A 72,089-nucleotide genomic window follows, 5' to 3' on the forward strand; every position below is an offset into this window, starting at 1 on the left:
TGTCTTTAACTTACCATCCTCAAATAGATGGTCAAACTAAAGTGGTAAACAGGAGTTTAGAGTAGTACTTGAGGGCTTTTGTAGCTGATAAGCCTTCTTCTTGGGTAGAATGGTTGCCTTTAGCTGAATTTTGGTTTAACACCAACTTTCACATCTCTACCAAGTTAACTCCCTTTGGAGCTTTATATAGTTATCCACCTTCAAGACTATTGGATCACATCCCTGGTACGAGTCTTGTGGGAGCTATTGATGACCATTTGAAGTCTTGGTAGCAAGTTTTGTCATTGCTTAAGCAGAATTTGTTGCTTGCTCAAGAAAGAATGAAGTCTCAAGTAGACAAGCACAGGTTTGAGAGGAGTTTTGCAGTGGGGGATTAGGTGTATCTGAGGTTGTAGCCCTATAAACAGGGGTCCTTGAAGCATAACATACTTGGTAAATTGTCTCCAAGGTTCTATTGTCCTTTCCAAGTCATACAAAAAGTTGGAAAAGTGGCCTACAAACTAAAATTACCCATCGGTTCTCAAATTCATCATGTTACCTATATCAAGGCTAAGTTGGGACACCAAGTTACTCCTATCTCTCAACTCACTGTTGTTACATTAGAAGGTTCTCTCACTCTAGAGCCTATGGCAGTCTTGAAGGATAGATCTCTCTAGCTCAGAAACAAACTAGTCACTAAAGTTTTGGTGCAGTGGCAAGGGTGCACTCCAGAGGATGCTACTTGGGAGGATTTATATCAATTTCAACAGCAGTTTCCTCACTTTGTGGGCAAGGTGGTTTGAGGAAGGGAGTATTGATACAAGGCTGCTGAGTTGTGCTACCAAGGCTGGAGTTGAGTTAGTTAGTTAAGTCAGTTAGTATTGTTGTTAGTCAATGGTTAGTTAGTCGGTTACTGCACTGTTAATCATTGATTAATTAGTTGGTAGTTACTGAATCATTGGTTGTAATCATTGATTAGTTGAGTATGATCAGTTAGTTGGTATTTACTGAATCATTGGTTGTAATAATTTATTAGTTTAGTATTGTGATAAGGCTTGTATATATACTTGAGTATATTCACAGAAATGGATAGGCAATAACACAAAAGTTTCTTTTACTTTCTTTTCCACCCACTCTCTAATTCTCTCTTCCTTATCATAGTTCTCAGAACCGGACCAAATCGGGAGGTCGGACTGTGAAAATTGGGAACCGGGATGAAAATTGGTTTTTTAAGCATAAAGAACCGGGCATATATGACAATTTCGTGAACCCTTAAACCGGGGTTGGACCGCTCGAACCGGTGGCAAGAACCATGCGGTCTAACCCCTTAGCAATTTTTTTTTTTTAATAAAAAAAACTTAACACAATTTTATTCTGCTTAATTAAATTATCCATCTCTTACAAGGAATAAAAAAAATTATAATTAAAATCCTTCAAAGATATTCAACTTTACTTCAAAAATTAATCATAAAATTTAATGTTTTCATGATTATTATTTTATTTTATTAACTTTCTTATTTAATTATTAAATATATGCTTGAAAATCATTAAATTTTCCTCACATATATAGATATATTAGTCAATTTTGCTAGTTTTATTAATTTAATATCTATATTTAGGCTTTAATTAATTATTAAATTAATTATGACGTCATCACGGTTCAACCTCGGTTCGACTTCAAAAACCTTGAACCTCTCCCTTTTACGGTTCAATGAACGGTTCAGGTCTGAAAACCTTGCCTTATCCCCTTTTCTTGGAGGCTAGCTATCCTTGAACTCAGCTATTTCCCATATAAGATCTTGGATCTTATCAGCTAACTTATTGTGACCAATTTAATAAAAATGTTGAACACCCTGACTTGAGAATTACAAAATTGTGTTTAACAAAAATAAGAATAATGCTACATTTACAACATTTTCAATACTTTTACAACAAATCAAATGTGGTAAGCTGTTACTAATTTTAATTTGAGCCCAATAATGATATTATTTTTTTACACTCTAATAACAGCTTTTTGCATTATATTTATTGTAAAAATGTTATGGATATAGTATTACTTCAAAATTTATTATGCCCTACAAATATAATCCTTAATCCCTTTTATAAAATTAAAAAGAAAAAGCTTAAATAACAACAATAAATATTAGTCCAAGTAATAACAAACATAAAGCAAACAAAAACAAGACAAGACCAAACAACATCAAGTGATCAAATTATTTAACAAAAATCCTATTATAAAATAATAATAATAAAAAAGATAAAAATCACTAAATATTCAAATTTATAACTCGTTCAACCTATTTAATAAAAATAATTTCTATTTTCATTTTTCCCTAAAAAAAGGTACCAAGAAAAATATTGTGGTTGTCAGTTCTTCTTGATGGTGACAATAATGATATTCTTTTTGGCTTTGCAGTTGCAACAATTTTATTCTCCTTAGTGACTCGACTCACAGTTGTAATAAATATTCAACTTATCGCTTTATTAAATTTTGTATAATTTAAATTTCTTAATGACTATCTTAAAAAAAATTTCTAGAGCCAGCACTGCAATAGATTCAACAATCATGTTATGGTTTCCAATCTAAAGACTTAGAATGAGGAAGCTTAATTATACAAACAAACAATCTAAAAATTTGAAATGGAAGTCTTTAGATTCAACAACCATGTTAAGCTTCAGCACAATCAACCTAATAACCAAACACAACACACCTTCCGTGTAAACACCACGAACAATCCAAAAAAGCCACATCCAAATCTGTTCCATTTCCATATATGTGTATTGAAACCCACAGGTGGTGTTGACAAAGTCACAATGTGTTTGATAATTTTACACCCATCAAAGAACCAATTTCACAAACCAGAGACCCAAAATTGCTCATTTCATTTCTGAACTTTGTCCAAGACCCACCTCTTCTTCATCTTTGGAGTGTTTGATAACCCATTTATTCTTGCCCATCTTGACCCAAAACTTGAACTGTGGAGCACTCCCATCCCAAACCGGACCTTCCTCATATCCAACTTTATTTACAATAGAATATATTATAGTTTACAACAAAAATTTAGTTATCTAAATTTAGTTCAACTTCAACCCCTAAAACTAAATTTTGATTCTGCCATTGGATCAGTATTTTGTACACCTGATATACTTTTTTTTTTTTTTTTGGAGAATAACCTGATATACTTTAATTGGTGTGGAATATTGGGTTTTCTTATATTGATTTTTTTTTTTGAAAAATAATTACAACATGCTGTTAATCCTACAACTCAAACCCATTTTCTCCTAAACCCCCAAACACTGTGTACACGAAGAGGTGCCAATTCAACCCCAAGACCTTTGGCATATTGATTTTGATGTTAGTAGAAAAAATATATATTATCAGCTACACCAACCAAACCTACTTATTATTATTATTATGAAAAACCTGTACTTATTAATGTAACCATATTTAAAATATCTTTTACTCAAAAAATATATATTTAAAATATCTTATAAACCCCCAAAAAAAATATCTTATAGACTCAGGTGCTTTTAAGATATTTAAACCCCCAAAAAAAATTTCTTATAGACTCATGTGCTTTTAAGATATTTTTTTTAATGACTTTAAAAAGTGAGCTATAAAATAATTATACAACTCGCAAAGAAACTATATACTTTTTTTTTTGAGATAAACACTATATACCTTAAAAGCAGTAAAGCACCCATGTTCCTCATAAAAATAAAAAATAAAAATAAAAATAAAAATAAAGGATTCTTTAATAGCTTTGTCAGAAACTCTTGCGGATGTTGACAAAAAAAAATGGCAACGCGTAAACTAGCATTAAAAGTAGTAGAAACAAGAAACTGTAATATGGATATTTGATACAAATCCCATAATTAATTAATAGTAATTACTTAAAAATCCTGATTATTAGCGTTGGATTCGGGCTTCTCGATATGCCAAACGTGCTTAAAATGTGACCACAGTCAGACAAGACAGTCTGATCCAATCTTTGACGCGGTTGGAACACTAAAATTCTTTTGTTTGTTTTTTTATTCTTTGTAAATTGTAATCTAAGTTACATGGGACCGACCTGAAATGAGTATATGAATATAACATTTCTTGAAAAATTAAAGTACATGACAGTTAATTAATATTAATAATTATATTAAATATTTTTGATTTAATATGTTTATTTTAGGTTTTGTAAATTAAGTAACAATAATATAGACAATAATAAATAGTAAAGAAGTACAATAATACTCATAAAATGTGGTTTAAAGTACTTATAAAACTTATTAAAAAAAATAAAAATTTAAATAAATTAAACACCTAAATTGTATTGGGTGCTAGTGGGTACCTACACGGATATGCGCTCTTAAATATTTTAGCCGCGTTTGTGAAACATAAATTGTAATAATATAATAATAATTTTTTGTAAAAACTCCAGAAAGTGTTTGTCAACTTCTTGTGAAAATTTCATGAAGTTTTTGTTTTTATTGTGAAAAAATAATTTTCAAGTAACAACAAAAAAATGTTTGAAATTAAACATAATCATTGTGGTCCCTAAAAGGAAATATGAGACAAACTAGAAGCAATCAAGGGATAAACAGCTCCTCAATATCTTTTCCAGTCACACTAGTTCAAGAAAAACAACTCCTCACGTAATTTCCGACTTGAAAAAATATCTATACAGCTGGATCATAAAGAAGAAGTAAAGAGCCAGCTTTTTATATGATTAAAAAGGTAAGATTTTTTTTTTTTTTTTTTCCAAGTAGGTAAGGCAAGTTTGTACTGGAACCTATCATTTTTTGTTTGATTTGGCAATTTAAGTTTGGGATAGTCTATCAGAAAATATCTCTGTAAGGATTATCCAGTTTTGTACACTGCTATTAGTCTATTACCACAAAAATACAAAAACGACAAGAAATTTTGAAAGCGATTTTATTGAAATATGTTAATTCATTGGTTTCAAAAATTTTGAGTCCGCGAATGTGCCCACATATACACTAAAACTTACGCACAATTTATGATTGTATTTTAATACTTATAAATGGACCACTATCAGTATTTAGTAAATACAAAATTTTCTTACACAAATTAAAAAAATTAACATTTAAGGATGCCATGGATTTTGGTATATTCCTAAATTTACTATAAATTTTTTTTTTTTATTAAATGAGATATTCATAAATTCAAACTTTAGAAAATTCAGAAATTAAAAATAAGAATATTTATTTAAGACTCTGAGGATATAATTAGTTAAACACTCTTATAAATAGCTTTCATAGAAAAAAAAAATAACCGTAAAAATAAAAAGAAAAATTACAAAAAAATATATATGTTTGTGTTTGGTGGTAATACAACAAAGAGAGGTTAGCCCTTATCTAAAAGAAGTGATAAAGAAAAAGGAAAAAAGGCAAAACCTCTTTTAACCCCCACTAAACGTTACGTGCAGTACCGTCCGTATACAGAGAGTGTTATGCTGTCCAGACGATTTTTTTTAAAACCTCCTCTCTGGACCCCACGCTTTATTTTACCCAAACAAACTAACACACTCCACCCCAAATCTCCACCGTCTGTTCAACAAAATCTCATATAGGACCCACAAATAACCAACGGCTCTGATTGAGAAATCAAAATATTAAAATTTCACGCCCTTGTTAAATGCTCTTTTTCTGTAGACAGTTTTTTCCCTCTTCCCCGGCCCTATCACCGCCGCCGCTTCATCTTCCAAACATTATTCCCTCTTGAAAGAAGAACCCTTTTTTTTATTTTTTTTTTTTATGTGACCACCGTTTCATAAACCCTAACAAAATCTAAAGGGAAAAAAAAAAAAAAAAAATCCACCTCTTTCTCCTCCACAGCTTTGATTTTTTCAAGAGAAAAATAACAACTATAACAACCCGGATAGGCGTGACTATTCTGGGTTTTTCTGGAAAGCAGCACCAGAACCCGGGAGAAAAAGAGAGAAAACTCAAGAAATAGACACCCACATTTGTGAGTTTTTATCTTGAAAAAAAAAAAAAAACTTAAAACCATGGCAAAAACCCAGAAGGGTGGTTATGTCGTTTTGAGGATTTTCTTTTTCTTCGTTGTTTTCGTTCTGTGTGGCAATGTGGTTGTCGTTTACTCCGACGACGCGGCGGTGATGAAAACTTTTAAAGAGAGCATAAAGAACCCCGGGTCTCTAGGATGGACAGCGTCGGACCCGTGTAGCTGGGACAACGTAAGGTGCGACGGGTCGAACCGGGTCACGAAGATCCAAATCAAGGACATGAATCTCCAAGGTACGCTGCCGAAGGAGCTTCAGAACCTTACCGCCCTGAGCGATTTTGAGGTGCAAGGAAACCAGTTCTCAGGCGATTTCCCAAGCCTCGCGGGGATAAGCACTCTGACTCAAATCATAGCTCACAGCAACCAGTTCAGTAGCTTTCCCTCGGATTTCTTCACCGGCATGACCTCGTTGCAGTCCATAACCATCGACGACAACCCTTTTGACAAATGGGCCATCCCGGAAAGCATCAAGGAAGCCACTTCACTCCAAAAGTTCGAGGCCACGAACTGTAGCGTCACCGGTAATATCCCAGACTTAAGCTCTTTGGTGTCTTTGACGACTCTGCATTTGGCTTTCAATTACCTAGAGGGTGAATTGCCTGCGAGTTTTTCTGGCTCGGGTATTCAGGAACTCTGGCTAAATGGGCAACAGGGTGATACGAAGCTTAATGGTTCTATTGCTGTTTTAGCTAACATGACTTCCTTGACTAGCGTTTGGTTACACGGGAATCAGTTTACGGGTCCGATACCGGACTTTTCTAAAGTTACTGGCTTCAGCGATGCTAGTTTTAGGGACAATTCATTGACTGGAGTTGTTCCGGAGTCTTTTGTGAATCTTCCTAGCCTTAAAACTGTGAATTTGACTAATAATTTGCTTCAAGGGCCGGCCCCTAAGTTTCCTAGTAGCGTGAATGTAGATATGAGTGGGATTAACAGTTTTTGCTCGGATGTGCCCGGTGAAGCTTGTGATTCCCGTGTTAATGCTTTGCTATCGGTTGTGAAAGCTTTTGGGTATCCGAAAGTGTTTGCGAGTAATTGGAAAGGGAATGACCCTTGTGATACTTGGCAGGGGGTTGTATGTTTGGAAAGTGGCAACATTTCGGTTATTAATTTTCAGAAGATGGGTCTTTCGGGTACTATTTCCCCCAATTTCACGCTGCTTCCGTCGATTCAAAAATTGATCTTATCGGGTAATTCTCTGACGGGTACTATACCGAGTGAGCTTACGAAATTGCCTAATCTTGTGGAGCTTGATGTTTCGAACAATCGGTTGTATGGGTCTGTACCGTCTTTTAGAAATGGCGTGAAGGTGAACACGGCTGGGAATCCTGATATTGGAAAGGCTACAAGTAGTTCCCCTTCGCCGGCGCCTCCTGGCTCACAATCCAGTGGTAGTGGTGGTGATGGTGTTTCTGAGAGTGGTAAGACAAAATCTAAAGTTGGAGTTGTTGTGGGGGCTTCGGTTGGTGGTGTTGTGGTACTGCTATTTGCTGGGGCTGCGGTTTACTGTTGGTTAAGTAAAAAGAAAAAGCGTTCTGGTAAAGTACAAAGTCCTCACGCAGTGGTAGTGCATCCTCAATTCTCTGGGGACCAGGGTGCTGTGAAGATTACTGTTGCGCCGAGTGGTGCAAATGGTGGTGCATATGATGGTTTCAGTGCCGGGAGTAATGGACACAATGACGTTCATGTCGTGGAGGCTGGGAATATGGTGATTTCCATTCAAGTTTTGAAGAGTGTCACCAACAATTTCAGTGAGGATAATATATTGGGAAGAGGGGGTTTTGGAACCGTTTACAAGGGGGAGTTGCATGATGGGACGAAGATTGCGGTGAAGAGAATGGAATCAGGGCCAGTGGGTGAAAAGGGTCAGACTGAATTCATGTCTGAGATTGCGGTTCTTACAAAGGTTCGACACCGGCATTTAGTTGCACTTCTTGGGTATTGCTTGGATGGAAATGAGAGGCTTCTTGTTTATGAATACATGCCCCAGGGGAGTCTTAGTCAGCATCTGTTTCACTGGAGAGACTTGGGGTTGAAACCACTTGAGTGGACACGAAGGCTGACCATTGCCTTGGATGTTGCCAGGGGAGTTGAATATCTGCATAGTTTAGCCCATCAAAGCTTTATCCATAGGGATCTGAAACCATCAAACATTCTTCTTGGAGATGATATGCGGGCTAAAGTGTCAGACTTTGGACTGGTTCGACTTGCTCCAGAAGGAAAATTCTCTGTTGAAACTAAACTAGCTGGAACTTTTGGGTATCTTGCACCAGAATACGCAGGTACCTTCTCAAATTTTCTTTTACTTAAATATTTTAGAGGTATTAAATTTTTTCTAAACTTTTCTATGCTCAGAAAAATCTATAGCTGATTGTCCTTGAAATAACCAAGACTAACCAAGATTAGATTTTTGAATTTAAGCAACAGTCAAACATCGAACCTTCAGAAGAAACCACTAAGTGGAAAGTTGAGTCACACATAGGCTTGCTGCATTTTACATGGCTGCAAAATAGCAGCCCCTTGTCTATTTCACCATTCACAATATAGAGCCACTTTCTAAGAAGACCATTGTTCTCATGTTACTGCCTGAAAACATCTTTAAGAATCTGAATGAAATAACATAATTAAGTTGATGTGGGGAAAATAATATGCAATGTGACTTGTGAAGGCACCATCTTTGAACTCAAAATCATATTCTATCTGATTAGTTAGGACTTCATTTTGCCCTCAAAACATGAGAGCTAAACTGATATTTCTGCAGAGCCTCCTGTACTAGTACTAAGTTTTTCTCATTCCTTGCTAGATACATTGATTTCAGCCTATAAGTTTGTTAAATTCATGAGAGGACATTAAATTCGTACATACTACATTTTATTTGTACCTGTGTTTAATGTGTGTCCATTCTGTCCTTTGCAAGAATTTGGTTATTTTTGTATGCTGCAGTTTTGAGATATGAATTTGGTGCGTGATAAATAGTCAGTTTGCAAAATATAATGTCATCCTTTTATTTTGGGGGCCAGGGGTTTTGACAGTTCACCATGTATGTTGCTGTTAATATTGTGCGATGGTGGTGCTTATGCATGTAAATTCCATTGTTTTGTGTGTTCTGTCAAGGTCTCCATTGTTAAGGACATACAAATTTATTTTCTTCTCTAATATATTTTAGACAGTACTTGAAAATTTCTTTAATTAAATGTTATGGAAACAAAATGGAATGGCTTCTGTCCCTGCAAATTCATCTCATAGGATAAATGAATCCTAAAGCAGACATTTGTTATTCATGTATTATACCTGTTTGTTATATTGCCTTTTTCTTTTCTGCTTCTTTTTCTGCATACCTTACCATAGTCATGTATAAATTGTTGTTATGATTGTGGTTTCTGATTGATTATCAATCCTTGTGGTACTGACATTAAACTTTCATGGATGACTGAGCAGTGACCGGACGGGTGACTACCAAGGTTGATTTGTATAGCTTTGGAGTGATTTTGATGGAGCTAATCACAGGTAGAAAGGCACTCGATGAATCCCAGCCTGAAGAAAGCTTGCACCTTGTCACGTGGTTCCGTAGAATGTACCTTAACAAGGATGCATTTCAGAAGGCCATTGACCCAACAATTGATCTTGACGAGGAAAGCCTTGCCAGTATTAATACTGTTGCAGAGTTGGCTGGCCACTGCACTGGGAGAGAACCCTACCAGAGGCCTGACATGGCTTATGTAGTGAATGTGCTTTCTTCTCTTGTTGAGCTCTGGAAACCAACTGAACCCGATAATGAGGACAATTATGGTATTGACCTTGATATGCCCTTACCGCAAGCACTCAAGAAGTGGCAGGAATTTGAGGGAATGAGCAACATAAATGAATCCACTTCATCATCGTATCTTGCTAGTGGAGACAATACCCAAACCAGCATTCCAAATCGGCCATCTGGTTTTGCAGAATCATTTGCATCATCAGATGGACGTTGAAGCTTGGGAATGAAGTTGGATTATTCTTAATGGCCCCATGTGATTTATCGTGTTTATTCTTTCTGCCCTTTGTGCCTTATTTGTTCCTTTTGGGTGAGGTTTGTCCTCTTTTTCCATGCCTCGATGGAGATTCTTTTTTTCTTCTCCCCCTCTCTCTACAGCTTGAACGGTTTTGATGTTATGGTATTTTAGAAGTCCTTGATATGCAGATAGACAGAAAAACTCAAGGAGGTATCTTTAATTTTCCCCTTTGTGCCTGAGTTAGATAGAGTTCATCCTTGTGATGTTTGTTAGTGTATCAAGCATAAAGAAAAGGACTAAGTTAATGATTGGAGAGTCCAATTTTACTTATCCAGTGTACAAATTGCTAGTAGATTTCAGTGAATTTTAATTAATTTTATATGGACTAGTGCATATCCTCAAAAGTTTTCCTTCATTCACATAATTTGAATGCTATTTATTTTGATGTCATCTCATTGAGTTGATCTCATGAAAACAATTGTTCAATTAAGTTTCTGTGACAATGCTTTGGCTCAAAATTTGCCTGCTTATGAAATTTCATGTGTGGAATTCAATTCTTACTAATACTCTTAAAATTCTAATTCTCACTATCATTAAAAATAAAAAAAAATAAAAAAAAACTCTTAAATTTCAAGAAATTTCAGAATTTTAATATTTGATAATACTACTGTTGATTCAGAATTTAGAATTAGGGGATTGATGTTATGAAGGTGTGCTTAACTTTGCATGCTGTTCTGTTTTTACTTCGTCATTCATTGGCACGGTGGCATTACAAGTCTCATTTTTTAACCAAAAGATGAATATAGGAACATATCCTATTATCCTCCAAAACCCAAGAAATATAAATTGGTGTATTCCTAGATTTATACCAATAAGTTATAGACCTTCTCCCATATATATCTATATATATTTTTAAGGTTATACCTCAATAAATAACTTGGAAAAAATAAATTAACCAATAAATTGTAATAGACAAACACTTCATTAAAGGAAAAATAATTTGAAAATAGGAAAAAAAAGAAGCCCAGTCATTTTCTTTTTCTTTTTTTGATAAGGAAGGCCAGTCATTTTCAAATGGTCATTTCCATGGTATCTCTGTCCTTAATGATGAGGACTGCGTCGTCAACCATAGGATTAATTTAATAATTAATAGTAGCCTTAGGAGTATATGAATCCGTACTAGTTTTTTTCTTTTTTTTGAACTCAAGACCAGGAGGGGGGTGGAAATCCATACTAGTGTTTGGTAGCATGTCATGAAAACGAGATTTACGTTATGTTTTGACTCGGCCTCACCACCATGATGGCTGATAAATCATCAATCCATGTTGCTGCATAGTCTCCATGGTCTCTGGTTCAATATGCATGCCAGCTGCATTCCTCGTTCTATAATATAATAAATATAATTTTTTTTTTTTCCAATTCCGAGTCCCGACCATGCCTGCATGTCTCTTCTTTATTCACCAGCAAGCAATAATCATCGTTGTCATTATTGTGTGATGATACTTCGCGGATTTTACGGCCAATTGATAATGAGAAACGCTGGTGCCCAAAAAAAAAAAAATAATAATAAAAAAATAAATTAACCAATAAATTGTAATAGACAAACACTTCATTAAAGGAAAAATAATTTGAAAATAGGAAAAAAAAGAAGCCCAGTCATTTTCTTTTTCTTTTTTTGATAAGGAAGGCCAGTCATTTTCAAATGGTCATTTCCATGGTATCTCTGTCCTTAATGATGAGGACTGCGTCGTCAATTAATAGTAGCCTTAGGAGTATATGAATCCGTACTAGTTTTTTTCTTTTTTTGAACTCAAGACCAGGAGGGGGGTGGAAATCCATACTAGTGTTTGGTAGCATGTCATGAAAACGAGATTTACGTTATATTTTGACTCAGCCTCACCACCATGATGACTGATAAATCATAAATTGCTGCATAGTCTCCATGGTACCTCTGGTTCAATATGCATGCCAGCTGCATTCCTCGTTCTATAATATAATATAATATAATAAATATAATTATTTTTTTTCCAATTCGGAGTCCCGACATGACTGCATGTCTCTTCTTTATTCACCAGCAAGCAATAATCATCGTTGTCATTATTGTGTGATGTTACTTCGCGGATTTTACGGCCAATTGATAATGAGAAACGCTGGTGCCAAAAAAAAAATAATAATAATAAATAATATAAAAAATTACAATTTTTGTTACAACTCGCTATATAATAAATTATAAATGAAAGAAATGTGGATTCTTATAGACCTATTATTTTTTCTTCACTACCTTCAACTTATCATGTATGGAATTGTAACAAAAGTTATAACTTTTTTTTTTTTGTGACATTAACATTTTTCATATTTTATTGTAAATGATGTCTTTTTAATAATTCTTTTAATAATTTTATATTCGATGTGTGGAATTAATTAGACCAAATTTTTTTTGGGGTGAGTTATTATTCGTACGATGTTTGAAATAATATTACTATCATGGAATAAATTATGAATTAAAGTATTTTTTTTCACAAAAATTTTAAGTCTAATTTGATACTTATAATTCTTCTGGGAAAAAAAATTGATACTTATAAATAAGATATTAATTTTTGTTCAAAAACCGAAAATATCATCTATTTGGTTTATACCATTTTAATGGTTGGTATAGAATTGATTCATGCACATGGGGATTGGCGATCACTCAAGTAGGCCTTAAAATATCCTACGAATTGAGATTGAGAAGCATATTTTCGGTACGAATTACGTATGTATGAAATTAATATTAGTTTCTTTTTAATCTTGAACTTTTAGTATTTAACTTGACTCATGCAATTGGCCTGTAGTTAGGATTCTAATCACGTGAGTCGAGTTAAATATTAAAGTTCAAAATTGTTCAGTTAACTTATGTTTTTCACAACAGAAAAACCTTAAAAACTTCTCCATCTTTTTTTCCCTTCTTCTCTCTTAATTTTTTTTACAATTTCAAAATTTAAGTTAAATTTTAAGTTTTTGTTTCTAATAAGTATTACTATTCACTCAAAAAAAGAAAAGAAAATAAGGATATTTATCTCACATTGATTATGTGTGTTTAGTATCCGCTATATATAATTCCAGTCTACAACTATAAAGGTTAGGTCCTTTTATAGTTGTACTCTGGTTTAAAATACTATTATTATTATTTTCATGTGTGTTTTAATAAGTATTACTGTTTTACTAAAAAAAAAAAATGTAAGTTTTTGCTATAAACTCAAATATTTAAACACTTATTAGAAGAATAGAGAAAGAAATTTTGTATTTTACTATACTCATAATATTTTTACATTGATTCATATTAAAACATCCTATAGGATATTCAATAACTTGGCTTGGTTCTAGTGGTTCCAGTGCATCTAATACACTAGACCCATCGGCATGATGGCACGTTGGCAAAAGTGGACATGTGTCACTGTCATTACAGGTATAGCGCAAATGGATATTGAACCCAAGCTTTGTCAGATGTTTAAACTGTAGCAGCTATCTGCCACAAGGCATTTAATGTTGACTAGTCGGGCAACTTATTGTTCAAATTATATATATATATATATATATAGAGATTAATCTCTTACTTTGATTGTTATTAATTATAAATTGATTATTTTTATTTATTCTATTAATGTGAAATAAATAATTTATTTAATTATTGTTTATTTATTTTATTGTTTGTATAGATTAATATTTTTANTCTCATGCTCATCATCAATGTGCATCAATACAGAAACTAATCTCATGCTCATCATCAATGTGCATTCAGTTGTATGTGAATTGGTCAGCAGTGACAGTGTGGCTTGTCTGGGCAAACATTGCGGGATCACAGGGCTCTATGCCTCAATCCCTTCAACCAATTCTGATAAGAATGCTCTTATTGTGGTCTATAGTCTATAGTCTATAGTCTATACATTGTGGTTTTCGTATATGACCTCTCTATCCATTTTAGTTAAAGTAATAAGTGGCAATACATTTGTGAACGGATAAGTTCAATGATGGACTTTACAGAGAGCGTAAAAGTTGATGAGCTCTTTCTTTTCTCTTCATTATTATTTTCCCTCAATAATTTGTACTACTTTTTCTTCTTTCTAGGTCTATTTATCGATCATTTGGCACCTATCTCAATTATGGTTTTTTAACATCTATTTGAGCCTTGTAGGCAAGGTAGCAAAGGAGTTGGTTGGATTTGTTGGAGTTCTGCTTAACCCTCTTTTAAAGCCCGTAAAAGCAAAGACCTAACCCAACACTTCCAAAAAACAAACCTTCAAGTTTCTTGTTAGGATATTTTTGTGTGTGTGTGTGGCTAAATTACAAATTGTGCTTTCTAAATTTGCTTGAAATTCAATTTAATCTTCTAACTCCACTTTCATTAAATTTAGTTTTATAACTTTTAATTTTGTTCAATTCAGCCCTTTTTTTAGTCTCTGTCAGAATTCTGCCATTAATTTCAACTTTGTTCAATGCAAAATTATGTTGTTTTGGGGGTTTGGGGGTTCTTAATGACTAAATTCTGATAGAGATTAACAGGAGGATTAAATTGATTTTTTTTTTTGGGTGAAATGACGCCATAAATTAAATTAAACACGAATCATTTTATTACAAAATAGCTTAGCTTTATCAAAAGGCAGTAAAGTCTCCACCATAGGTAAGGTTAGAGGTGTGAATTGAATTTTAGGCAAAGTAAGAGGATGATATTTATAATTTATTTTTTCTTAAAAAAGTAATAACAAACACCGGCTGGCTTGAGACAATTTAAGGCCTAAGGCAGCAATGTTAAATAGGGCATTTTCTATTTAAATAATTTTTTTAATATTAGACATTTCTTTTAAAATTCATTCGATCTTCCTGCTTTTTGATATGAAAACTTATTAATTATGTTTTTAAATTTAAGTTTTTCTAATATATACTTTTCAATTGATCATATGACTAATTCACTTATTTTCTTTTGATATATATCAATTTTAATTAGAATTTTATTAATTTTCGTTTTGAATTTTTTTTTTTACAAAATATAAAATAAAAAATGTAACAGTAGTGTCAATAAAATTCATTAATACATGCATTTGAAAAAGAATTTAGTCTTTTTATATTATTAAGAATTTTTATATTACAAGTAAATATCATGATTATTTTCATTATTATATTTCAGTTGGGTTTCACTTCATTATATTGTAACTATGTTTTAATGAATTTTTGTTAATTTATGAAATTTCATATATATATATATATATATATTCCTACTAATAGATTAAGAGAGCTATGTGAGATTCAAATAAAATTTCTATTCTTCTCTCATTTTCTTAAGTTTTTCATATCTAGAATTATAAAAGAAATACAATTCACAACATAAATTTATAGTATGAAAAAATAAAATAAATTATAAAGCAAATAATATAATATAATTTATCAAAGGCACTAATTCAAATTCATTTTAAAATATAATCGACTAACAATCTCAATTTGCCAAAATAAAGATGAATTCAATACATAATTTGATGAATTAATACTAAAACAAATCAAGATTAAATGGATATAGAGAATTAAATATCATTGTTCATATATAAAATTTTTATTAAAGAGAGAAAATTTTATTTTTGAAATCTCATGTTGTTATAGAATATTAATCACTAATAATTATTTGGTAGGCTTACAAAATTTATTTTTATTAAACAATTTAGGATTTCAAATGAGTTGGAATTCTATCACCCCACAATTATTAAAATTATTAAAATTCTTCTTGAAGCGAGAGAGTTCACCTATTTTTTTACAAACTAATTATCAAATTAAAATTTGGTGCCTACTTTCAGCAGAGGCCCATAGGCAATGGCCTAAGTAGCGTTGCCCAAAGGCTGGCCCCGAAGAAACATGTTCAATTTAGCTTAAAAATGGATTAATTTGGAATTAGAGTTAAAGTCGGTTTATTTTATTATTTTTTTTAATTTTTTTTACTATTTAAGAGTTTCATTATATATTTTGGTACTATATATGGATTTCACTATACTATTTTAATTAGTTTTTACATTTATTTACGGTATTTTTAGCAAAAAATTTTTAATTTCAATTAAATAAGTTGTTCTCAAACGGACCTGCAGTGTATTATAATGGATATAATATTTGATCAATCTAACACATTGGCAATTACTAACTATCTTGCGTGTAAGGTTCAAGCTCAATACTTATGGTGCCTTTGTGATGAGCATTAATTAGGCTGGTGGGGCAGGTTTGTCCGTAATAAAGTGGGTAATTTGGGGGGATGTAGGGCTATAGGACAAGCTTTTAGCTTGCTGGCTGAAACTTGGGCCTTACAAGATGGTCTCATTTTAGCAAGGAAGCTAGAAATCCATCATCTAGTGGGAGAACTCGATGCGATGGAGATTGTGTTGGCAATAATGGTTCCATTGTGAAATGATTGCAGGAATTTAGTCCAAGCTTTTTATATGAGTGAAGTGAAGCATACCTATTGTGAAATGAATGTGTGCCAATGTTCTAGCTAAGAGAGGGTGGTCCTTATCTTCAAATTTTATGTAATTTGAATTTCCCCCCTCTTGGTGTACTTAAAAAAAAAAAAAAAAAAAAACTTATATATTAGAGTTTGGGTTGTTTTGTAATAACTTAATAATTACCACAAAAAAGGAAGAAGTAATAAATGCTCTTTTTATGTACAAGTCTACTCTTTTTTTTTTTTTTTTTAATGCAAAAATCTACTCACTTTAAAGATAGAATAAAAGTAAAGATATTACAAATTTTACTATATAGTTTTTAAAAATTGATATATCACCAATCATAAAATAAAAAATCAAAATCAAACTCTCATTTATTAGGTGGTTGAAATTAAGTTTCACTTTAAAGATAGAGTGATTATAGTGAAACTATAAATTCATGTTTGTATATATTTATTTATTCAAATGTCTATAAAGATATAATTTAAATTTAACACACTTTTAAGTATTTTATAGTATCGGTTGAAACATCAATATTGATCGAAATGCTTGAAAAATCCTCAATACAACCCGGCATTTTATCTAGTATGTTTTAGAGGAGTATCGATATTGGTTTAATGGCTGATATAGTATATATGGTCAGTACGGTTGGTACCAATACAGTATTGACTTCTTTGATTAAATCTCATCAATTACATTTATTGTCACTTTAGTTTGTAAGTTTTATATAGTTAAACTTATAATAATTTTAGCATTTTTCTTAAAGATATTAATCAACCCCCTAAAAAATGGAAAATTATTAGGTACTCTCGGAGTATCATAAATGCGTACTCCCTCCTCTCACATGAATGGTAGGTCCCACCATGAATTTAATTAGTGGGACCTACCATTCATGTGAGAGGAGGGAGTACGCATTTATGATACTCCGAGAGTACATAATATTTCCCCTAAGAAAGTCTATCAAGTAATGTTGTAAAGAGTTAGGAGTCGTTTGGTAATGTTATTCTAGTTACGTTGTTTGTATTTTTTGAAATATGTGTAGGTGAAAAAATATGTGAAAATACGTGTAATGTTATTTAAAAACTAAAAACATATATTTAAACACATGTACTAAACGGCTCCTAAATATGTGGTTTTAATCTTTTGTCAATTCTCAGTATGTGATACTCCATTTTTTTTTTTTTTTTTAAGTATAGAGAGATAGATAGACACATAGAACGGATAGAAGACTTCACCACCCGAATGAACCTAACTAAGAGATGTAGAGTAAAGGACAAGAACACTCACCACCGCAAGGAATAACATTCCTAAAGAAGTGGCTTAGATAGTTTTCATTGGAATAATAAGATTGACATAGTACAATACTCCCCCCTATGCCAGTTTCATTTGATTCCAAAAATAGGATTTGATTCATTTAAGCATTTCATTTTAAATCCATAAGTAAGACACCTTTTGGTTTTACACACATCTTTCAAATTCGTCTCAGACATGAGCATATCATCAAAGTAAATACAAACAATGACACCATATTCTTTTGTAAATATAGAATATATATGAGCACTAGCAATAGTGGTGGTAAATAGCTATATTGCTATTTTTAGCACCACTAATACTTAAAATACATAATGGTGCTATAGCTAAAAATTTTTAGCCACTTGTTACAGTGCACATCTATTTATGGCTGTGCACTGTAGCAAGTAGCTAAAAATAAAATAATAATATTTTATTAAACTCTCCTCTTCTCTCATTAAAAAAATATTTTATCTTTTCTTTCTTTTTCTCTCTCTCCGACTGTGAACCATGTGACCCTAAACCAACAGAAAAAAACCCCAATACACAAACACACAGACAAACACAAACCCAAAATTTCTTAGCTCAGAAATTCAAAACCTTGCGATCTCCAATGGCTTTGATCTTAGGCATTTGTTCATCTTCTCCATCTCTCAAGCCCAAAAGCCTCTCCTTAGACCAATCCACTAGCTCCGACGTGACTTGTTGGCATTCCCAACTCGCTTGCAGCCTAAACTCGCCGATCAGACTCAGTCCGAGGCGCAAGATCTCCGCCGAGCTATCATTGTTGTCTTCGTTGAATCTTGAGATTTTGAAGCAGAAGAAGAAGATTGAAGCTTTGGAGAAAGATCCTAGGGCTCTGTGGAAGAGGTACATGGATTGGCTGTACCAACACAAAGACCTTAGGTGGTTGTTCTTGGTTGGTAGTGGTTGTGGATTGTGCCATTGATCAGTTTGTGGTTTTTTTTTTGGTAGTGGAAAGTATTATTTTATTGTAGTAGATATATTATTTTATTGTGTTGAAAGCTAAAATAAATCTACTATTGCTGGATGTTCTGTAAAATGAGTAGGTAAAATAGATAAAGTAGCTTTTTGTGTTGCCAAATAGCTAAAAAATAACTCCACTGCTGTGGATGCTTTTAGGTAGTTTTCATTAGAATAATAAGATTGACATAGTACAAAACTCCCCTATGCCAGTTTAGTTTGATTCCAAAAATAGGATTTGATTCATTTAAACATTTCATTTTAAATCCATAAGTAAGACACCTTTTTGGTTTTACACACATCTTTCAAATTCGTCCCAAACATGAGCATATCATCAAAGTAAATACAAACAATGACGCCATATTCTTTTGTAAACATAGAATATATACCCTTGTTAGTTCCAAAACCTTGATATTTTATCCATCATATCACTGCTTATAAATCATATTTTGTATGTCATCAAAGTAATGATGGTAATATTAACCAAGAGAATTTTTGCACCAAAAAAAAAAAAAAAAAAAAAAACAACAACAACAACAAAGTCGTGCTCTTTTCTTGAAAGTCAATTTTTGAGAGTAGAGAAATTAAGCTAAGAGCATCTCCAACAAATTATCTAAACCCAAAATTTGGAGAGTAAACCCACAAAAACTTGCTTCAACAATCTCTCTAATTCACTATTCATCAGCAAAAAATTGTTTGCTAATGAACAGTAGCTTTCTTGGTCTGATGACCTACTGTTCATTAGCAAAAGAATTAATAGGAATAAAAAATTCAACACAACCATTAAAATATTTAACTTTTACTCAACAATCACAATGGCTAGGGAAAAAGAGGAAAGAAAGGGTACGTGTGTGAAGGAGAAAAAAGAGGGGAAAAAAAAAAAAAAAGAAAGAAAGGAAAGAAGAAATTGTATGGATGAAAAAAAAAAAGGGAAAAATAAAATTAAGAATAAGAAATTAAAATTAAGAAACGCTACCAAAATATTTTCACAATAAATTTTAAGTGATAGGTTGTTATTGGCTATTATTGTGAGAAAAAAAAAATTTAAGTGGTGACTAGTGAGTTCAAATTAGAATCAACAATAACTTATCACATAGGAGTTACTGTGAAAGTATTGTACAAAATATTGTGAATGTAGCATTTTTAGTTAATATTTTTTTAGAATAATTTCTAGTTAAAATTAGATGACCTAGAACTCACTATATCGTTACCAAAAGTCCTTCATGAGATTTGTTAAAAAAATATCATTAGGAAAAATTTAAAAATATTACCATTGGGAGATTTTAAAAATATGGTTATTGGGTATTTGAAAAAATATAGTCATTAGAAATAAATGAAGGAAGATTGAAAAAACAAACAAAGAAAGATTAAAAAAAGAATGAAGAAATAATATTTAAATGGAATAGATAAAAGATAGAGAGTCTGTTGGAAAATGTATTTGAAATAGTAAGTAGGTAAAAGGTAAAATGAACTATTCATTCTCCAAACAGTACAAAATTTTGGAGAGTCTACTGAAGATATAAGACACTAATCAGTTTTTGGTATAGGTAGATATTGAACCTTAGATCTTTTATTCAACTATCAAAGACTTTACCAATTAAGTTAAATGGAACCCACTGATGAGTGATTATTGATAAGTGAAAAAATAATGTTAATAGTGGATCCAAATAAAAACTAGTAAAAATTTATCGTATCAATAATTTATAAAAGAGTTGTAAAATATTTTGTGAGTTTGTAACTATTACATTACTCATATTCTATCCGCATAGCTAGACCATGGATGTTTCTCAAAAAAAAAGAAAAGAAAAGCTAGACCATGGACTTGTAGCTCAAGTCCAGAACTAAACCCGTAAAAAACAATGGGCTGTGTAGATGGTTACCACCTTAGTAAACAGGGCTTCAGCCCACTCTATCAAGTATTATGCTTAGCTTACAAAGGGCCAGCCCAAGCTCAGAACCAATACTTTTTTTTTGATGAAGCTCAGAGCCAATACTACACATCTATATAACAATAACAATATATTTGCGATTATCCAAAACTCTGAACACAGAGAGAGATTGAAATCGAGGAAGAAGCAGAAGCAGAAGCAGAAGAAAAATCATAGTGTAACAAGAAGAAATTAAAAGAGGGAATTTGATTTGATTTTGAACAGAGAGAGAGAGAGAGTGATCTGAAGAAAATGAAGACGACGAAGGGAGGGAAGGTGATGAACCCTACGGACGCTTACCGGAAGGAGCTCCGCAAGAGGGAATTGAAACGGGTACTCACTCTCTCTTAAACTACACCGTTTCGTCTCTATTTCTTTTCTTTCATTAATTTTTCTTGAATTCAATCGATTTGTAAGTAATAGCACTCACTGCCTTCAATTTCGTTTGCCCTAATTTAGTTTTTGCTGAGAAAATCAATGAACATTTTTTACATGCCAAGATAGCTCAAAAAGTTTATATTTTGTGAATTTAATTTTGATTGAAGATTTATTGGTTGTGCTTGTTTGTGTTTGTGTATCACTGCTATGGAAAAATGAACTGTTGCATTGTTATTCTTTCCAATAATTTTAAATTAGCAACATAGTATGCGCCCAAGTAAACAATTTGAACTTATATATATATGTATATACTGTACACTTGATTGCGTGGGCAATAGATGTCAGTGACTAATCATTTGTGTGGTGTGGTGTGGCATTAGGATTATTGTGGCTTCAAGTTGAGGTTCATTTGCAATCACTCTTACATGGCAAATAGGTATATCAATAGGATTCGTTGAATATTTTTTTGGGGCCGGCTATGGAGCCTGGATGGATTAGTTAGGGTCGACCATATGAATTCTTTTCCTCCGTTTTATTTTATCTGAAGTCATGCTCTTCGTTGCTTCCCTAATCAACATGTCCTTGGTTTTGATTGCTCATAATGAGTTGTAATTTGTAACCCGAGGTGTAGCACAATTGGTTGGGGACTGAAACTTAACTTATCTAAAATAAGATGCGTGTGTCATATCTTTATGTGCGTATCTTGAAGTGCTCTACGTAGGTTTCTAAATTTCTTGAAGCGCATTTGTGTATGCGATTTGATTGTGGAAGGAGTAGTATTGGCTTAATGCATGGTTTGAATCATCATTCTTTTATTTTATTATATTATATTTTATTTATTTATTTTTTTTGACGTTGTTATTTGTGATTTACAGAACAAGAAAGAAAGGAAAAAGGTGAGAGAGGTGGGACTCTTGAAGAAGGATCCTGATACTCTTAAGGAGCAAATTGATAAGTTGGAAATGATGAGTAAGTCATGTTCTATTTGAATTGAAGGTCTGCCATTTGAGAACTGTGAAATTGATTGCCTTACATTTCAAAAGAAGCTTTCTTTCACTTATAACATGATTATAACAAAATAAGTGAATGTATTGCATTAGAAATAATAAAAAGGAGTTGTTGGTGGCCTTGAAACAAGCTGCCCCCCCCCCCCCTTCCCTGCTTTTAGTGTCAAGCTCTCCCATTCTCTTGATGCCAATAAAAGCACGACTTGACACTTCCCTCCGGCTAGTTTTTTAGGGCGGGTCCACCTGGGCCTCTGATTGTAGAACTAGCTGGTAGGATTAGCTTGTAAATTTGTTTGTGAAACACGCCTGTCTGAGCCTCTGATTGTAATTTGTACTGTTTCTATTTATGAAATAATATCAAGATCTCTTTTTTCGCTGTCAAATCTTTTTTTTTTTTTTTTATATACTTCGCTAACCTATTGTAAAACGACCACTTAGAACAGCCGCCTGGTGCGTCGGCCAGCACACTAATCCTTCCCACAGACGGCGCCAATTGTAGGGACTCAATTTGGATTTGACCCTAAGTATGAATGGGTTTTCAGCCCAACAAGCCCAAACAATAAATTTGTAGAGAGTGGGTTGAAGGTTTAGGCATTAGCCGTCGTTCACCAAGCATGAACTCTTTTTTATTAAAAAATACTTAGAGTTTATTTACAACTGGGGGATGCTCCTCGGCCCGTGGCCGAGGAGCCCCTTTTCTTCCTCTCTTTTCTCCCCCCCCCCCTCCTATCTTACTTTACTTGCTTTTCTTATATAGTCTTCATCTTCCTATCTCCTTCTTCCATCTGTTGATCATCCATTCGCCTTTCTTCTAGCCGTCCGTCCCATCAGAGGCCTTATCAGTACTCAAGTGGTTCGCTCTGATCAACGTTGCCCTGCTAAGGGGTTATATCCTCATTAATGCGGACAGAAGGGTTAGGTGAATGCATTAAGTGTGAATGTGACAGCTTGCTCTGGGCTTGTCCCTTCCCAAAATTATCCTTAGTATGCCGAGGACGAAGAGGTCCTCGGCGTGGGTCAAAAAAGAGGCTTTCCCCAACTTAGTCTTGGATGGTCAGTCTTCCTCGGCGTCGGCCTTGGGCCTACTACACGATGGGCTGAGGCTATCAGGCCCACGGGCCCCACAATTGTGAATGTAGCATTTTTAGTTAATATTTTTTTAGAATAATTTCTAGTTAAAATTAGATGACCTAGAACTCACTATATCGTTACCACAAGTCCTTCATGAGATTTGTTAAAAAAATATCATTAGGAAAAATTTAAAAATATTACCATTGGGAGATTTTAAAAATATGGTTATTGGGTATTTGAAAAATATATAGTCATTAGAAATAAATGAAGGAAGATTGAAAAAACAAACAAAGAAAGATTAAAAAAAGAATGAAGAAATAATATTTAAATGGAATAGATAAAAGATAGAGAGTCTGTTGGAAAATGTATTTGAAATAGTAAGTAGCTAAAAGCTAAAATGAACTATTCATTCTCCAAACAGTACAAAATTTTGGAGAGTCTACTGGAGATGCTCTAACATATACTAGTTTTTTACTCTAGAAAATGTTAGAGTTACATTTTTTTTTTCTACAAACTGTTGATGTAATGAATAGTTTTTTATTTATTTATTTTTTTATAGATAGTTTCAATTCTTAACTTATGGTGTCTGCTCCTGATGATAGTTTTTTATTACCAGATTAAGACACTAATCAGTTTTTAGTATAGGCAGAAATTGAACCTTAGATCTTTTATTCAACTATCAAAAACTTTACCAATTAAGCTAAATGGAACCCACTGATGAGTGATTATTGGTAAGCGAAAAAAATAATGTTAATAGTATATCCAAATAAAAACTAGTAAAAATTTATCACATCAATAATTTATAAAAGAGTTGTAAAATATTTTGTGAGTTTGTAACTATTACATTACTCGTACTCTATCCGCATAGCTAGACCATGGATGTTTCTCAAAAAAAAGAAAAGAAAAGCTAGACCATGGACTTGTAGCTCAAGTCCAGAACTAAACCCGTAAAAAACAATGGGCTGTGTAGATCGTTACCACCTTAGTAAACAGGGCTTCAGCCCACTCTATCAAGTATTGTGCTTAGCTTACAAAGGGCCAGCCCAAGCTCAGAACCAATACTTTTTTTTTTTTTTGATGAAGCTCAGAGCCAATACTACACGTCTATATAACAATAACAATATATTTGCGATTATCCAAAACTCTGAACACAGAGAGAGATTGAAATCGAGGAAGAAGCAGAAGCAGAAGCAGAAGAAAAATCATAGTGTAACAAGAAGAAATTAAAAGAGGGAATTTGATTTGATTTTGAACACAGAGAGAGAGAGAGAGAGAGAGAGAGAGATCTGAAAAAATGAAGACGACGAAGGGAGGGAAGGTGATGAACCCTACGGACGCTTACCGGAAGGAGCTCCGCAAGAGGGAATTGAAACGGGTACTCACTCTCTCTTAAACTACACCGTTTCGTCTCTATTTCTTTTCTTTCATTAATTTTTCTTGAATTCAATCGATTTGTAAGTAATAGCACTCACTGCCTTCAATTTCGTTTGCCCTAATTTAGTTTTTGCTGAGAAAATCAATGAACATTTTTTACATGCCAAGATAGCTCAAAAAGTTTATATTTTGTGAATTTAATTTTGATTGAAGATTTAGACGAAGGGAGGGAAGGTGATGAACCCTACGGACGCTTACCGGAAGGAGCTCCGCAAGAGGGAATTGAAACGGGTACTCACTCTCTCTTAAACTACACCGTTTCGTCTCTATTTCTTTTCTTTCATTAATTTTTCTTGAATTCAATCGATTTGTAAGTAATAGCACTCACTGCCTTCAATTTCGTTTGCCCTAATTTAGTTTTTGCTGAGAAAATCAATGAACATTTTTTACATGCCAAGATAGCTCAAAAAGTTTATATTTTGTGAATTTAATTTTGATTGAAGATTTATTGGTTACTTGTGCTTGTTTGTGTGTGTGTATCACTGCCATGGAAAAATGAACTATTGCATTGTTATTCTTTCCAATAATTTTAAATTGGCAACATGGTATGCGCCCAAGTAAACAATTTGAACTTATATATATACTGTACACTGGATTGCGTGGGCAATAGATGTCGGTGACTAATCATTTGTGTGGTGTGGTGTGGCATTAGGATTATTGTGCTTGTTTGTGTTTGTGTATCACTGCTATGGAAAAATGAACTATTGCATTGTTATTCTTTCCAATAATTTTAAATTAGCAACATAGTATGCGCCCAAGTAAACAATTTGAACTTATATATATACTGTACACTTGATTGCGTGGGCAATAGATGTCGGTGACTAATCATTTGTGGCGTGGTGTGGCATTAGGATTATTGTGGCTTCAAGTTGAGGTTCATTTGCAATCACTCTTACATGGCAAATAGGTATATCAGTAGGATTCGTTGAATATTTTTTTGGGGCTGGCTATGGAGCCTGGATGGATTAGTTAGGGTCGACCATATGAATTCTTTTCCTCCGTTTTATTTTATCTGAAGTCATGCTCTTCGTTGCTTCCCTAATCAAATGTCCTTGGTTTTGATTGCTCATAATGAGTTGTAATTTGTAACCCGAGGTGTAGCACAGTTGGTTGGGGACTGAAACTTAACTTATCTAAAATAAGATGCGTGTGTCATATCTTTATGTGCGTATCTTGAAGTGCTCTACGTAGGTTTCTAAATTTCTTGAAGCGCATTTGTGTGTGCGATTTGATTGTGGAAGGAGTAGTATTGGCTTAATGCATGGTTTGAATCATCATTCTTTTATTTTATTATATTTTATTTAAATTTTTTTTTTTTTTTGACGTTGTTATTTGTGATTTACAGAACAAGAAAGAAAGGAAAAAGGTGAGAGAGGTGGGACTCTTGAAGAAGGATCCTGATACTCTTAAGGAGCAAATTGATAAGTTGGAAATGATGAGTAAGTCATGTTCTATTTGAATTGAAGGTCTGCCATTTGAGAACTGTGAAATTGATTGCCTTACATTTCAAAAGAAGCTTTCTTTCACTTATAACATGATTATAACAAAACAAGTCAATGTATTGCATTAGAAATAATACATAAATGAATAAATATTAATTTTTTGGCTAAATAGTAATTACTTGTGTATCTCATTATACATAAAAGACTGTTCTTGGATTTTAGTATTTTTAATACTATTGGAAACATTATTATCAAATTAGAATCATATAATTATATACTCACTCTGTCCCCAAGTAATAGCCCACTTTCACAGAACCCAAATTTGAAGGAACCAACACGAAATGTTCTTCACCTGCCTATTATTGTATGTAAACTTTAACATACTGCTTGAAAAGGAAATATGGACCTTAATTTAGGAGCAGAGGGGCATGTATTATTTAGTCTCTTTCCTGTTTTTGCCTCCCACCCCCACCCACTTCTTTCTCTCCCCCCCACCCCCCCTGCAGTTTTGTTATGTGTTATGTGCACTTCATTCTATTGTTTTTTGGTAGTTTGTGTAGATTTTTTTTTTCTCTTTTAAATTTAGCTTGCATCTTGGTTAGGTAGATTTTCCTGTTTAAATTTACCCATTTGTGTTATTAATTGTTGCAGAAGCTGATGGTGCTTTGGACAAAGCAAGAAAACACAAGAAGAGACAACTAGAGGACACTTATAACCTTGTCATAAAAAAGAGGNAAGATTTTATATACACTTCCTTGCATATGAATTACTACAGTGGTCATTTTAATGTGGGTGAGTGAGGAAATTGTTAACATATACATAAATAATGGTGTGCAGTTTGTGAATGCAAAGTAGTCAATCAGCATTCATTTTTGACATGATCACTTATGGAGTTGCTGCTCGTTCAGTAAACCCTATGCCATGCCATGACTAATTCTTTTGATGCGATTAAAATTGAGGAGCAAAATTTGGGGTGAAAACAAGCTAATGAGTTTAGTATGTGAGGGCCTGAAGGGTATTTAGAAATCTTGCATTTTAGAATTGGGCTGATTAAATGTGGAAAGCCCAAGGGTAGTACAATTGACTTGGAATCATGTCTCATAAATCAGAGGCCACTAGTTCAAATCTCCTCTTCTGTCCTCCCCCCCCTTAGGACCAAAACTGACTTGTAAAAAGAAAAAAAAAATGTCTATCCTAAGCAGTTTTTAATTTTTGATGGGTTGGCTTGCATGCCTTTAGATAAATAACAAGGTTTAATAAGTGTTCTATTTTGAGTCAATAGCTTATGGTTTGAGACTTGTTTCCTAATTGCATGAAATCACCGAAAGCTTATAGAATACCAGTCTGCAAATATTACTCATAAAAAATATTTTTGCCCAAAGATGCAACACCTCTCTCTCTCTCCTTGGCCCTTTGTCAATTTAAATAGTTCAAATCGCTCAGGGTTTATCAAAGTTTTATTTAGTGTCTCATTAACTAATTTTCAGTCTTATCAACTAAACTAATAAAGAAAGATTTCGTGATTATATTTTTCTGTAAACTGAAAAATGTTGTTGAACACACTCCCTTTCCTCTGTCTCTTTGAGATAGGTCTTTATTTTTATTATTATATATTTATAAAGCAGGTGATACTAGTCTTTTCTATGAAGTGTATAGTATATGTGTATATATATATATATATATATTTTTTTTTTTTTAAGTTACATGCACAATGATTGGTCTTGAACCTACAACTTCACCCTCCACCGAGGACTTACATAATGATCTAGCCAAAAAAGAAAAGTTGTATAATGAACTTTGCCTCAACAGAAGTCATTCTTCCTTGAATTTCTGTCATTAATTCACCCTTAACTGTGATTTGACTGCTTTGTGGAAAAGTTCAGAAATGATCTGAACTGGCAGTAATTGACTGGGTATCTGAACTGTATGGTTTAGTTGATGGGCATTTTACAGGAACATTAGCCTCTATTTCTGCTGTATGTTAAACCTGTCTGGGTTGATATTTTTCTGCAATTTATTAGCATTGTTTGTCTGCCATGAGGATCACATAGTTCTCTGCTCTCTTGGACAGGAATATGAAGACAAAATGCGGGAGAAGGGTGAGGCCCCAGTTATGTTCAGGTGAAATAGAATCTTTCTTCCTAATTTGCTTCTGTGCATGTGGTTGGGTTTATTTATTTATTTAATATCTGTTTGTTTTAATTTACAAACTATAGCTTATCTTCTGCTCAGTCATTTGGGACCTCCTCGGAGACGGACAACTGCAGAAGAAGAAGAGAAAGACAAGCACCCAAAGCCTGAAGTAAGATCTGGCTTCTGAAGATCATTCTGATTTGTTTTTGCTTACTCATGAGCAATACTTATAAAAAAATTTTGGCTGCAGGATTCTGTTTATTATCATCCTACGCTGAATCCTACTGGTGCCCCACCACCAGGAAAGCCCCCCATGTATAAATCATCAATAGGTTTGGTCCCATTCCTCAATCTTTCATCTTTCTCAATCAAATATTATTTATATGTTGTTGATTAATATGCTCTCTCTCTCTCTTTGCTTTTAACTGCAGGCCCCAGAATTCCCTTATCTGCTGCTTCATCAAGTTCTGCATCATCCTCAAAAACAGAGTCAGAAGATGCTGCATTAACTGCACCTCCTCAGCCTCCACCTCCACCACCTCCCCCTTTGCCAGATACTGACAGTGTCAACTCTGGGGATGGCTCTGTGAAACTTGCATCTGTGCCTCTACCTCCTCCACCTCCAATGCCTCCCCAGCCAGCTTCAGTAAATTTGGCTATGCAATTGCCTACACCACCTTTACCTCCCCCACCACCTCCTGGCCCCCCACCTAAAGATCAAGTTTCAAGTCGCCCTTTGCCTCCTCCACCTCCTCCACCCCAATTGTCTGTTCAGCCACCTCCACCTGGTACCAGTGGAGGCGAAAAGGAGATAAACCAACCTGCATTGTTAGATGGACTGACCTCAAATGAGCATTCTCAGGTAAGCTTGTCTCCATTCACCTTCTTGGGATGTGGTCTATCTTCAAATGCATAAAAAACCTAAATAGGCATTAGTGAACAGGATAATTATATTTGTGGTTGTCAAATACAATATACTTTGATGGCTTAAATCTAAATCTCAAGGCTCTGCACCTGTTATTCCAAGAAGTTGTATTTAATAGTAATAATATCTCTCCTATGCAGGTGCCAACCATGCTTCCTCCTCCTCCTCCCCCACCTGGGCTGCCACCTAAGTCAGCAAGTAATCAGTTAGAAGGCGCACCATCTGATTCAGACATCAATAATTTTTCAGCAACCAAGGATCTCTCTAAAATGGTTCCACCTCCACCCCCTCCTAGGCAACAGCCTCCAGTACCCGGACCCACCCTGCTTTCATCTTTACAACCTGATGTATTACCCCCGGGAATATCACGTCATCCCCCACCTCTACCTCTGCCAGATATGCGGCCTCCGTTAGCTACTCCTGGACTACCTGGCCTAGCAGGTCACCCTGGAGTGATGCATCCGCTAATGCCAAGGCCACCATATGGTCCTCCCCCTGGGCCTCCCCCCATGATGAGACCGCCACTTCCACCTGGTCCTCCTCCAACTTTCCAAGAAGATGAGCATGCTTTTAATAGGCCAACAGCTCCTCAAAAACCGTCTTATGTAAAATCTGCTGCGTCTACCGTTGTTAAGAGGCCACTAGCTCAGCACACTCCAGAACTTACAGCTATGGTTAGTTGCTTTCCTTTGCTCGATCTTTGTGCAAAGATTTTTTTTTTAAAATAACAGATTCTTCTGGTAGTCATGTGCTTGCATCCTATCTGCCCATCTATCCATTTGGCTCAAACTGAGGTGACATGCCAAACTTTTTTGTTTAGAGAAATTTAAGAATATCAAGAAGACAAAATTGAAAATTATAAATATGAAGGAGTTCGAATAATTCATGGCTATTATATCTCCATTTGTGTTTATCCATATACATACATATTTGTGTACATGCACACACACATTATTGAGAGAAAGACAGTTTGGTCCAGCTGGGAAAATGGTTATTTAACAAATGCAACCCCATATGTCATCTGGGAGAACAAATATGTATCATCTATGTGAATTTATGTTTTGAGCATTTCTAGGTTTATCTGTTGCCAATGAACTTTAGCTCAATTTGAAACTCCCCTTGCAAGTGCTAGCTAGGTGGAGGGTGAGGTCGTGGGTTCAAGATTCACGGGATGCGTGTGTAACTTACCTAAAAAAAAAAATTCTAGGGTTATTGGTTATCTTAATTTGAGTTTGTATATTCATCAATGAACGACTTTTAAGCTAGTATAGACTTTTATTTTAATATATAAAGGACACTCTTTTACATGTACAAAGAGGTATGATAACAATGGTTAGAAAGTTTGCACAGAAATTGTCAGTATGGGGACAATTGTCAAATGTTGAAGTGTCCTATGGGAAGGAGTTGGAATATATTGTGTCGTAAAGCCTTATGATTTTTGGATTACTATACTTATGCTTTTCACTAGATGTGCACTCAAACAACATGATAAAATAATAGTCTAAAATGACATATACGTCAAAGGGAGCTAAAATGGGTTTAAAAGATGGCATATTCAAGTGCTACTCCAGTTTGTCTGGCTACAGTTTACTGTTAGTTGAATTTTTGCACATTTGAACTTTAATCGTTATACACCTTGACTTTAGCTTGTTTCCTATATGAGCACAGGTTCCTGCATCTGTTAGAGTGAGGAGAGAGACTGCTGCCCCAAAAGCAAAGCCAAAGCCATCAGTCTCAGTTACAGCAACAGCCACCCAGCCAGCTGCTCCCACCATTGTAATGCCAGAATCAGCTAACTCATCATCAGCACCAAAGCCACAGAGTATTGACGACTCATATATGGCCTTTTTGGAGGACATGAAAGCGCTTGGTGCACTTGATAGCTGAGATAATTGTTGCTGGTGAGGAGGTGCAGGGATAGAGGCGGCACACATGTAACCGAAGGAAACCAAGTGTACATGTTACTGTGTTGGATTTGGGGTCTTTGAGAACACAAATTTATTGATGCCGTTAAGCCTTTGTTTGCTTCGGTGCTGTTTCATTGGGGAATCTCTCTTGTAACATCAATGATGAAAAATTTCAATTGCTTGATTTTCAAAAGATCTGAGTTATTGAGATAGCTGTAACTTGGAGCTAATATCCTCCAGAGGATGATAGACATTTTAGTAATTGGAAACTTTTACCACATTTAATAGATAATTGAACTCTTCTTTTTCCTGGTAGTTAAATTCGTCTACTTTTATACTCTTCAATCTGCCGCTACATGCTGAAGATGTGATCTTATTAATTTGCTGCTCTTTTATATATATATATATATATATATTTTTTTTTTTTTTATTAAAAAATATAATTCAGTGTCTCAGTTTCTTACTTTGGCCAAAAAAATTGCCCTCTGACTGACTAAGTGGAAGGTAATGGTCTGTTTGGATTGAAGGGGAAGTAGAGTAGAGTTGGTCCAAAATTAATTTATTTTTAACAAATTTTACTTTACTCCCCTTCCATCCAAACGGGCTCTAAGTATAGCATTTTCTTTGTTTTTTTGAGATGTAATTGGACATTCTAAAATAATGTACAGGAATAAACTCCTGTTTTCTAGATGTCGAAAAATTGTTGAAAAGTAAAGACGATTCACTCTTCATATGTTATGATATTTGATGGTGCAAGGAAAACGTGCTTAGCTATGTCTCATCCATATGGCTGTCCATGACAAAGTACAAAGTAGAGAATGAGTGGCTTTTACACTCGTCCCTCTCTTACCGTCCTTTTGCACTTGTCCCTCATTCACTCATCCATTGGGGGACGTACTAGCAACAAATCTCGTCCGTTTTTAGTGATGGACAGATGAGGTTTATCTGATAGTGGCAAACTTTTCCAAAAGCCAAGAGTCACGTTGTTGCGAACCAAGCCTTCTGTTAACTGTTGAACATAAGTCCCAATGAGGTAACTTTCATGGCAGTTATGGAAGTTATCTCTGAATCCTCTAAACTCTACGACGATAGGAAAAATAACTGTCAGGCTAACACTATATAAAGGCCCTTCTACACAGAGGTAAGGGGGAGACACTTTATTTTCTAGAAAAAACGGTGAAGTCTTTGAAGTGCTTTCTTTTCTACTTCAACCCACTAACTTTACCATCGGAGGATTCAAGACCGGCCACCACCAGTCTTCTCTGATCTTCTTTGATTTTTCAGGACTCACCCTTCAAGATCATCAAATCCTAGGGACCTTTCAACCCACTGATTTCCAATGATTCATCAGTTGGCGCCGTCTGTGGGGAAGAAATTTGTTACCCTTTGAACTTAATTTGTTGAGTTCTGTGATTTCTTTCTCCAACAAAGGGTTGAAATGGTTTGGGCAAAGTCTAGGGCTACTAGTCCAGGCCCTCAACAAAGCAGGGACGCCTCCAGTAACCCTCATCGCGACCGTCAATCAGCACCCACCATGCAACCATCTTCATTCCAACACATGCAATTCATGGCCGCTGCTATGGCAGAGTTAACTCGCCAGAACCAGGAGTTGGTCAGACAACTTGATTTAAGGAAGCAGCGTCATGAATGGAATACCGAAGAACGAGCCCAGAGTCAAGAAGAGGAAAGGAATGTTGAACCTGAAAACCAGTCAAGGGGTACCGCTTCACGGAGGGTACCTCATTTGGAAAGGGAAATGGATCAAATGAGAAGAGTTATGGACGAGATGAGGGAGAATATGAGGAAAACGAACCCTGTAGAAGACTTAGTTCACAGGATTGATTCCCCCTTTGTGGCTTCCATCAATACTCACCCTTTGCCACCCAAGTTTAAGATGCCTCCATTAGATTTGTATGATGGGACGAGGGATCCTTTTAACCATATTGCCACTTTCAAAACTACTATGCACCTTCAAGGAGTTCCAGATGAAATAATGTGTAGAGCTTTTCCTACTACCCTCAAAGGACGTGCATGAGTGTGGTTTAGTAAAATACCTCCTAACACAGTGACGTCCTTCAAAGAGTTAAGCAAGTTGTTAGTTAATAATTTTATTAAAGGGCAGAGGCACAAACGTTCTTCGTCTAGCTTGCTAACCATAAAGTAAGGGGAGAATGAAAGTTTGAGGTCCTTCATCACGCGGTTAACAGGGATGCCTTGGCAGTGGACGAGGTGGATGATAAGCTCCTTCTGGCAGCATTCTATAATGGGGTTCATTCTGATTTGTTCATCCACAAGTTATATGAACAGGCGCCTCAGACCATGGTTGAACTAGTTCATTCAGCCCAGAACTTTATGAATGCGGAGGATGCTATCATAGCCAAGAAGAGGAAGAGAGTTGAGAAAGTGGAAGCCAACCCAATGCGTCAGTCAGAACAAGGCCCTCATCCTAAGAAGGGACGAATAGAAGATAGGAAGGACAGAGAGAAGAAAGCAGGTCCTTCAGCGCGGAATCAACAGTACACCCCTTTGAACATGCCACTCGAGCAAGTCCTTATGCAAATCAAAGACGAGCCTTCCTTGAAGTGGCCGGAGAAGATGAAGGGAGATCCCAACAAGCGCAATAGGAATAAGTATTGTCGCTTCCATAGAGATCATGGGCATGATGCGGACGAATGCTTTGATTTGAAGCAGCAGATTGAGAATCTTATCAGGCAAGGGAAGCTGAGAAATTTCCTTGGACGAGATCACAAGGACGAGAAATTGAAAGGGAAGGTAGAGGAATCGTCACGACCACCACTTGGAGAAATAAGAATCATCCTTGGGGGAAGTTCTACAGGACAGATGTCCAAGTCAAAGAAGGCATACTTGAAAGTGGTGCAAAACGTCCAACTCTTTGGACAATCACCGAGAGCAAGGACTACGGACGAGCAGGCAATCACCTTCACAGACGAGAATGCCAAGAGAATTCATCACCCTCATGACGATGCTATTGTCATCACCCTCCTTATTGCTGACTACAAGACTAGAAGGGTGCTGATAGATAATGGAAGTTCGGCTGATATTTTGTATTATCTAGCTTTTTAGCAGATGAGGTTAGGACAAGACCGGCTCCGACTAGCGAGCTCCCCCTAATAGGTTTTGGTAGAATGAAGGTACAACCTATGGGAATTATTTTATTACCAGTGACAGTGGGGGCATACCCGCAACAAGTCACCAAGGAGGTGAACTTCCTTGTGGTAGATTTTTCATCCTCCTACAATGCCATAATTGAAAGATCGACTTTAAACAGTTGGAAGGCTGTTACATCCACTTATCACCTGTTGGTTAAGTTTCCTGCAGAACAAGGAGTAGGACAAGTGCAAGGAGACCAACTAGCAGCAAGAGAGTGTTACCTAGCAATGTTGGCCATGGACGAACAAATTCATGCCATGAATATTGAAGAAAAGAGAGTCATGGCAGAACTTACTGAAATGTTGGAAGATGTTTCTTTAGATGAGACAAACCTGGAGAGGTGTACCAGAATTAGGACAGATCTAGAAGAAAAAATTAAGGCGGACCTCATCAAGTTTTTGAGAAAAAACACTGATGTATTTGCTTGGACTTATGAGGATATGCCGGGTATAGACCCTAGTGTCATATCTCACTGTCTAAACGTATGTCCTTCCTCAAAGCCAGTTCGACAAAAGAAAAGGTTGTTTGCCTCGGAGAGAGATGATGCTATTAGAGACGAGGTTCAGAAGTTGATGGCGGCGAAATTTATAAGAGAAGTATACTATCCAGATTGGTTGGCCGATGTGGTAATGGTCAAAAAGGCGAACAGCAAGTAGAGGATGTGTGTAGATTTTACTGATCTTAACAAAGCTTGCCCCAAGGATAGTTATCCATTACCACGCATTGACCAACTAGTGGATTCTATCGCAGGCCACATATTACTTAGATTTATGGATGCTTTCTCAGGATACAACCAAATAAGGATGAATGAGGCCGATCAGAAGAAGACATCCTTCGTCACTAGTCAGTGATTATTCTGTTATGAAGTAATGCCCTTCGGTTTGAAAAATGCTGGAGCGACATACCAACGACTAGTTAACCATATGTTTCGTCCACAGATCAGGTGGAATGTCGAAGTCTATATGGATGACATGCTGGTGAAAACTCAGGACGAGAGAAGGCATTTAGACGACCTGCAGGAGACGTTTGACACACTAAGGCAGTATCACATGAAGTTGAACCCTAGCAAATGTGCTTTTGGAGTATTGTCAGGAAAATTCCTTGGTTTCATGGTTTCACATAGAGGGATTGAGGCAAACCCGAAAAAGATTAAAGCAATTCTAGATATGAAGCCTCTATAGAGTATCAAAGAAGTCCAGTCTCTTACCGGACGAGTTGCTGCTCTTAACAGGTTTGTTTCTAAAGTTACTGACAAGTGTTTACCATTTTTCAAGGTTCTAAAGAAAGCATTTGAGTGAACGGACGAGTGCCAGAGAGCCTTTCAAGACTTGAAAACGTACCTCGTTACGGCTCCATTACTGAGTTCGTCCGTGACAGGAGAAGAACTGTTTTTATACCTGGCAGTAACCCCGCATGCCGTGAGCTCAGCATTGATAAGAGAGGAAGGGAAAGTACAAAAGCCAGTGTATTATACGAGTAAAGCATTGAGGGGAGCAGAAGGACGATATTCCCTAATGGAGAAGTTGGCTTTCGCATTAATAACAGCCTCCAGAAAACTAAGGCATTACTTCCAGGCTCATGTTATCAACGTCATGATGGATCATCCACTCAAGAAAGCAATGAACAAATTGGAGGCTACAGGACGATTGATTCAATGGGTTGTCGAGCTCAGTGAATTCGACATAAAGTACCAACCTAGGCATTCCATAAAAGCTCAAGCTCTGGCAGACTTCATTGCAGAGTTCACCCCAAGTTATGACGATGTAAGTAAGATGGAAGGCAACCAGAAATGGATCGTCCATGTAGATGGATCGTCTACACAGCACATTGGAGGAATAGGAGTGGTTTTGCAATCTCCAAAAGGGGATAAACTGAAACACAAAGTTCGCTTGCAGTACCAAGCAACCAATAATGAAGTTGAGTATGAAGCTTTTCTCAAAGGGCTAGAATTGGCCAAGTTCGTGGAAGCTAAGTCAATACTCGTCTTGGGAGATTCTCAGCTAATCATAGGCCAGGTGAATGGGATGTACGAGGCTAAGAAAGAACGAATGAGGAAGTATCTTAACAGGGTTATGCGAGTTATAAAAAAATTTGAGGAAACTAACTTCGTTCAAATCCCAAGGGAGGAGAATATGGAAGCAGATATCTTAGCGAAAGAAGCTTCGGCGAGTGAAGCCATTGACAAATTTGATGAGATTCAGTATATGCCGAGTATAAACATCCCAGAAGTGCAACAGGTGCAGAGCAAAGGAAATTGGATGGCTCCAATTGTATCATACTTAAAAGATGGACGACTTCCAAAAGAAAAAAAATGAAGCAAGAAAGCTGAGGGTAAGGCCAGCCAGGTACGTTTTTATGAATGAGGCTCTGTACAAAAGAGGCTTTTCCCAGCCTTATCTCCGGTTTCTGGCTCCGGACGAAGTGAAGTATATACTCAGAGAAATTCATGAGGGAGCGTGTGGCAATCATTCAGGAGCCAGATCACTCGTCCACAAAGTCGTCCGTGCAGGATATTACTGGCTAAATATGAAAGCTGATGCTAAGGCCTATGTCAAGGTCTGCGATCAATGCCAACGGTTCAGTAACGTCCCCAAACAACCATCAGAGTACCTAACCCCAATGACGGCCTCATGGCCTTTCACGCAATAGGGACTAGACATCCTAGGTCCTTTTCTAATAGGTGTAAGGCAATTGAAATTTCTTGTGGTTGGTATCGATTATTTCACCAAGTGGGTAGAAGCAGAACCTTTAACTAATATCACACAACAAAATGTCAANTTATTTATTTATTTATATTATTTATTTTTTATTAAAAAATATAATTCAGTGTCTCAGTTTCTTACTTTGGCCAAAAAAATTGCCCTCTGGCTGACTGGTGGAAGGTAATGGTCTGTTTGGATTGAAGGGGAGTAGAGTAGAGTTGGTCCAAAATTAATTTATTTTTAGCAAATTTTACTTTGCTCCTCTTCCATCCAAACGGGCTCTAAGTATAGCATTTTCTTTGTTTTTTTGAGATGTAATTGGACATTCTAAAATAATGTACAGGAATAAACTCTTGTTTTCTAGATGTTGAAAAATTGTTGAAAAGTAAGACGATTCACTCTTCATATGTTATGATATTTAATGGTGCAAGGAAAACGTGCTTAGCTTGTCTCATCCATATGGCCGTCCATGACAAAGTACAAAGTAGAGAATGAGTGGCTCTTACACTCGTCCTCTCTTACCTCTTTTGCACTCGTCCCTCATTCACTCGTCCATTGGGGGACGTACTGGTAGCAAATCTCGTCCGTTTTTAGTGATGGAAGATGAGGTTTATCTGATAGTGGCAAACTTTTCCAAAAGCCAAGAGTCACGTTGTTGCGAACCAAGCCTTCTGTTAACTGTTGAACACAAGTCCCAATGAGGTAACTTCCATGGCAGTTATGGAAGTTATCTCTGAATCCTCCAAACTCTACGACGATAGGAAAAATAACTGTCAGGCTAACACTATATAAAGGCCCTTTACGCAGAGGTAAGGGGGAGACATTTTATTTTCTAGAAAAACGGTGAAGTCTTTGAAGTGCTTTCTTTTCTATTCAACCCACTATTTACCATCGGAGGATTCAAGACGGCCACCACCGTTTCTCTATCTTCTTTGATTTTTCAGGACTCACCCTTCAAGATTATCAACTCCAGGACCTTTCAACCCACTGATTTCCAAGATTCATCAGTTGGCGCCGTCTGTGGGGAAGAAATTTGTTGCCCTTTGAACTTAATTTGTTGAGTTCTGTGATTTCTTTCTCCAACAAATGGTTGAAATGGTTCGGACAAAGTTATAAAAGTCAACAACAAATAAAAGTTAAAAAAAAAAAAAAAAAAAAAGGAAGAAGGGAAATGAACATTTAGTTAGGATGAAGATAAATATTACCTTGAAAAGGTCATGGACACCAGAGTGTTCAAAATCCTTGAGGGACATGTCATAACAGACATTTATATTCTTGTTAGAAACAGCGTTCTTGAAACGTTCCTAGGCCAGGTCTTCGTTTTCAATAATATTTGAAGGGACCTTTTGGGAAGGTTGAGACGAGGTTGACATAGTTTTGGACGGTGGGGTCTTAGACGGGGTGAACTCAACAGGAGTAGACGAGTCAACATCAAAGACTTTGGCTGGCTGGTGGGACGACGGAGTAGGCTTGACTACTTGGGACGAGCCATGCTTGATCTTCTTGCCACGTCTACTAGGGAGATTTTCCAAATCCAAGTTTTTGGATATGGTCTTCCTCTTATCTCTAGCTAAAGGACGAGCTTGACGATCAGGCTCAAGACGAGTCCCCTCAGCACTTACCTCCTTTCCCTTGTTACCTCTCATGGTTGCCATTCCTATAAAGAGAAAAGACGAAGAGAGTTTACTTTGACACGAAGGAAAATGAAAATAAAAGATATAAGGAATGTTGAAATTTGAAACTTAATTTTTCTTACAGTAATTTCGTGTGCAAGTGCTATGTCAAATGGATTAGGGCCTAACCCCTACTTGGCTAGTCGTCTGAGATTGACCAAGGAATGAAAATCCCTGTCTATGTGTAGACGAGCCCTGTGGACGTGGTCACGGTGCAGCTTGCTCAAGGCAGGTCGTTCAATGACTGTAATGAAATAAATTGAAGTTAAATGGTAATAATAATAAATAAATAAAAAAAAGAGAGACAAGAGGGGGAAAGCTAAGGGACTTACCCTCAGGACGAAGGTTCCCTAGGTCCTCAGTAAAACGACCAAAAGTATCCCGGCCAACGTCTACAGGATTTCCAGCCCAAAATATAGAGACGAAGTTCCATTTTCTGTCAGACGAGGCCAAGGATTTCACCAATCTACAATTTTTACCTCTGGCCATGAATTAATAAAAGCCAGGGGATTGATGAATCTTTGAGAGTTTGTAGCAGTAGAGGAACTCATCCACAGTAATAGGACGGTCCCTTCCAAACACTTCCCTCCACAAAATTTGCATAGAGATAATTAATCTCCATGCATTTGGGTTGAGTTGACATACTCCTAGACCTAATCTAACTAACAACTCTCTGGTAAAAGCATTTAAAGGAAACCTAAGACCTCCTAGAAGGTAGGCCTCATATACACCTATCCCAAAATGGAGATTACAACACCACTCTCCACTGACGGGCAATCTAGGATTAAACTCGTCTGGAATTTGATACCACTCCCTAAGGTTGTTTAATCTTTCCTCGTCCGTCTTGGAATGAATATCTACGGCACAACTATATACAGTTATCTTCGTCTTGTCCAAAGGACTAGACGGAAGGATGGAAGATGAGGTACCTACCTGGGACCCTAAAGTTTTTCTAAGTTGTTTCTGTACTACTTCTAAAGGAAGCCCAGGGACCCCTGAGACATATTCCTCGTCAGTGGTGTTTCCTCTACTACTACTACTGGTATCACTAGAGTTATCACTACTCTCGTCATAATACTCGTCTATAACTTTCTCTGTACTATTGCTAGACGAGGAGATAGTTATTTTTGACATTTTCTAGAAAGAAAATTTTAAAAACCTAAAAGACGAGAAGAGAGGGAATACCTAGCTTTAGGACGAACTGAGACTATAGACACGAGGGAACTCTTAGACGAGGCTCTAGACGATGAATGTCAAGGAAGGAAAATCTCAGAAGTGTAGAGGGCAGTAGAGGCATTCCACTATTTATAGATGGCTGACCTAAGCACATAAAACAACGCAACCAACCAAATGATGACACGTGGTCTTCGTCTCGAAAAAATGAATCGACGAAATGGGCCACCATTTAGGTTATAACATGTGGCATCTCTGATTGTTGAAAGAAGCTCGTCCGTCTAGAGAATTAAATTACAATATTTTCTTGGACGACCCATGGACGAGGGGGCAACTGATAGTGCAAGGAAAATGTGCTTAGATTTGTCTCGTCCATATGGCCGTCCATGACAAAGTACAAAGTAGAGAATGAGTGGTTCTTACACTCGTCCCTCTCTTACCGTCCTTTTGCACTCGTCCCTCATTCACTCGTCCATTGGGGGACGTATTAGCAGCAAATCTTGTCCGTCTTTAGTGATGGACGGACGAGGTTTATCTGATAGTGGCAAACTCTTCCAAAAGCCAAGAGTCACGTTGTTGCGAACCAAACCTTCTGTTAACTGTTGAACACAAGTCCCGATGAGGTAACTTCCATGGCAGTTATGGAAGTTATTTTTGAATCCTCCAAACTCTATGCAGAGGTAAGGGGGAGACATTTTATTTTCTAGAAAAAACGGCGAAGTCTTTGAAGTGTTTTCTTTTCTACTTCAACCCACTAACTTTACCATCGGAGGATTCAAGATCGGCCACCACCGGTCTTCTCTGATCTTCTTTGATTTTTCAGGACTCACCCTTCAAGATCATCAACGCCCGGGGACCTTTCAGCCCACTGATTTCCAAGGATTCATCAATATTTATGACCATGCCATGACATTTATGATTAGAAAATCTTATTGCATACTTGTTTGTTGCCACTTTATACACCATTTTAAAATCATGTTTCTAAAACATAATTTTAATTAAAGGTTATGGGTGCGTTTTAAAGGTTATTGATGTTAGGAAAGCTAATATTTAAAAGTCAACCTATCATTCACTTTTCAGGTCATGGACGCGTTTGGATACTACTTATTTTGCTGAAAACTAAAAACTGAAAACAATTAAAAAAAAATTCAGTTACTGTTCACACTAAAAAACACTGTTCATATGTTTTGATGCATTGTTCATGTCTCATGAATAGTATACCAGGCGCTAGTCCAAAAAAAAAAAAGAAAGGCTGAAATGCAAAATGTCCAAATGTAGACGTGATCCAAATGCTCACCAAGAGCGTTCAAATCATTCATTTAAAATTTTCTCATTATTGCACAATAAAGTTTTCTTTTTCTATTTTAATGAATTATTTATTCTTTTAAAAAACTAATTATTTTTTAAAACACTCACATCTAATTTTATATTTTGTACACTGTTTAATTCATTCATAGAAATTGTGGATGCCATCTCCCCAGGCATTGACTGACTGGTACATACACGATGAAATTAATTTTACCCTGAGCCCAACCCAAAAGAGAGAAATATCGTATTTATTAAAAACAAAAAAAGCCCAATTCAAGCTTGGGGTTCACGCAATACTTTCTAGTCCACTTTTGTACTGGGTCAAGGTAGGAAAAGCTGTACAACATCTGACCATCTCAGAAAGGAAAAATCTTGCAAAAAAGGAAGAGATCTGAACCAAATTGACCACGAAAGGAAAAATCTTGTAAAGGAAGATATCAAAGCGACTGAGATCTGACTCAGCTTTACACCTTTACAGCGTAATGCTGACTCGACTTAAAAATAAGTCCAGAAACGTAAGTTTATTTTCACATTTTGCTGGAGGCAAGTTTATGTAGAAGTTGTTGTACGCCACTCGTGTTGTCGTCTCAACAAGTTATGAAAAAAGTAGTTAAATAAGTTGTGTTTAGCAAAGATTGCTAAATTAGGACAGGTGACTACATGCGCGAGTGAAGGAATACTCATAGAGAAATCTTATCAGAAAGAAAAAGAAAAAAAAAGAAAAAAACAAAGAGAGAAGATTTTAAGTAATAGGTTGTTACAAGTGGGCAAAAATAATAATTTAACTTATAGATTCAATTGAGTACCAATAACAACTTACTATCTATGATTTGTTATAAAAATGTTGTAAAAATATTATAGACATAGCATTTCTCATAATCAAATCTACAAAATGTCCTAGACATCTATTTAGCAAAAAGTAAAATGTTAGCATGGAGGAACATGGATTTTATGATTTTGTCTTTGGATTCCAAAACATGATTAAAAAAAGGAAGAAAAAAAATTAACGGATATTCTAAGAGTATTAGTTTAAGTAATATTTTTTAGAAATTTTTTTATGAGAAAAAAAAAAACTGATTTTTTTGACAATTTTTTATATTTCTTATAAGTAATATCAAAACTTTCTTAAAATGATCCATTAACAAATGTCCTAAAGAAACTTGTTAATTAAACTCTTAAAAATAAAATATGGTAAATGTTGTCTTTAAGGTTTAATTTTTTGTTAATTTAGTCTCACTTTATAAAAATGTGTCGACCAAATCTATTAGCAAACACGTCATTTAAACATTATTTTTTAGTTGACAATTTTATTGAAAACATTCATGAGATATGTCATTTAATAAATAATGTTATCTCATATGAGTATTATTATTTAAAAAATTAAATAAAATTTTTAAACAGTTTCATCTGCTAATAAAATAAACGGACAATATTGACTTCTTTTGACAAAGTAAGGGACTAAATTGACAAAAATTAAACATTAATAACTAATTTCAGCAATTTAATTCACCAATTGGAGTGAAAGTCAATGGACGAGATTGATTTTGGAGAAAGTTTGGCTCCAAACTACTTTAGAACTATCTTCTTTCAATCTATTATGTGAAATTGAAGATATCATTCATGTGTAGTTTAGTTATATGAATTTTATTTTAATAAGTCATGTGACTTGTTTAATAATACATATAGATAGTCTTATAATTTTTCACGTGATGGGTTGAAAAAAATAATTTTAAATCTTTTATCTATTAAATTTTACTCTACAAACAAAATAAAAGACATAAAATAACTATTGCCAATAAATTTTGTTTAATAACAAGAAAATATCATCAATTCTAAAAAATTCACATGTTTCTAGAAGATCAAGAACTGAACAAAGAAATTTATTGTATTATAGAAATATCTAATTTTTAAGATGACAAAACAAAGCAGCCAAGCAGATTCTTAAGTGGAGCTAAATTGCATGGTAACATCCAAAATTTTGAAAAGCCAAACTTTTAACTTTGGGATAAAAATAAAACAAGTAAAATGTCATGCCAAACACACAAATAATTATAACTGATAATTTTTTTTTTTCTCTAAGCCGAGATAGGGGGTTGACCATATATGTATGATTATGTGGTCATTTTTAATATTTGGATCTTTTTGGGGGGTTTCTTTTATTGGAGGGCTTACTATCAATTTTGAGGGCTAGGTACAAAGTGTTTACATCAGCCATGGTCTCCTTGATCTCGTCATAGTTCTGTCTCTACACGTTAGTAACTTCTCGCATGTAATTAGAAAGTTGAAAATTTCAGCTCTGGCAATCGCAAACAACTAGTGGAGCACATGTCGTCAGCTTATAAGTTATAGTTAAGTTGAAAGACTTTACAAATTTATGGTTAAGTATGAATACCTTTGGAGCTATTAAGAAAGAGAAGATAAAACATAACTCTAATATTATGTTAGAAAACGTGAGATACACATACAGTTACCGTGTATAATAATAAATTGTATTGCAAAATATGAAGAAGAAAATATAAAAGACAGAGAAAGAAAAAAAGAGAAAGGGAGAGAACAATTATAATTAACATGGTTTGGCCTTAGGTCTACATTCATATCGAAAAGCTCTTGATGACTATATATTTACTATTGAGCTTTATGTATTACAATGAACTAGAAAATGTTATAATTGACTAAATCCTAGATTAATAGTAAGTATATGCTAATTTGTTAGACTAAGATTAAGTTTTGTTTTCTTGCACTCAAAGTAGGATCTGATTCAATGAATCTAGATCAAAGTTGTATGACATACATGGGCCTTGAACTCAAGGTAGAAACTTGAAAACAACTTGAGTTTCAAAAGAAAGTTATATCTTGAAGGAAATTGTGACTGAATTGGACATGATGTGAAGTAGAATAAAATTAAATGAAGTGTCGAAAACATGCTAGAATGAAGAATACAAATCCTCTATATTACTTTTTGTGTTCTATTTTATGTTCCAACAATCATAATCATACATGTGAAAGCTACATATAAGAGGTGTGTTTTGGAAAACTCTAAACCAATATGATAGGCACATGACCAGAAACGAAACATATAGAGGATGCTACCAATCAACATGTTCTATGATACTCAACCAAGATAGTTGAGAATACATGATTAGAAAGAAAGCTGAATACTAGATGTAGAAAAAAAGAAAAAAAAAGGGGGGGAATTCATGTGCCTATTAAATATTGTAAGTGAAATTTTTAGAAAATATCATATAGTATGTGTTTGTATCCACCGCTGCGTTTGAAAAAATGCGAGTTTTCTCTTCTTCTTCTTCTTTTTTTTTTTTTTTTTTTTTAGCCGCAGTTATTGACTTTAGAAACAAAATTATTCACTGTTTATGAACAATGCATACACTGTTTATGCACTGTGCATGTACTATTCACGTATTTAAAAATATTAAGAATGAGTCTCATGGCACTATTCACAATTTAAAAATTATTTTGCTACAGTGTTTTCAGTTTTCAGTTTTCAGTTTCAGCAAAAATAAGTTGTATCTAAAAGGACCCCTAGAATATGCATATGAGGTTGTTATGATGCTGTTCATAGTAAGGAAGAAATGAGAGAAGGATAACGATGTTGAGAGAGAAACTTGGCATGTTTATGATAGAGAATAGATCAGGTGAGCTTGCAAAGTAATTGTTAGCGGTGTTGAGAGTAGGAAGTTAGATTTATTTAGGGATTAAAAATACAAATTAATAGAAGCCACATAATTTAAGCTAGACTATGATACCATATTATTAGAAAAGATGTTTAACTATGATGTAATAAAGTACATGAGAATACAAAAAAAAAAGAAAAAAAAAAAGAAGAAAATAAAGAAGGTAAGGAGAGAAATAGAGGAGAGTGCCAAGAATTAATGTGGTTTTACTTTAGAGGTCTACATCCATGACAGAAAATCCTTGCTGGTTACATACCATCTCTATTATTAAACTTTGTATACTACAATAAACTTATATTAGGTTAATCTTAAACTAACAGTATAAACTTGTGTTACAATACTCGTAGTACAAATAGGATTATTCTTGCTTCACTTTCACTCTAAAGTTATATGATGAACAGGTAATAAAGTTACATAATGAATTTTGAATTTTGACTAAGAATGGACATTAATAACAATTTGATTCGATTTTGCTAGATTTTCTAGATCACTTTAACTATTCTAGTTCCTCACCTAATCTTAGTCTAAATGTTCATCATTTAGATACCTGACTTACTAATCCATCTTTTACAATTCGCAAGCAACCCCAATTACTCTTTCTCATTTTTCTTTTTAATTGATACGTAGTCTTCTCCTTTTTTTGTGTTTTCCCCACCTCTTTTCCCTCTTTCCTTTACGGCTACTTTTTCGTTGCTTTAGTTGCGTTTTTTCCATCAGGATTACCACTTTCTATACCTAATGGTTCGAATTATTATTATTATTATTTTTTTGGCCTATAGAATTTACTTGCTTTTATTTTGGTGGAGTTAGTTACACATACAGAATGCAAATTCAATTCCCAATGAACTAACGTATTGAAGGAAAAAGTTTGACTCCAATGTAGCAAAGAAGAGACTATTAATGTGTATATAGTTTTAGTTACATAACTTTTTAAATAAGTTACGTGACTTGTTTTAATAATACATATAAACAGGTTAAAGTGCAAATTATACCCCTAAATTTTAGGGATTTTGTTCTGTTTGCATCAGCACAATAGCTTCTTTGTCTATATTTTCTGTTAAGTGCTACATAAGCTTGCGATGCATGTTTAGTTTGTTTATGTGGCATAACGACATGATATTATTTTATTTGATGAACCAAACATGCATGACAAGCTTACGTGGCATTTAACAAAAAGGGATAATTACACTTTACTCACCTGTGGTTTGCCTCTAATTTGACTTACCTACCCGTGGTTTCAATTTTGACACTTTACCCACCCGAAGTTCAATCCGTTACTGCCTCGTAACCCACCTCCCTGTCTGTCGTTACTCTAACACGTTTTCTTTCAAAATCAAAACACAAAACAAATAAAAAAAGTTAGGGTTTTTAATTGCTTAAGAACATTTTTATGTGATTTTGGTTGTGGGTTCATCTCCTGGGTTTTGATCGTGCAAGCAAACCGAGGAAGAAGGAGACACAATGTTCATCTGGCATTTAACACTGACCAAACTAATTTATTTTTAAACTTATAAACGCATGGACTAAAAAGTTCTGGTGAGACAAATTTATCTTCAAAGGCTCACACCCATTGACCCACATAACCCAATCTGAAAAATCCCCAAATCTAAAAAGCTTGAAACCCCAACGCCACTCCATAGCATTAATCGGCGACCCCAGCCCGACAAAGAAGTGTTCAACGGAAGCCTTCTTCCATCGTTGAAGCTAACTGTTACTGAACTCACTGACCCACATAACCCAGTCTGAAAAATCCCCAAATCTGAAAAGTTTGAAACCCCAACGCCACTCCCACAACCTTAATTGGCGACCCTAACCCGACAAAGAAGTGTTCAACGGAGGCCTTCTTCCGTAGTTGAAGCTAACTGTTATTGAAGCAACAGAAAGACTTTGAACCTTCTTGTTATACGCAAACAAAGACAAATTTTTTGCTTAATTGAAAGTTTCTGAAGAAGAAACCTCTCCTGCATTGTTGAAAGTTCACTAGTGATTTTAAATATTGACTTGCTTGGTTTGGTGTGGAGTAAATGAGAAATCTTTGAGGGATTCTTGGCTTCTTTGAGTTGGCTGAAAGTTGCTCTTGGAGGTTTGTTAGAAAATTTTGTTTTGTTAGTCTTTTGTTTTTGTTCATTTGATTTTTGATTTTTTTTTTTTTTTTTTACCTTGAAATTTACTCCAATTGTTGTTTTGTTTTGAAGATGAGCCCATGATATGCTAAAATTTTGATATGGGTGCATGGGTTTATTATTTTTCTTTTTTCAAGTTTAGTGAAGTTCATAGTTCATACTGAATCAATATTTGATTCAGCTGAACAAATGAACTGATGAACACTGTGTCTCCTTCTTCCTCTTCACTAGGATTTAAACCAAAAGATAATATTAAGGCAAACGTGTTTGATCTGTTTTGTGTTTTGATTTTGAAAGAAAACGTGTTAGAGTAATGGCGGACAAGGAGGTGGGTTACGGAGTAGTAACGGATTGAACCTCGAGTGGATAAAGTGTCAAAATTGAAACCACGGGTATGCAAGTCAAATTAGAGGCAAACCATAGGTGAGTAAAATGTAATTATCCCTAACAAAAAATATGAACAAATGATTTATTGAAGCTTACGGAATAAAATTACAAGAGGTAAAATCTAAAATTTGAAATTTTTGGGATATAGTTTGCACTTTTAACTGATAATTTGTCATGACTGTTCCATATTGCAACAGTTTGAAGTTGATAATTTCTTGTTCCTATCGAAATAGCATCATGGGGAAACAGAATTTCAGACACCATATATGTTTACGACCTTGTCCACACGGATGAAAGATGTTTCCGTGTAAGTAATACGTAATGTTGGTGCATGCATGCCAAGTCCCAAAAAATTTCCAACTCATATGAGTCATCAGACCAAAATTATAATACCAATTACCCAGTCCTGCACGCGTTGGACAGTTAGGCACACTAATTAAACGAAACAATCAACATTTGTTTTGAGCCCATTCATGCCGAAACGCTAGGGGTGCGCGTCAAGTACGCGTTTTGGGCAAAGGCTTATGTTTATGCTTATTAGGACAAAACATAAAAACAAGAAAAATAGGAGCCTGTTTAGCGAAAAAGAAAAGAAAAGAAAAGAAAAGTAGGAGCTTGCATCATCTATCTCACGTGTTAAGGTTGGCCAAGTCGGTCAGTCCACCGACTCGCTGACCAGCCTTTTTTATTTTTTTGGTTTCAAACTTTTTGAATTTTGATCAATTATATTCCAGAACCGCACGCTGTGTTCCATTTTACCGTTTCAAGTTCAAACGGTTGAATATTCAAAACCCATCAACCTCACCTCCCTTTCTCTCTTCTCATACCCACTTTTTTGTTCTGTTCAATTTTTTTATTAAATTATTATTCCTAAGTTTTGAAACTTGGACCGCTTGCTTATGCTATAACCTTATATGACTTGTACACGTCTATATATATATATATATCCAAACCAGCCAACTATCCTTCAATTCATGAAAACACACATCATTTTGAGCCAAAACTCATATTAAGAATATACCTTCTTTGATTCTCAAAAAAAAAAAAAAAGAATATACCTTCTTTGTTCAATTTCGATTCTTCCAATTCCAAACTCGAACTAGTACCAATGATTTCTACGTGGAGAAAAAGAAGAGCCGGGCGCCGTGCCGCTAAGGAGCAACAACGAGGCGAGAATGGAGACATGGAGCTTATTACCATACCAAACCATTTTCGATGCCCCATTTCTCTAGACTTTATGAAAGACCCGGTCACGTTGTCGACGGGGATTACGTATGATCGTGATAGCATCGAGAAGTGGATAGAGGCCGGGAACCATACCTGTCCCGTTACAAACCAAGTGTTCAGGAGTCTCGAGCCTATTCCAAATCATACCATAAGGAAGATGATACAAGATTGGTGCGTTGAAAATCAATCCTACGGCATTGAGAGAATTCCCACACCTCGGATTCCGGTTAGCTCAATTGAGGTTTCAGAAATTCTTTCGAAGATTACTATGGCAAGTAAACGTGAAGATCAAGTTTGGTGCCAAGAATTGGTGGCGAAGATCAAGCCTTGGTGAAGGAAAGTGAGCGTGACAAACGGTGCATTGTGAGCAGTAAGGCAGGCAGTGTTATCTCAGCTGCGTTTGAAACATTTTCAATAGCGCCGTCTTTCGATAAAAATGTTGCGGTATTGGAGGAAATCTTATCGGCTTTAACATTGCTTTCACCAATTGATGAAGAGGCCAAGTGTTATCTTGGATCAGCTGCTTCTTTGCATTGCATGGTATGGTTTTTGAAAGGTGGAGATTTGTCAGCAAGAAGAAGTGCGGCTTTGGCCTTAACGAGGCTGTTTCATCGAATGAGCGCGTAAGAGATGCGCTAGCAGAGATAGAAGGAGCTTTAGAAGCATTGGTGAAGCTAATTAAAGAGCCCATTTGCCCTACTGCCACAAAAGCTTCATTGATGGTCGTATATCATATGGTTAATTCCTCATTTCCAAATGAGACCATTATAGAAAGATTTGTTGACATGGGCTTGGTCTCTTTGCTCTTAGAAATACTCGTAGATACCGAAAACGCAATATGCGAGGNTATGGTTTTTGAAAGGTGGAGATTTGTCAGCAAGAAGAAGTGCGGCTTTGGCCTTAAACGAGGCTGTTTCATCGAATGAGCGCGTAAGAGATGCGCTAGCAGAGATAGAAGGAGCTTTAGAAGCATTGGTGAAGCTATTAAAGAGCCCATTTGCCCTACTGCCACAAAAGCTTCATTGATGGTCGTATATCATATGGTTAATTCCTCATTTCCAAATGAGACCATTATAGAAAGATTTGTTGACATGGGCTTGGTCTCTTTGCTCTTAGAAATACTTGTAGATACCGAAAAACACATATGCGAGGAGGCATTGGTGTTCTTGATGGGCTATGCAGTAGTGACAAAGGGAGAGAGAAGGCCTTCAACAATGCTTTGAGCATGCCGGTTTAGTAAAGAAGGTATTACGGGTATCGGATTTGGCAACCGAGTTCTCGGTCTCCATCATTTGGAAGCTCTGCAAGAATGAAAAGAAGGAAGAAGGAGGAGGTGTTCTTATTGAAGCACTTCAAGTAGGTGCGTTTCAGAAGCTCTTGCTGCTCATACAGGTTGGCTGTGCGGAGAAAACAAAGGAGAAAGCTACGGAGTTGTTGAAATGGTTGAATCTTCATAGGGATAGGTTGGAGTGTATTGATTCAATGGATTTTAAGGAACTGAAAAGGCCCTTTTGATTCATGCGGCAACCAAATTTGTCTTGTTTGTGGACGTTCTACTCATTTTTTCAGAGTTCAATGTACAAAATATATCATTCATACTGAAATACATAATATATACTGCCAAAAATTTAAAGGTCCATATTGAATTTTCGAATTTGTCTTGCTTGTGGAGGTGTTCCGTTTCGTTTGTTTTTGCTTCCTGAAATGTTAGCGATAAAATGGCTTTGACAAGTGTTGGTCTTAAGAGTTGTTACAATCAATACTTATGATAATCATTAATCATATACGGCCGGATAACTTGAAGCTTTCTTCTTCTTCGCCTTCTTCCATTTTTAATGAAAGAATTTTTTTTTTAAAAAAAAGAGATTTGTGGGTCCCGTAAACAGTGCACAAGACCCATTAGAAAAGCCACCATAGTGGCATAGCCACAAAAACGCCCTTAAAAAAAAAAAAAGCGCAGACACAAACGCTAATAATCAGTATCCAAATGGGTACTTATAGTATTTGTTCCATAATGATTATTTTTTATTATCAAGTTATGTCAAGACACCGATTAAGTTTTAAGGTAAGCAGAATCGAATTTCAAATCTCGTATTCGATAGTAAGTAATTACTAGTTAAGTTAATGGTTTGAGTATATGTTTCGTGAGCCAACTAGCCAAAACAAAGAAAAAGATGTGATAAGAATTTTTTTTTTTTAATTTATTTTATTGGACTAGAATTCTTGTTGTTAATCCGTTTCAGTCTTTACGTGTCATCTAGATCCTGGCTAGGAGCATGTATTGACAATGTTATGGCAATAAATTAACAATATACTATATATATATATATGACCATGGAAATCATATTATTCTACATGAAGCTTTTCCTGGCAATAAAATTAGGCCTGTGATCATGTTACAATGTAGCTAGATACTTTCTTTTTCACTTTATAACCAAACTCTTGCTGTGGGGTATCATATTTCTCTCTCCGTGTGAAGGACAAACATACAATTCACGAAAAAAAATAAAATAAAATAAAAGGGAAAAGAGAGAGAGAGAGAGAGAGAGAGAGAGAGAAGATAAGGCCTTAAAGTGTCGTTATCAAATTGAATTAGTTCACTTGGGTTTTTTTTTTTTTTTGGATAGGAAGTTCACTTGGGTTTGAATGAGTATATTGTCACTGACACAATTCAGAGCACAAGGCCTCTTACATAAGTCCACAAGGGCGGAATACAAAAAAAAAAAAAAAAAAAAAAAAAAAAAAAAAAAAAAAAAAAAAAAAATTTCAAGAGCTGGATGTCGCCAAAGCATTGGCACCGATGTAAAGAGTATATAATTTTTTTTTTCTTTTTTCGATTTTGAAGCAACACTGTTACACTTGATAATGAGCGAAATCAGTAGTGAACACAAATCCCACTAAGGTTTGGAAGATATGCAAGAAAGAACACAAGAGAGCTTGAAATTGATATTTCTTCCCCTTACCATCAGGGATACATTCTCAAAAAGATCATTTCATTTGCAATTGGATATTTCTTCTCCTCCCTACAAAGAAAAACTGACAAAGAAACTCAATCTCCTCATGGTTGGAAATCCCCCCCGGGATTTCTTCAAGCTTAATACTAATAGATTTGTCCAAGGTAACCTAGGCAGCAGGGACAAAGCCAAAACTTTGAGTTAAGGGGAGCGGCTTTACTGTTGGCTGTGTGCAGCGGTTTCAACCTTTAACTCTGCTATTACTTAGCTACAGAGATTTTTTATTTATTTAATTTTTATTTCAGTAAAAACAAAATTATTTTTGTTTAGAATTTTTTAAATGACAGGGTTGTTTATTTTAAATAAAATTAGTTAATTGAGCTTAATTTTTTTTTAAGTTTTACTATTGGTAATTTTTGTTGTTTAGCTATTTTTTTGGGGCTTGTTTACTTTGTTTTAGATTTTAGAACTATAAATTTTTTTTATAGTCACTAAAATGAGAAAAATCCTAGTGCTACAAACTTTTTTTATAAATTATTAATGTAATAAGCGGTTACTAGTAAGTAAGAAAATGATGTAAATGGTAAGTCTATATGTGAACCAATACAAATTTGCTACAAAAACAGTTTGTAAAAATGTTGTAAAAAAATTTGTGAGTATAATATTATTCTTAAAAAAATTAATAATATTATTTAAAAAATATATAATTTTACAAAATAAAGTTGCTAAAATTAGTGTACACGTGTGTGTATATATATATATATATAGTCCAAAGCTAGCTACGTCCCTGTTAGGCAGGGCTAGTGCCGGAGGCCTCATCAAGCTCTTCATTGAAACTGTTGCACAATTAGTTGTTAGCTTTATTAGTACTCATATTATCTTGATTGTTACCATCCACTGTTGTAGTGCCATCATTAATTTGTGACTGCAAGTCTCTCCAATTTTTGAGGAAGTTCACATCAACGACATACACCGCGAGGAAACTATTGTGCAAATCTTTTGACCAACGAAGGAGACCCTACTAGAAATTATTTTGTGTTGTATAACGATTCTCCTCCTTTATATTTTAAATCAATTCTTTTAGTACTCTTAAGGGTGTTTTATATCATAGACTTATCCACTGTTGTAGTGCCATCATTAATTTGTGACTGCAAGTCTCTCCAATTTTTGAGGAAGTTCACATCAACGACATACACCGCGAGGAAACTATTGTGCAAATCTTTTGACCAACGAAGGAGACCCTACTAGAAATTATTTTGTGTTGTATAACGATTCTCCTCCTTTATATTTTAAATCAATTCTTTTAGTACTCTTAAGGGTGTTTTATATCATAGACTTTATACTTCTTAATTTGTTTTAAGATAATTTATTTATATTTAATCAATGTAAAATTTACATTAATATTACAATATAAACTAATAATTTTTCTTTACTTTATTGTAACTTTCATTTTACATAACCCAAAAAAAATCTCAGATTCTAAATTATACCCCAAAAATTTAAAGGTAGGTACCATTGTCATACGGCAGGTTTTCTTGAAATTGGAAAGATGACTAAGAACCATGGTAGGTGAGTCAACCCCCAACTTGGGTCTCTACGTCAAGGGTGAAAAAGGGCCACCACGTGGGCTTGGCGCAAAGTGAGGTGACTTTTTTGAGGACTTTGTTTCACTCATAGTCTTTTTTTTTTTTTTTTTTTGGGGGACACTCATAGTCCTTGAACATTAAAGTAATTTGAAATTCGTTTGGATAGATTTTATTTTTTCTGAAATTAAAAATTAAAAATTAAAAATGGTATAGTAAAATAATTTTTAAATATGTGAATAATGCCGTGAGACTCATCTTTAATGAAAAAATGGCTAAAAAGTGAGATTTGTAGGTTCGTGAACAATATACGAGAACCATTGATGGGCTGAAAAGTCAACAATATACCGCTACTGTTCATAAACAGTATATAAACAATAGTTGTGTCTCCTAAAATGAGTGCTGCAGCAAATAAAATAAAATAAGAAATAAGCAAACGCAACCGTAGAAAATGTGGATTCAAACCCACAATTAAGGTGGATAAAAATAAGTTCTACTAAAAAAAAATGAAAAAAAAAGACCAAACCGAATCTCTGTCTTGTGTAATCTATCACAGTAACATTTATTTCAACTAAAAAATAGAAGGATCTATCTATTTCAACTTTCAGTTAACATTTTTTTTTAAAATAAAAGAAAGAGAAAAAAAAATAACAAACTATAGAGGGCGTGCAAACTTTTTTATTGAATGTAATAAGTACGAATAATGATTATTGAAATATTAATCTTAAAAAAGAAGAAAGATTGTATATTAAAACAAAACAAAAACATGTCACAACAGATAGGATGGAGGGCCGATTCAAAAGTCTTACGAAAGTTAAAAGTATTAGAGAAAGATGTCAATGAATTATTAGAAAATGAAGAAATTATGTGGATGGGCTCGATCAAGAGCATTATGGTTCTAGAGGAAGGTATCAAGGTAGAAGTAGGAACACTTTGATTCTTAACCGAAAAAGATATATTTTTTTAATTCCTAACCCGTTTTACTGGTAAATTAAAAGTTAGGATTCAAGACTGAACGGGCAAAATTTGAAAACTCTGCCACCATGTTTATAATAAATAAATCCCAAACCTTGCCTCACTCTTCCAAGTGCTATGCCTCAATAATGCATCAAATTAGAATAGGCTTGCTTGACAAATTTGACATTGTGCTTGTAAATTTCTGAAAATTTCTTACTGGAAATGGACCATCACGATCCATTATTCTTCTTTTTTATTTTTTATTTTAGAGTTTCAACTTTGGGCGTCTGTTTATGATGATACTTTTTTTATTATCAGAGCGACACATCAATCAGTTTTTGGTGTAAGTGATGATTAAATCTAAATCTCTTATTCAACTATTAAAATTTTTATCAATTTAGTTAACTGGAACTCATATTTTTCGAATCAACGCATATTGGCATATCAAATATCAAGTAAATATCAAAATAATTTATTTGCTTCCATATGGTGACCATGTACAATTAAATTTTAAGAGATTTGTAGTTTAACTTATTGATACATTTTGATGTTTTTAATAAAAACATCTAAGTTTAAATCATCTTTCTCCTGTAAATATCAAATTATAAATAAAAAATTAAAAAAATTAAAAAAAAAAAAGAAGAAGAAGAAAAAAACACCGACAATTAAATAAGAATGATCATTGTTGAACAACACATGGGCGGTGGGCCGATGATTCTATGAGTTTTTTGTACTAAAATACCAAAATATAAATGCAATTTAAGATTGGAACCAGTAGGCTCCCATGTGATTTGTTATCCAGTATGGATGCCATTCAAACACGAGGCCAAAGTTGATGGGTAAAAGTTTCAAATATTCTGGTCCCTCAATATTTGTTCCATGATTTGTCTTTTTTTTTTTTTTTTTTTTTTTTTTTTTTTTTTTTTTTTTAATGAATGTTCTATGATCTCTTAAAACAAAAGAAATGAAACACAAATTTGACCAAGTTTTATATTCTAGCTAGTTCCGCACGACTTGTCTGCACTCTGCATGTACGTTTTAACCAATTTAATATGCTTCAACTTTGACCAACTATTCTTCTCAATAAAAAAAAATAAAAAAAATAAAAAAAAATAAAATAAAATAAAAGATTGACCATCTATTTTGCTAGAACAAAGAACATGTAAACGTATGGCATTGAATTCTATCGTACGACATTTCTGGTTCCGTGTAAATTCAGTCACTACTCACAACTCCTCCATAGACCACAAATTTTTATTTAGATGTGCGATAGTCATAGACCACAATATTTTGATCGATTCAAGTGAAATATAATACAACAATTAAAATTTAAACATATGCGGCGATAAATGTTTGGATGCAGTATCTTGTAACCACTGAGGGTGTGGTCTAGTGGTCTTGAGTGATACACAAGATGCGTTGAGTGTGTGGTCCAAGGTTTGAATTCGAATATGGACACACTTAGATTGCTTTCCTTAACAACTCAAGGTTCACTAGTGTCCCGCATGAGGCTGGGAATTTATGGCTCATTGTAGTTACCTTACACTCTAGCAGAACTCCAAACCTAACGAGTAAGGTGCTACTATAGTAACGCCTAGGTAAAATTGCTAGGTTGGTCGCCCTCTACCCTTTTTGGTTCATCAAAAAATATGCAGTATATTATAGTAATTTTTTTTTGAGAAAGGTATATTATAGTAATTAAGTAGCCACAACTACTACCAAAATTTTCGTTGAGGAAGTGACAGAATGCTTTGTGACTGCAAATTAATGCCTACTCCATGGTATTCAGAGGGGAATTCTGAGTCAGTAGATAGTCCTGACAATTAAGGTCCTAATATTCCATTTACAACTCTTTTTACTTTTAAATATAAACGCCCTTTTCTGTCCACAAAATATTGCATAATGTTAAAACTATTACAAATTTTATAATAAAAAAAATTACAAATTAATGCGGTAATTAATGTGATTAATTAGGGGTACTTAAACAAAATAATAAATGAGTATTTAAATTATTTATTATGGTTGGTGACACATCAATTTGTAAGACCAATATATAATAGAATTGGTAGCAATTCTACCATCACTCAATTTTTATTTTTAATTTGATACATCGATAATTGGAGATAAAAGAATTTAACCTCTAGATGTTTCCATTGGGGAAAAAAAAAAGTACCAATTGAGTTACAATACTTAATGCATCACATTCTTATGGGAGAAAAAAAATATACAACTCACATTTAAAATAATAATGATAATCTTCTCAAAATAATAATAATAATAACAACAATAATAACAAATCTCTTATTCACCCACATTTGAGGGCCTTTCTCTAGTATGGACTCTAAGGATCCGTTTGAATACAACTTATTTTTACTAAAATTAAAAACTGAAAATTGAAAATACTATAGCAAAATAAGTTTTAAATGTGTGAATAGTACCATAGGTCCCATTTTTTTTTTTTTTTTCTGAATAAAGTAGTTGTGGGTCTCATGAATAGTGCGTGAACAGTGATAAATAGTATATAAACAATAAAATTTGTCTACAAAAGCTGAAAAGCGTGAAAAAAAAAAAAAAAGCATAAACGCCAGACACAATAATAATTCCTATCCAAACCCACACTAAGCCCAAGTGGCCTAGGCCTAAGGCTGGCCTTGTTATTTTACCATAGGTGTATATACCTTCTTTTTCTTTTCTTTTTTTCTTTTTTTTGGAGGAAGTATAGGTGAGTATTGTTAATGAAATGCTGATATGGCAAAATCTAGACCCTTAAATTATAAAAGAATTGTTAGGATTTAAAAAAATCTATTAGAAAAGTATTTTAAGAAATCTAGAAGATCTGAATCCGGTGAATATACATTAAAAACGGCAACTTCCTAAAGAATCCTTGACCAATGTCTACCATGTAATTACACCCATTATCAGCGCACTCGGCCAACAAGTACTTTTATTAAATTTCCTGCGTCTCTGCTCCTGCTGTTGAATAAATATTTATTGACTGATCAAACCATAATTTCTTAGAAACTTTTCTCCAGCAACATTTTAAGTCTTTATTGACTTGCTTACTTTGAATCCCGATCGAATCAAATGCAGAGAGATTAAAATCTGATAATATAATAGTGTACTACAATCCATCTTCAAAAGCAGTCTAGGCAAGTATTTTCTCTAGAACTCACAATTATGTGTGAAAAATTTGAGCTGGCAATTGGAAAGTGAGTTTTTTTGAGTCAATTCATTTTTGTTGACTTGATAGCGTGCAATCTATGCAATGAGTTCATCAAGGTTGTGACTCAATCAAATTCCAACCCATACAATGAGTCAATGAGTATGTTTAATCTTCCAACTATTCTTTCTAGAGAGTTGGGGTTAATGATGATCCGGTTTTGATGGGGGAGAAAAAAAAAGTTGGGTGAGACGGGAAAAGCTTTGCAAAAATAAGGAAGAATAAGATTTGGGATTTAAAAGTTTTTAATATGGCTTTGCTTGCAAAACACGGGTTGTGGCTTATTCATGAGAAAGACTCTTTGGCCCAAGCTGTTCTTAAAGCCGAATATATTTGACCCACAATGTTCTTTTATGGAGGCAAAATGTAAGCCGAATGCATCACACACTTGGACCCTTGGTGAAGCATTTTGGGGGCTAGGAATGTGTTAGAGAAAGGGAGTCATTAACGGGGTAGGTAGGAGGAGAGTATAAAAGTATAGGGTGATGAATGGCTCACTACACCATGGTCCATGTACATACTATAAGTAATGACGCATTGACCCATAGGCAATTGGGGATGCAAGACATGCGAGTTAGCTTTCTTAATGACAGTGAAAACAGAAGGTGGATTAAGGAAAGGTTGGACAGCTTGTGGTATGAGGATCGAGATGCAATTTTTTTGGGTTATTTAGATCCCAATTATTGAATTACAAGTGAATTAACCAAATTATTTTACTTACTCCAATTATGGCAACTTCCAATTCAAGGGTAAATAGTTATTAAAGCATAAAAGGCATATAAATTAATTTGTCACCACTTGCAAAAAATCAATCACAGTCACAGAGAAGATAATGATATATATGGTGACGAAGTGGAAAACTTAAAAAAATAAAAATATAAAAACTATTTAAGGAAAAAAGAACTCAAGAGGAAAACCTTCCCCAATAAGGCAATATGCTATAATAAGAGAATTTTTATAGACTAAGAAATTAAGGGAAATTTTTAGACCTCAGTTAATTTTAATCAATTACCCAAATTGATTAATTTGTTAAATTATGCAAAGTCTGATTTTCAAGTGATGGGTACAACCATATTGCAAAATCTAAAGTGCAGAGAAAATAAAATTGAATATAATATATGGTTATGATAGGAAAACCCAAACTAGAAAAATTTAATGGGTGGTTTGTAATTAACCACCAATGGAAGAATTCACCATTTAGAATAAAAGTTTTACAATACAAGAATATAACTTAATCCTAGTTGGAAGTTCGACTATTCTACTTCGTAAATCTCTTCGGTGCATGGATACCTAATCTATGCCTAACATTACGACAACACTTGATAGATGTTGGTTGATTTTGTAGTAGTTTCTCTTGGAACAACTTCCTGGCCTTCAATATGGTGCTAGAGACTTATCTTGGTACAAACTCTTGGCACACAAATCTTGCAATAAGTTCTTTTCACATAGTGCTCCTTCTATGCATATGATGGCCTAATGTTGATACATCCTCGAACCCTAGTGCATGGATCCTTGGGCCTCTTAGTCATCAAGGGTTATAAAATGATATTTCAGTTTTCTCAAAGATCAATTAGTCGAGTGGAGTCGAGCCAAGATTCAAGTTTTAATGAAGCTCAATCGGTTGAGATGCAGTCGAGCTTGCAGTTAAGGCAACATAACCTCTTCATTCCAAGAAATATTGTGAGCTGATTCTTCTTGTCTTCAATGTAGATCTTAACCACAATCTAGATAGTAAAAATTACAACACAATTAAATGAAAAATAGTTTTGAATACAAATTTGCCAACACATAATACATTTGATCCTAACAAGAAAAACCATTTCCTAAATTCTATGCACAACTCGTAAAAAAATTACAATAAAATTTTTTTAATACCCACAACATCTGAATTCTTCAACCATTTGAATTTCTTCACGATAACACATCCCTAGTACAACCAGGACCTCTGACCGACCCTCTTAAAGCTTTACTCTACAACAACAGCATTGGGATAACACCATGGCTTTAGTCTTGATCATTAATCTTTAGGGATACCGTCTTTAATTAGATCTACTTCTTGAACTTTGGTATGATGGTGAAATAGAGAGATAGCTGAGAACTCTTTTATGCGACAAAGTTCTCTCCCTCATTTTGGTTGATTCTAGCTATTGTGTCCTTACATAGTCTAGCAAGTAGGGCATGAATCAGAGATTAAGGAATGACTTAGTGGTCCTTTTTAGAATTAGGTTATAGGATTCTCAATCTATCTACAACGTTTCTCAATTGATCGACAACTTATCTCGATTGATCAAGGATGTGTCAGCTATATGTTGATAGGTGTCAAGTATGTGTCAAATATTTAGATTCCTATAGCTGAACTAGGGTATTTGTCTTGGACTTTAAAATACACCTTTTAACTCAACAAAACTTACAATTTATCATGGTTTGTCAACACTTAACCTATGGACCTAACACGGTTTATAAGATTGCACTTACCTCTGTTATCACTAAAGATTAATTATTTTGGGATGGCACACTGGCACAACTAATGGCTAGTTTAGTGTGAGAGGTGCTTATTGAGTGACTCAGCTACAAGGTAATTGGATGGAGGCTAAATTTCTAATGGAAATCTAATGGAAAAGGTTTGGATTTCAATTTGGAACGCAAAGATACGGAATAAATTAAGGTGTTTGCATGGAGAGCATGTCACAACATCCTCCCCACGTGCCAACTTGATGAAGAAATTACCTCAGCCATGGTGTCCACGAAGTCAATTAAATGAAGACGGAGTTGTGAGGAGGCACAAAATTTTTGGTGTTGCAGCAAGGCTATGCTTAGTGGGGGTGCACATGAATCCCCATACTTTATGAGATTATATATATTTGCGGGTATTGGAGTAGTGAGACGATAGGACCATGGAGAATTTCTTGATATTGTCATGGATGATTGCATGTGAGGCTATCGAAATTCTACAGGATTTTCAAGCAACTTTCAACTCAAAATGAACTAGGAACAGTCATAGCTGCCAGTACGTAATGAAAGGATTTGATGTAGAACTTGAAGCTACTGTCCAAGCTATTCGATTTGCCCATGAGATTGGATTACATTGTACATAGAGGTGACTCGGCTTCAAACATAGGGAGAAGATATGACTTTTACATTGTACTAGCACTATTTTGTTCTTCTATTCTTGCTCCCTTTCTTCAATTCTTGACCCAGGTTTGCCAAAAGTGGTGGAGCTAAGAATTTTGGCTTGGAGGGCCAAACTATGGTATTCATAAATCGGTTTAGATAAATTCAAAACATATTCATATATAATTAGATAAGCAAGAACTCGTTATTTTCCTTTTTTTTTTTTTTTCTTCTAATGAACATAATCTTTTTAAACTTTAATGAGTAATACAAATTGTCTACTTTAAACATGTAAATAAAACAATCCAAAGAGCAAAATAATTAAATTTTTAAATATAATGGAGGCAGGAGCCTTGTAACTCAATTGATTGGATATATAAATGAAAAGATAAAAAATAAATAAATAAAAAGGAAAATAATAATAATGGATGATCCTTGTTTAACTTAAAAAAAAAAAAAAAGTTTTGGAAAGATTAAGCTATTTATTTTGTTTTTTCTTGGAGGAAGCCAATTTTTTTCTAATGTTATTGGAGAGCAACTCTTTTTTTTTTTTTTTTGGGGGGGGGGGGGGGGGGTGGAATCTCATTTTTCTTTGGCCCCACCTTAACCGATTTATAACATATGTATATAGGATAATAAAATATTTCAATTTTTTTTTGGGGGTCGGGTGGGGGCATGGCCTCCCCAACCTATAATGTGGCTTCCCACTGTTTGCCATGCCTAATTCTATGTTACAGAGTCCACTACCTTCCATTCTTGGTCCAAGACCTAACTTAGGTTGCACTCCTCCCATTCAACCAACTTGCATAAGAAATCATCATGCTAGATTCTCAACAAATTGCTTTAAAACTAAAAATTGAACAGAGAGCAGAATTTTTTTTTTTTCCCCAAACACACGGTTAGTTTGTGGAGGGATGTAGAATAAGCGAAGTTTGCACTGTTGTGTATTATGCAGTGTTTTAGTAGCAGTTGGCTTTGGCTGGTATTTGCGGATGTCAATTAATTATTAACATGTGATTAATAGTTGTAATAAGTTTTGTTAGCTAAATCAGTTAGTTGTCAAGAGGTTAGATCAATAGCTCGTAGTTTGTTCATTCTCAGAAGAAGAAAAAAAAAATTAAAATTTTGTTAGCTCTAAAAGTCTAGAGGCACTATTATTTTTCATAAATTTTTTCTCAACTATTGAAATAAATAGTTGTAAATGATAGACAATAAAATAATGTTAGTGATGGATCTATATATAAGAGAATCAATAATAACTTGACAATTCAGCAATTGTGAAATTATTTTATGAAAAATAGTTTTACGTAGCATTGCTTTTGTTAGCTTGACCTAATTCCTTAATCTCCTGTATATATAGGCGTGGCCTCTGTAAATGCTAGATTCTCATCTTTAGTTCTTGGACTCACTAGATTTCCACGATTCTTCTCTTCTTTAGATTCTTTTCATTTCTCAACTCTTTTCAATTACAATGGAATTCATTTCTATAATAGGTATTGTTCTGCAAATCAATCAAAATTTTGAATTGATTGTTTCAATCTCACAATTTCTTCTAACAATTAATTTTTTGATTAATTATTAAAAAAAAAAAAATTTCTTGAGATATTCTAATTGCATAATCTTCTCCAATTAATAATCAATGGAAGAAAAACATACAAACCAATAAGGCTATATTTTAATGACAATATAAGGGTCACTAGCAACATTCTTTTTCAAATTGCCGAAAGTGTGAATAGTGAAGATCTACGAGCTCGGCGGCCATTTTGTGTCACCACATTTTGTCTCTCTTAAGAAACCTATCTTCGCAGACTGAACGGCCATCTCTTCAATATTTTCTAGAGCAAACTGAACAGCTGTTCGAAAATTGTAGCCTAACAAGTTTTTTCTTTTAATCAAAGTTTCTTGGAGAGCCTAGAACTAATTTATATATCAAAGCTATTTTCTTTCAGATAGGCCATATTGAATTTTAAAATAAGACTAAAATGCACAAAATTGCAAGATTGAGACCCAACCCACATCACTCCTTTGATTTTGAAAAATTAATTGTCAAAATTATCAATGTTAGAAAATGCCAGTAGTCTTTCCATACTTCACCTTGTTCTATTCAAATAGAAGTTTCCCATAGACTACCTAAATTTATTTTATTTTATTTTATTTTTTATTAATTTGATAGTTGGTAGCAAGGGCAAAACCAGGAATCTTTACTTGGGGGCTGTTCTCTTGGACCAAAATGAAATTTATGAAATTCAAATTATATATGAGTGTGTTTGTTTGAAAAATGTGAGTACATTTTTTCATGGATAATGAGTTTTTTTTAGATACTATGTTTCATATAAAATTGAATAAGTCATAATATTGGGTAATACTGCCCTTAATGCAATGGACGGGATAGTTCAACATCTAAAATGATGTGTCAACAATCATAGCGAACAAATTCAAAACATTAATATATTATATTATTAAATTCCACCAATCAAATTCATTAACACGTAAATTTGTAAATATTTTTAAAGTAATATTTGTTTTAGCTTCAACAGTTTCCTAAAAACATAAGGCAATATAAACAACTAATTTAACTATCATAATCTAAGAACAAAAACAGGAGATTATGAAAATTCTAAGTAGATCTATAAATCAATTAAACATAAACATTATGTCATAAAAATCTTATGATAACTTCATAAATGATTAAACTGGGGAGTAACCTTTACAATGAGTTAATTGTGAATAACAATGATGCAAAGGATTATCTGTACACATATTGATTTGGTTTTGCTAAATTGACAAGAAGAAAAAAAATTCCCATAAAAAATGTTTGAAGAATATTTGCATTTTTATTTTATCAAAATGATATTTGCATTCTTGAGTAGGCATGAAAATTGCTTATATATCAATCACTATATTGTGTAATTTTTAAAATTTTTAAAACATATAGTATGATCAAATCACACTTTTATTGTTTTTCAATTTTATCTATAAAATAAAATACTAAAGTTTATAAATTTTTATCATAAAAATTATTGAAACATTGAAGGAAACTAATAATGAGTACACCACACATCATGTGGAAACTCAACTTGCTAAACATGAATAGCTTAATAATTGCTCCCAAGCTTAAGATCATCATCTAGATGAATCACTTGCATTGATGAGGTATCAACCACCTTGTTTTCCTCAATTCTTATACTCCACCACAAAAACATAACCTAGTAGCTTAGTAAGCCAATTTTGTAGAGCATGAGTGCCAAATTTTTGCTCTAACAAAAACTTGAGGCTTTGCTGGTCAATATTAATGATAAATAGTTTGCCAACTAAATAGGGTCCCCATTTCTTAATAGCTGTGACTAAACCCAAAATCTCTTTCTCATAAGTGGAGAGGTGTGGGCTTCTACCCTTTAAGACCTGACTATGGAAAGCAATTGGTTGCTGGTTTTGCATTAGAAGCACTCCAAGGCCCACTCCTAAAGCATCACATTCAATGTTGAAAGGTTTGGAAAAATATGGTAATGTCCAAACAGGAGGGTTGGCAACATTTTGCTTAAGTTGCTGAAAAGCATATTCATTTTGTACAAACCACAAGAAGGTATCCTTCTTGAGAAGAATAGCGAGAGGGACAACAATCTAAGCATAATGCCTTATAACCTTCATATAATAACCTATTAGATCCAAGAAATCTCTTAAAGCCTTCGAAGCAGTTAATTCAGGCCACTCTTGCATTGTTGATGTCTTCTTGGAACCAGTTTTGATTGTGTCGTAAGTATTCTACTTCATTGCAGCCAAAAACACACTTATTCATCTGGGCATAGAGCTGGTTCTTAAGTAACAATTCTAGTACAACCCTCAAATGCTGTAAATGTTTTTCCAAATTATTACTAAAAACTAGAATATCTTCAAAGAAAAAATGCCTTAAATGTGGTCTAAAGACATCATTTATTAAAACTTGGAGGGTAGAAGGGGCATTGGTAAGCCCAAAAGGCATGATCAAGAATTCATAATGACTTTAGGTATATCTTCAGCCCTCATCCTAATTTGATGGTTCCCAAACTCAAATCAAGTTTAGAGAAGATCTCAAAACCAACTAACCCATCTAACAACCCATCTACTATAGGAATGGGAAATTTATAACATGATCTAAGGCTCTATAATCAATGCACATATGCCAAGAACCTTCAATCTTTCTCACTAATGAAAGAAGAGATCTGAAAAGGGGCTTTGACTATGTCTAATTGATCCAACTTCTAGCAATTTAGTGACAATTTTTTCTATTTCAATCTTCAAGAAATAAGGGTACTTGTAGGGTTTTCCACAAATTGGTTGAGTACCTTCCTTGAGGATGATCTTATGCTCATGCCCCCTAGAACTACAAAAAATTCAATCAACAATGCTTCAATTTCTACACAACGTTGGTTTTGAGAAGTAGCATTTCCTCCTGGAACAATAAGTTGTAATAGTAAGCCTTTTCTCATTGAAGGCTTAAAGAATTTAGTAGCTTCTTGGATTAATGAATAGGAGGGTCTAACACCATTTAACATGATCTTCTTCCGTTGGTGTGTATTACCTGTATCAATCAGAATAACCAACTAGTGACCCATAAGTAACCTTGACTGCTATTCTCATAGTACTAGGAGATGGAATTCCCACAGGGCAAAAAGAGTGATTTTGGCTCTTTCTTGAAAATTTTGGCTGCATTTCTTGATCTCCGCTTACTTGCACAAAATCATTTCAATCTATATCAACCAATGAGCCCTCTGAAGATGATGAATCTTATTCTAGTGGAAGTCCTTCAAGAAGGAACAGTTTAGCCCCCTTGCATTTGTGACCAATCTGTCATTTTTCATCACAATTGTAGCAATGTCCTTTCTTTCTGCATTCCTCCATTTGAGAGATGCTCGACCTCTACAAAGGAACCCTCAATCGAGACTCTAGCTTGATTGACAAGCTTGATATCAATCATAGGAGTTCCCAAAATATAGGGTTTGAGACCTTCATTCCCAACCCTGCTATTAGTCCTGATACTCCATAGATATTCTTCTTGTATTTTGGAAATTCTTTATTTAGATTCTTTGGACCCAACATTCTCATGGGTAATCTTAGTTCATTCTTGAGGCCACTCAAGAAACAACTTAACTTGTGGGATTCATACACTATTACACATCAGCAACAGCTCCCAACAACTAACTCTACATTCTAGACTTTACAAAATATGTACTAAGCAAATTGGAGGTTTATTGATAGTTTTAGTAGCAGTTTCAATCACTAAAAAAAATTAAAGTTTTTGTAGCATTTGTCTCAGTATTGACCATAATTTGACATTTAGCGTCATCAAATCTTTGTTCTTAATCAAGGATATTGAAATTTTATTATATAAAGCTTACATGTTAATGTCGCAAAGGATATGGTTGGTTGAATAAGAAAAAGAGTTGTATGGTTTATGTTGCACTCTACAAATATGTGGCTTTACATTATTTCCTTATGCGAAAGGAAACCTTGGTATTTATGAGGCTGCCACTTTGGGAGTGGAAATGGGGACGCTGGATGCAATTATTACAAGATTGAAAGTTTTCACAAATCTAGCCAAGAGCTTACTATCTCATCTGATCTTTTTTGCATCTTCTAGTGATTTTAATAAAAATATTAAAGGTTCAAATCCCCACCCCCAATTATCAAATTATCAAAACAAGATAGTTTTGACAATTTGTAAAATGATTTTGAATGCAAATAATTTATTTTTAAAATGCATTGCATAAGAATCTAAAGCAAACATAATTGTTAAAATACATAAAATATTCTGTCCTGCTCCTTGGTTTCTCATTTTTTTTTTTTTTCAAATTTGAGATCAACATGTAGTCTTTTGGCTCGCTAGTATTATCATATTATTCTAGGGAGAAGTAAACATTATCCTAGCTCCTAGATTTCTTATTTTTCGAAGTCTTAAGTTTATATATATTAATAGGGAAATTCTTCTTTTACATTGTATGGTACAATGTAAATTTACATTGTAGACACATAAAAAGTGGCAAATATTATACACAGTTGCAAAAAGTGTACAATATTATTTACAAATGCTACAACATTTGCCATTTTATGTGTGTTTATAATGTAAATTCATATTGCAAGTACAATATAAACATATAGAAGTGCATATTAATATTAATGTAACTTAAGCCTCACGGACGAGCTATTTTCTCAAGAAACTCAATAAGTTTGTCCATGTGCTGATAGTTTAAATCCTTGTCCCCAAACAACAAGCTCATTTTCCTTGCTTCCTTCCAATATATCTTTCCCTCATCGTCTAACATCTCTAACTTCAGTGAGTTAGCTATTGCATTCCTTGTAAATGACCCGTCTTGTTTATTTCTTGGAACTTCTACCCCAACCTTCTCTTCCAAAATCCTAGCATTTAACCCTTGGTCAAGGTAATAAGGTAACATAATAAGAGGACGTGCAAAATAAAGTCCCTCTATGACTAAGCCCCAACCATTGTGTGTTAAGAATCCTCCAACCGAGTCATGAGCCAATATCTTGAGTAGAGGTACCCAACTGGTATAAGCAACTCCACGACCTTTGATTCTGCCCTCAAAACCATCTGCTGGTAGCTCAATTGAGTCACTATCCCCCAAAATACTTCGCTTCCTTGGAGTCCAAAAGAATGGCAACCCAGATTGTTCTAACCCTGGTGCCAACTCATTCAAGTCTTCTTGACTCGGTCTCACCTCACTACCAAGTGCAACATAAACAACAGACCCTTTTTCTTGTTTGTCCAACCACTCAATAATTGTATCCCAAGTATCATATTTGTGGTCATGTCGACGAACTTGCATTGTGGGTGGCAAGATGCACACCGGAACAACAGGCTTTTGGTGAAGCTCTTTTAGGAGTTTCAACCACTCAGGTTCAAGCTCCACGCAACTACGAACAATGTTCACTTCACAACCTGACACCGTTCAATTATGCTCAATAAAATTTGAATCATTGGAGGGCTTGTAAAAAAAAAATCCTTAGCCTAGTATAGTCGAAATGTCGCATTGGTAGGAAAGGTTACCCACTTGGGAGGGACAGTCATGTCCTCTGGCTTAGTTGGTGGATCATATTTGGCCTTTATCTCCGGTATTAATGAACCAATGAAAGACATGTTCCATGCATTGTTAGTATTGAAGAAGCCTCTAGAGATTCATAGATTACCAGCAATTGGGGGTAACCAGTAAGCAAATATCTCGTAAATAATCCAATCTGGAGTAGAATTTTCGAGGAACTGAGCTACATCTTCTTGGAGACCATGATAAGCCCTTTTAAGGTCTAGCATATTATGGTGTGGGATGTCCATAGTGGCCTCTGCATTTTCAGGGAGACTGTTGTCGTTGTGTAAAGGGAGTTGCACGAAAGTTATTGAATCAGCTAAATATGGAGGGAGTTTTACTTTTGGGAGGCGTTGAATGTTTCTATGGGTGGCCAGGTAGGAGACCCGATGACCTTTTTGGGCTATGTTCTTGGCAAGATCTAAAAATGGAATTATGTGACCAAAGGCTGGCCGTCGGAGCATGGCTGTGTGGAGTTTTTGGGTTTGATCAGCCATGAAAATCACACGGAAAATACAGAGTTATTTTAATAGTTTTTTTCAGTCTTTGCTTAGCCATATAAATAGCAATACCTGAGATTACTACATATTGATGTTGTGAACTACTCAAGTCTTGGCCATACATCTGACCTAACAATAACTTGAGTTAATTAAGCTTAACTTAAAAGCCGCCAAACAAAAATCTGAACCTAAAATCAAACTTACTGGAATTTAAAATTATAAACTGCGATAGGTTGTGAGTGGTGGCCGCACCATAATAGGTCATTATGGAATTTGAGGACAGAATACTCACACAAGCTGTTGGTTGATTACTTTGTGTGAGTATTGGGTTTTTTTACTAGGTTCTAGTAGGGTTTATTTAGTACCATTATAGGCATGAAATTTAAGGTGAAAGCTACCTTGTGATGTCAGCCATGACATTCATAAGCCACCATAAGCTCAACCTAGGTGTAGCTTAAATGTTAAAATCCCATCTAAGCTGGTTGGGAAAATCCACCACTTTAAGCTACTCTAAGCTACCACATGCCTAACCAAGATAAATTTAAAACTTTAGAGGGGAAGGTAAATGTATAGCCAACAAAAGTACCTAAGTCCGCAATTCAACTTCATGGCCTACGAGAGAGAGAGAGAGAGAGAGAGAGAGAGAGAGAGAGAGAGAGAGAGAGAGAGTTTGAAACTTGTTAGGGTCTTTACGTAGTTGGCATTTTTTTGACAAAATGCACTTTACTTGTATTTAAGTAGTTCTAAGTGAATTCTAGAATATCATGAAGTATGTCTTATAAGGAAAACATGTGGTATTATTGAAGACATGAAGACTGCACAAAAAAACAAGTAAAAAAAAGCTAAAAATAGTGGATCTCGACACAAGTTTGATCTATCAAAACTTAATGAACCTTGATACTTCTCGATACTACTCAATCTATTGAGCTTTGTAGATCCAGAAATTCCAGATTTGTTTTTCGGCCCATGATGACTTGGACTTCTAGGGTTTCGTTCACTAAACTTCTAGATGATACAAAAGGATTATTTTATAGTCGTCATCATACAGAGAGACTCAATTAGATTATCCATACACTTATTGTGAAGTACTACGTTTGTATATGCCTTAGGGATTTGTGACCAAGTGTTTCCTTTTCTTCAAGTGTGTTGAAGAATTTTGCATCTAACAAGAAGCTTCAAGTTGCTAGGAGTTAGTCATATACTGAGATTCGTGCAAAGGAAAGAAGTCCATAGAAAATCAAGACCTATTAGGGATTTTGTAGACATTTCATTTTGTACCCCTTATGATCCAAGACTCCTCCCCAATGACAACATCACTCGAAGTCCTAAGGTCAACTTAGGGTCCAATCTTATAAACTATGACTTGAAGGATGGTTTTGGTAAAGAAAATGTGCAAGGAAAACCCTAAGCATATGCACGCATGTTGTGAGAGACCGGGAAACTCGGCCCTCAAAGAAGAAAGTTTAGGTAAAGGCACCTTCTCTTTTCAAGATCATATGGAGTCACCACTTATTTTATGAGTAAAATAAGCAAACTATACAAAAGATTACAAAATGTCTTGAATAATACACATTCCCATTAATTTAAATAAGTACAACTTGACAGAAGGAATTATACATGGCTTTGTTTTCTAGTTACAATCTAGTAAAAAAATTTACAAGATCTTGTTTCCTAGTTACAATCTATCAAAAGAAAATAAGACGGTCTTCTACAAACATAAGATCTCAAGTTCGAGGACTAAGTTACAGAATGGGAAGGTATTAGGCACCTATCCTGCCCAAACAAAGTTTGGTCTTCTAGACTTTTAAGACCCGGTTTGGATAGCACGTTTAGCTGCGGCACGTTTTCAGTTTCACATTTTGGACTTTTTTTTTTTTTTTTTCCCGCACTTGTTGACTTTGGGGGACAAAATTCACTGTACATGTACTGTGCGTGTACTGTTCACGCACTGTTCACGCATTATTTAATATTAAAAGTGGGTCCCACAACATTATTCACACATTTAAAAATTATTTTGCTATAGTATTTTCAGCAACAATAAGTGCTATCCAAATGGACCCTAAATGTCCATTTAAATACCCATTAAAGAAAATGACATGCAAATTGTTGTATCAATATGCCTAGATCTACGGCTGGTTAACATGCAAAATCCTAATTCTGTTGCATCTATGACGAAGAAATCACATCTGAATTTTCTTTATGGGAAAAGGATTTCTTAAGAGAAGTGTCAAATCTATTAACAAGCAAAAATGAATTTTTGAAAAAAAAAATCAGATCTGATTTTTTTAAAGTGAAAAGGAATGGATTTTAAAAAAGTGTTTCCAAATCTAATTTCTTAATTAAAGAACAGAATGAACTTCCAAGAGGAAAATTCAAATCTAATTGTTAAATTAAGAAACAGAATGGGTTTTAATAGAAATTACAAATCTGATTTTTCAAAGCAAGAAGAAAGAATGAAATTTTTTTAAATCAAATTTCAGCTCTGATTTTTTTGATTTAGAAAACAATAGAGATTTTAAAAAATAACTTCAAAGAGAGAGAGAGAGAGAGAGAGAGAGAGAGAGAGAGAGAGTTTGAAACTTGTTAGGGTCTTTACGTAGTTGGCATTTTTTTGACAAAATGCACTTTACTTGTATTTAAGTAGTTCTAAGTGGATTCTAGAATATCATGAAGTATGTTTTATAAGGAAAACATGTGGTATTATTGAAGACATGAAGACTGCACAAAGAAACAAGTAAAAAAATCTAAAAATAGTGGACCTCGACACAAGTTTGATCTATCAAAACTTAATGAACCTTGATACTTCTCGATACTACTCAATCTATTGAGCTTTGTAGATCCAGAAATTCCAGATTTGTTTTTCGGCCCATGATGACTTGGACTTATAGGGTTTCGTTCACTAAACTTCTAAATGATACAAAAGGATTATTTTATAGTCGTCATCATACAAAGAGACTCAATTAGATTATCCATACACTTATTGTGAAGTACTACGTTTGTATATGCCTCAGGGATTTGTGACCAAGTGTTTCCTTTTCTTCAAGTGTGTTGAAGAATTTTGCATCTAACAAGAAGCTTCAAGTTGCTAGGAGTTAGTCATATATTGAGATCCGTGCAAAGGAAAGAAGTCCATAGAAAATCAAGACCTATTAGGGATTTTGTAGACATTTCATTTTGTACCCCTTATGATCCAAGACCCCTTCCCCAATGACAACATCACTCGAAGTCCTAAGGTCGACTTAGGGTCCAATCTTATAAACTATGACTTGAAGGATGGTTTTGGTAAAGAAAATGTGCAAGGAAAACCCTAAGCATATGCACGCATGCTGTGAGAGACCAGGAAACTCGACCCTTAAAAAAGAAAGTTTTGGTAAAGGCACCTTCTCTTTTCAAGATCATATGGAGTCACCACTTATTTTATGAGTAAAATAAGCAAACTATACAAAAGATTACAAAATGTCTTGAATAATACACATTCCCATTAATTGAAATAAGTACAACTTGACAGAAGGAACTATACATGGCTTTGTTTTCTAGTTACAATCTAGTAAAAAAATTTACAAGAGCTTGTTTCCTAGTTACAATCTATCAAAAGAAAATAAGACGGTCTTCTACAAACATAAGATCTCAAGTTCGGGGACTAGGTTACAGAATGGGAAAGTATTAGGCACCTATCCTGCCCAAACAAAGTCTGGTCTTCTAGACTTTTTAATGTCCATTTAAATACCCATTAAAGAAAATGACATGCAAATTGTTGTATCAATATGCCTAGATCTACGGCTGGTTAACATGCAAAATCCTAATTCTGTTGCATCTATGACAAAGAAATCACATCTGAATTTTCTTTATGGGAAAAGGGTTTCTTAAGAGAAGTGTCAAATCTATTAACAAGCAAAAATGAATTTTTGAAAAAAAAAAAAATCAGATCTGATTTTTTTAAAGTGAAAAGGAATGGATTTTAAAAAAGTGTTTCCAAATCTAATTTCTTAATTAAAGAACAGAATGAACTTCCAAGAGGAAAATTCAAATCTAATTGTTAAATTAAGAAACAGAATGGGTTTTAATAGAAATTACAAATCTGATTTTTCAAAGCAAGAAGAAAGAATGAAATTTTTTTAAATCAAATTTCAGCTCTGATTTTTTTGATTTAGAAAACAATAGAGATTTTAAAAAATAACTTCAGATTTGATTTTTGTTTTAGAAAAAGAATGGATTTTTATTTAAAACTTCAGATCTGTTTTTTTTTTTTTTTTTTTTATATATTTATTTTAGAAGA

At 34.5% G+C, this 72,089-nt stretch overlaps 5 protein-coding genes across 6 annotated transcripts; 4 read left to right on the forward strand and 1 right to left on the reverse strand.

Moving 5' to 3' along the window:
- Positions 1-5,885: 5,885 nt before the first annotated feature.
- On the forward strand, positions 5,886-10,389 carry LOC112038488 (receptor protein kinase TMK1). The gene is made up of 2 exons (XM_024071294.2): positions 5,886-8,298; positions 9,455-10,389. The coding sequence occupies exons 1-2, from the start codon at positions 6,000-6,002 to the stop codon at positions 9,985-9,987; spliced, it is 2,832 nt and encodes a 943-aa protein (XP_023927062.2). The 5' UTR covers positions 5,886-5,999; the 3' UTR covers positions 9,988-10,389.
- Positions 10,390-24,231: 13,842 nt separating this feature from the next.
- On the forward strand, positions 24,232-31,274 carry LOC112038494 (protein EARLY FLOWERING 5). 2 transcript variants are annotated; one of them, XM_065779313.1, is made up of 9 exons: positions 24,232-24,493; positions 25,898-25,991; positions 26,646-26,726; positions 28,061-28,115; positions 28,227-28,296; positions 28,378-28,459; positions 28,559-28,989; positions 29,193-29,726; positions 30,721-31,274. In XM_065779313.1, the coding sequence occupies exons 1-9, from the start codon at positions 24,413-24,415 to the stop codon at positions 30,937-30,939; spliced, it is 1,647 nt and encodes a 548-aa protein (XP_065635385.1). In that variant the 5' UTR covers positions 24,232-24,412; the 3' UTR covers positions 30,940-31,274. The 2 variants fall into 2 exon arrangements, with proteins under 2 accessions (XP_065635385.1, XP_065635384.1); XM_065779312.1 differs by lacking the exons at positions 24,232-24,493; positions 25,898-25,991; positions 26,646-26,726 and having other exon boundaries at positions 28,025-28,115; positions 28,211-28,296.
- A 2,004-nt stretch (positions 31,275-33,278) lies between these two features.
- Positions 33,279-34,043, forward strand: LOC136070031 (uncharacterized). The gene has a single exon (XM_065779291.1). The coding sequence runs from the start codon at positions 33,279-33,281 to the stop codon at positions 34,041-34,043; it is 765 nt and encodes a 254-aa protein (XP_065635363.1).
- A 14,089-nt stretch (positions 34,044-48,132) lies between these two features.
- LOC111987551 (U-box domain-containing protein 21) lies at positions 48,133-50,051 on the forward strand. The gene is given in 5 exon segments (XM_065779314.1): positions 48,133-48,735; positions 48,738-49,001; positions 49,004-49,261; positions 49,567-49,641; positions 49,644-50,051. Coding segments are annotated over 5 exon segments (1,323 nt in total). The 5' UTR covers positions 48,133-48,293; the 3' UTR covers positions 49,928-50,051.
- Positions 50,052-63,411: 13,360 nt separating this feature from the next.
- Positions 63,412-67,810, reverse strand: LOC111987543 (putative UDP-rhamnose:rhamnosyltransferase 1). Its single transcript, XM_065779292.1, has 5 exons — positions 67,420-67,810; positions 66,413-67,183; positions 64,560-64,795; positions 63,880-63,999; positions 63,412-63,783 (listed from the first exon to the last, which is right to left on the reverse strand). The coding sequence occupies exons 1-5, from the start codon at positions 67,808-67,810 to the stop codon at positions 63,412-63,414; spliced, it is 1,890 nt and encodes a 629-aa protein (XP_065635364.1).
- Positions 67,811-72,089: the final 4,279 nt, after the last annotated feature.

This window comes from Quercus suber, unplaced genomic scaffold (assembly GCF_002906115.3).
Source record: "Quercus suber isolate HL8 unplaced genomic scaffold, Cork oak 2.0 scaffold_204, whole genome shotgun sequence".
NCBI classification, from domain to species: domain Eukaryota; kingdom Viridiplantae; phylum Streptophyta; class Magnoliopsida; order Fagales; family Fagaceae; genus Quercus; species Quercus suber.

Coding starts and splice junctions, on each gene's coding strand:
- LOC112038488 (XM_024071294.2), top strand. CDS start 6,000: ATGGCAAAAACCCAGAAGGGTGGTTATGTCGTTTTGAGGATTTTCTTT. Junction 8,299..9,454: donor TCTTGCACCAGAATACGCAG/GTACCTTCTCAA, acceptor ATGACTGAGCAG/TGACCGGACGGGTGACTACC.
- LOC112038494 (XM_065779313.1), top strand. CDS start 24,413: ATGAAGACGACGAAGGGAGGGAAGGTGATGAACCCTACGGACGCTTAC. Junction 28,297..28,377: donor ACAAGCACCCAAAGCCTGAA/GTAAGATCTGGC, acceptor TTTTGGCTGCAG/GATTCTGTTTATTATCATCC. Junction 28,460..28,558: donor CATGTATAAATCATCAATAG/GTTTGGTCCCAT, acceptor TTTTAACTGCAG/GCCCCAGAATTCCCTTATCT.
- LOC136070031 (XM_065779291.1), top strand. CDS start 33,279: ATGGTTGAACTAGTTCATTCAGCCCAGAACTTTATGAATGCGGAGGAT.
- LOC111987543 (XM_065779292.1), bottom strand. CDS start 67,810: ATGGCTGATCAAACCCAAAAACTCCACACAGCCATGCTCCGACGGCCA. Junction 64,796..66,412: donor GTTTCTTGAGAAAATAGCTC/GTCCGTGAGGCT, acceptor TGATTGATACAG/GTAATACACACCAACGGAAG. Junction 63,784..63,879: donor TAATAGGTTATTATATGAAG/GTTATAAGGCAT, acceptor TATGCTTTTCAG/CAACTTAAGCAAAATGTTGC.